The sequence below is a fragment of the Sinohyriopsis cumingii genome, chromosome 2 (genome assembly GCF_028554795.1).
Source record: "Sinohyriopsis cumingii isolate HCF-2022 chromosome 2, ASM2855479v2, whole genome shotgun sequence".
Classification (NCBI taxonomy): domain Eukaryota; kingdom Metazoa; phylum Mollusca; class Bivalvia; order Unionida; family Unionidae; genus Sinohyriopsis; species Sinohyriopsis cumingii.
In genome coordinates this window covers 60956447-61028535 of record NC_142962.1, presented here as the reverse complement: position 1 = coordinate 61028535, position 72089 = coordinate 60956447, and the positions used below count along the sequence as shown (strand labels likewise).

Sequence of the window (72089 nt, the reverse complement as noted above, 5' to 3'; positions counted from 1 at the left end):
GAAATTCCATCCAGTGACTTTTTTATTACACTTCCTGGTTTATTTGATTTCGTGCCCAGCAACTTCAGACTGTTAATACAAGCTTGGTCATCTACGTCCCAGCATGGATTATCCAGTGCGGTTTTCAACAGCAATTGTTTATGTTCAGCAGCAGTCACAATCATGTCAGCGATAATTGCTTGATGTCCGTGGGTTTTTTCCGATAATTGAGTTTTTCCATATCCGCTGAATTATTTTCTGATCTCGAGCAGGTTTTCTTTTGAGTCAATATCCACAGTAAACTTTCTCCGCACAGCCCGTGGAAGAATTTCATTGATGCCAGTTTTTCCATCGTAGCATCGGTTGAATATTTCTTTGACTGCATCTGTGAATTCCACGTCCCAATAGTGAAATTCTTTTGCTGGTAAATCCTGGATAAACGGTCTTGCTCGATAAATTCCATTCACGGTGTTGTCGTCGATGGCTTCTTGTTTTGTTTTGTATATTTTGTAGAATTTGCTCCGCGGTGCATTTTTGCACATCTTTCTTTCCGATTGATGCTTCATTTCTTATATTATATATACTAATCTTACAGCTCTAATAGTTTTCACTCTCTTTCAGGATACCCTGGCAGCCCTCGCCAGGTCATTTCCGGATCAGGATCTCTTCATCTGCATTTCTCGCAGAATCCCGATCTGAGGCTTCCTCGGTTGTTTTCAGACCCGGTTTTTCTTTCACGGTCGTTGCCATCTGAGTTAGCATAGATGTTTTCTCTGTCAGATTTCTAATCGTTGTCATGCTTTTTGATTTCCTTTCGGTTCCATTTTTGGAAACGCTTGCGTTTCCCAGCCTCGGTTTGTCATTTCCGGATCACTTTGTTTTCATCGGTTGATTTTCTCAGATTGGATTTCTGACGGTTTATGATTTTTTTTCCCGTTTGATTTACATTGTGAGCCAGAACCGCTATTTCACTATACTACTTATCCACGCACTGGAAAGAGAAGAAACTACAATATCTACTATCCACACAAATGTACGCGAACGCTTACAAACCCCAAAATCTACTGTCCACACAAGCGTACGCGCACTCATACACACACTGGACTGGTTTTACCTCCCAGGCCGGACACCAAAGACACAACGCCGACTCCAATCGTTGTCCCAATTCACAGTTGTGGTTGGGAGCGCATAAGTCTCTTGAGTGGCCTTAGAACCCCAATATTCAGTTTCTTGGATTCTACAGATTTGTTCCCTTTGTCTTCTTCTTCTATACCACACCCGGGGATGCTGTCATTGTCGTGGCACCCGCTGTCTTTGTCTTGGGGTTCTACTTCCACGGTATCCTCCCATTCCATTTTCATAGAATCTCCACTATTCAAAGAAGGATTACAGGCTTCCATAGTTTCTAATAGTCTAGAATGACTTCTCTCAAACTGTTGATTTCTGCGTATTGTCGAATTTTGCATACTGATTACGTGTATTGGCTTTGTAAACTGAAGTTCCACTCGAATCTGGCCGGATTTTATAGGGTGGAAATGTCCCTTGTCGCTGCTTTGATCTGGTGTTAAATCAATGCACACAAAGTGTAACCTGCTGCATAATCCTTGTACGTAATGCCGTGACTGGTGTTTGTTCCTAACTGTCCCGTGGCTTCGTACAAGGACAAGTACGATCTCTCTCTCTCTCTCTCTCTCTCTCTCAACTCCTTGGTTGAAGAGCACTCTTCAAATATAAAAACAAGATAGCCATCAAACTTATCCTCTTTGTGGTTAATTTCCATCACAGTGCCCCAAACTTACAACACATCCTTGGTACTAGACTAAATGTTCCCAACATGTGAGGGGTAGATTTCATGACGTTTTAACCGCTGTGTACTGTAGACGTTAAAATCTCAAACCACGTCTGGCATATGCCATAGTAACTTCTGACAAGACCAAAATTTCAGGTACAAACAGTTGCAAAGAAAAGTGCTGCGTAGCCTGTAAACATTTCTCTCAGACCAATTCTACCCGAAGTTCAGAAACATTAATTAGTTACACCATCATTAGGATGTCGAGCCAAAAATGAAATCCCTCTTGTTACGAATGGTCTTATACTAAGTAACAGACAAAGTGAAACCAACAAGTTTTGTAAAATTTAATTATAGTCATTCTCAAAAAGAAGAAATTTAAGAAGAATTTACAGTATTGTGAATTAAATCCAAAATAGAATTTAAAGTTTTATGACAAGTCTGAAAGAACAGAACGTCCTGAATCAAATCCAAGTCTTAGATGTGCCGATGTACCAATAACCTTGAATGTGGGGAAATGCCAACTGTATTGATGTATCACAATGATATTTTTCAGAATGTAGTTGAATGAATTTACAATAATCCCAAAATATTGCTTTAGTCCAGATAGTCAAATAAGCACTTTGTAAATTATATAAATAATTCAATTAAATAAATAGATTCTCTCAAATTATAGCTGAATACACCTAAAAGACCGATAATAAAATAGAAAGAACAATATGAATAGGGATCATTGTTCAACTCTCTCCTGATATACATCTCCACATCTCTATGACGACAACTCTATTACGACACTATGTAACATGCGTCGCAAGACTTCAACCATCCAGTGAGAAAACTACTCTAAACTGAACATATGTTAATTTTCTAGAACCACGAATCTAAATAAACAACATAATTATAGATCTTTGTCTTAATCTAGAATGTACACTAACGGGCAAAAATTAGCTATGTAATATGTTGTTGATAAGTGATCAATACAATCTACAACCATGAATAAACATTAAACACACGATATAGATATAAATAACAATATCATGACATGCTGAATATGTGCAATTCAATGTGCAATTCAGTGTGTATGGTTTGTATTTAAACAGTTCATCCATTTAGCATTCCAAGTTTGTATACCAATATTAATACAGTTTGGCTTGAACAGTCTGAACTGCATCTTTAGCTGCATTTATGTATATTTTGTTTTGCAAGCTCTTCCACGCAGACATTTGTATCTGCCCGTCAAGTAGAAGTGAATGTAAATTTTATTATGCGCACTTTTAAACATTGAATCCTCTGGAAAACCCAGAGTTTGTAACAATTGTTACATGTCATTTGTCACGTACTCCAAGTATGGTCTCGATTCACTTTATGAATCTTACTCTGAGAAAGAATAAAATTTAAAAAGTGTTGTTTACTTCAACTCTTACTGGTGCTGAGTCAAGGTCAGGAACTAGGTCAGCATTAGATACAAAGTTTCTATTATTAGTTGTTTGCGAAAAACAGTCAGGTCAAACTAAATTTCTGGACAATGTCAAATCCAATATTAAAAAAGTTACATTACAATAGCATGTAATGGAATAAAAAAGATTTAAAACTTGCAAACAAACAATTAAATTAAATCAAATGTAAATTAAATCAAATATGCATAACAGCAACATTCAACTGCAATGAAATGCCTTGCAAAGGCTATCTTAATGTCAATATGAGATACAAAAACAAGAACAAAAACAGCAATATCATCCCAGCTACACAGGAACTAAATTATCACCAGTAAATATAAATGCAGCAATTATCTGAAATATCCTCTTAACTCGTCAACAAAGAGAAAAGGGTATCACAAGCCACCATGTTCATTTAAAATATAGAGACAAAGAAAAGGAAATATACCCATAAAAAAGAAACAGTTTTTAAACTGAATGATGCGCTCCCTTGTTCAGTTTTTGGTGTCTTGAAACTGCCTGTACTTCATTAGATTATATATCCATGACAGCTGTGAGATTTATAACTGGTTAACTGGTTTCTGATTGAGTCAACATTTATACCTTGAAACAAATATTGCTAACATTTCCTGTTCTCAGTTTCTAAGTATTGATGAATCGATTGTTACCGTTGGTTAAAATTGTTTGGTTTTGACAATCCCAGTTTTTTAAAACTGCACGATATGTGTGTTTTTGTTGGTTTTTATTGTTTTAGTTTGTTCTTTCTTTATGTCGAAATGATATATGACGTTGGTGGTACATAGGCTAATTTTCCAGATCGGACCCACGCCACGTGTGAACTAGGATGAGCTTTGATGTCCCTGGCTCAGTTCGATAAATCGTGTTGTATGAAAATTATGCATACATTCATAACTTAAACCCATACGTCATCCAGGTAAATCGACTAACATGTTTTTTTTTACATTTCAACTTTCATGTAGTACATAATCACTCAAGTGGCCTAGTGGTTAGAACGTCCGCCTCGCATGTGGCAGGTCGCGGGTTCGAACCCCGGCCGAGTCGAACCAAAGACTTATAAAATGATGCTAACAGCTGCCTCGCTATAAACTGCCACGCTGCAGACATCGTAGCGATATAACTGAACAATTTTTACTGCTACGCTAAAATCCAAATCATACAAACACACTCATGTAGTACAGAATGGTACTGTACACTGCTTGCGTGACTTCAGTTTGTTCATATAATGTTTCTGTGGATTAGGCATTACAATTGCCAGGCACTGGGCTATCATAAGCCGGAATCGGATGAAAAATCTAGTTACTCAAGAGAGAAACACCAATTTTACTACTGGCCTCGGTGCAAAAGCTGTAAGATAAACTCAAAATATGGATAATACCGAATGTATCTGTGTAAACAACGCATCTTGTTGGGAACAGCGTAAAACCAGATCTGCTGCTGCATAACGCGCAAGCAGACCAGGGTCTACTCTAATCCTACTTCCAATCCGCTGTATTAACTTTCGATAATTATTTCAGCTAATATTTATTGGTCCCGCTAATACAACGTACCAATAATCTCCATTATGAAATTCTGCAGTTTCAAACATATTTCCCCGTCGTGGTTTCATATTTTACTGCTTGCTTCAATATTTGAGTGAAAAAATAGACAGTGCTGCAAGTAGAGCTTAACTCTTACCGGTCCGGTACCGATGTCTTTCCGGCACAGTCGTGCCGGCAATAAGTGTCTTAACGGTACGGCGTGCCTGACCGTGCGGGCTTATATGCACCACATGCGATAAAATATTCGAGAAAACAACATTTCCTGACTGATATATTTAAATAGTTATCCCTACTGTGTTGCATATATGGTCAACACATGCTGTTAGATGGAGGCGGCAAAAGTGTCTGTTTTGTTAAATCAGTACGTTGCTCCAACTTAAGCCTAGCCAGTTTGGCGGTGCTGCTCGCCTTTATCGATCACTGCCGTCTCACCTCTGTCAGCATGGGTTTAAGTCGGGCTCTGCCAGTTTGGGTAAGTTTTAAAAAACACTTGCCAGTACTTAATGTGGTTTTCACTGGTTCTTCCTCCAGCAGTTAATTATATTGGCCGCCATGCATAGCCTGTCCTGTGCTTAATGTGCTTCAAAATGGCGTTAAATCCACGTCAATAACAACACTCATCATGCATCTCAGAAGCTGGAACATTGATGTCCGACGGGCATATTCCACATAGTTATTATTAACTTAATTGCATTAACAGACTGCGGGTTTTTTCCAATTCCAAAGATAATATCCATGTTTTTAAAATTCCAAATTCATGTCCAAACATACTTGAGATGCTTTTTATTGTGTTAATAAAACCAACTCATAACTAAAGGAAAAATTATTCATATTTGACACTGAACGTTGTAATAGACTTGTCCATTTAGATTCATCAGACAACATTCTTCTAAGTCATGGAAGTTTCAGAGCAGTCACAATATTAAATGTATTGGTCATATATATCCTACTTCTCTTGAGATTACTTTACGACAATATTTCCTTTAATTCTGCTCTTCGACCCTTGCCATAAAACCTTGTGAAATAGTGTATTTAGTTTACTAAAAACCCATGTTGATAGATTTGGTAATGACAATAAGAAATGGTTAATTCTGGACATACTAGTAGGTAATCATTTTTCACTATTATCTTTATAAATGGAGTAAGATAATTTTCCATTGATTTAGCAGCTTCTTACTTTCAAGAATTTTATATGTGTAATTACAAAATGTAAGTGTTTGCAACTTATTTGAAAACTTTACACCTAAAACAGCAAACTCAGTACATCCCCAATTAAGTTTATTTTCGGACATAATTTCATATTACCACGAGTGTTCTACATCCTAACTACCTTTGGTTGTTTTTTGATGTTTTTTCTCGATTTGTATATTAAGATCAGTAAATTTGTAATATTGATAGAAAATATGTAAATCAGACATCTGAAATTTCTCTGAACCACCAAAACTAAGTGACAGATAATCAGCATATTGAGAAGCATTGTATTTATATAATAGTATTTTTGCTAGTATCATATGGGCTAAAATCTCTGCACACAGATACAAATGTATGGAGGGGGGGGAGGGATAGACAGGATCCCCTGTGTAAACCATGTTTCGATACCAAACCAATTGGATGTTGTATGTAAATTTCCGCTCAAAAATAAGTTTATTCCAATTTATTATTGTTTCTTCAAAAAGAAAACAATTCTTAGTTTTAACAATAAATGACCATGCAACTGAGTTTTTTCAAAGCCGATTATAAAGAAGTTGTTCAGGAGTAATGTGTTTTTCAATGTGAAACGTTAAATCAAATAATTTTTGCCATATTTTCTCTAACCTATTGTCCTTTTAGAAAGCCTATTTGATCCTTATGTATGATTGTAGATAGCACAGTTTTAACCCTGCTTACAATAATGCAGTGGCAGTTTTGTATGATCCATTTTTAAATGAAATGGTTTTACAGGTTCAAACGTACTGCTTAGATCACCTTTCTGCTTGCATACAGTTGTTTCTTCTTTCGGTGTGGGAGACAATTCCTATAGTACACAGCCACAGTTAATCGCCCTCATTAAAATAAGTCCAATATACACTCTAAAAGATTTGTAAAATGATGTGGTGAATCCATAAGTGCCTTGACATCATTCTTCAGGCGTTGGATTTTTTTGTGTTTTTTTTAATTTATTTTTTATTTATTTTTATTTTTGTTAAACAAGCGAAGTGTCTATACATATGATATAGGGCAATTCAAGAGCGGTAACTGCAAATCATACAGTCATTGAATGTCAGAATAATTCATTAGCATTTCAGGATCAGCTTCACGCTTTTATATAATTTCATATAACACTTTTCCTTCATCCAAACTCTATAGCTGACTGTCTGTTAAGGAACCATTGGTTTTAACACGAAGTGGCATCTTTTTCATTCTGCATTTTGTATTTTTAAAGTTACAGAAGGAATTGGTCACTTTGTCTCCTTCTTCAATCCATACAGTTCTAGACCTAACCCTCACGCCGTCCATCTTTTTGTTTCTAATACCACTAACTCTTTCAATTATTCCTCCAGATTTGGTAATTCGCTCACGTCGTTTCTTTCCTGTAACTGCTTATATTTGTAATAAGTGTCTTTTCCTTTCGATCTTGCATTATATTATTTTCCTAAAGGTTGCATTTAAAATTGTTTTTCCTCAAATTTATAACAGAAGCATTTCAATGAAACGTTACACTTCGAAAAAACCCTGACAATTCAATGAATCAATATCAATTGAATCAGACAAACTTTAAGAAAGTTTATATTCGTTATATTATATATGTACCCAGGGACCATAACAACTTGTAAGCGGCTGATTTTGTAAATAAACTATGCCTACTGATGATGTTTAACAATATTGATGTTTATTATGTACATATTTTTTCTCCGTTAACTTAACATTGTCAGAATTGTTGAGTATTTTTCGATACTATATAGCGTCATACTGCATGACACGTTTGCCTAAAAAAGTACGATATATTGTGAACTACTTTGTAAGCAATCCATGTACGCTCATGTCATTGAGGCTTTAGTTTTTGGTTCAATAGATTTGTTTGTGAAAAAATTAAACAAGATGTTTGTCCATTTCAGTGAAAAGGTCATAACGTTAACGATATGGATGAATTCACTGAGTCACAAACGAAACTTGGAAATAAGTATTGTTTCGCAATGTCCACAATAAACGTGACAGACGCGGTAATGGAACAAACTATTCTGATCATTGAAACAAGTTATTTAAGAGCGATAGTCGTAAAGCTTAACAAATAGAATGGTTCAGACTAGGGCCAGTGTTCTTTTGGGTCTATACAAATAGCATAGAAAAGCATATTGAGGCCAAGGGCTATCTCATATCAGAGACTTAACATTTTACAAATCAATCAAAACACTGTACTCTGTAGAAAAAATGAAACTGATGGATTTGGAAAAATATGAACTCGATTTTTCGGACTAGTACTTCACTCCCAAGGTCATGTCGTAATACTTAGAAAAACTCGTTCATATTTTCCATACAAATGAAGTGACCTATAAATATTGTAAATATCAAGAATACTGCTAAAAAGAATAATGGCGATGTCATAACAGAGTAAGATCCAAAACAGACGAAAATAGGAAACTAACTTGATGTCTAAAGAAATTGCACATGTATCAGAAAGTGGAATGAATATATCAATAGAAGATAAGAACAACAATGTCCACTTACTTTAAGATTGATTTTGCGGCATGTATTTCTCAGACGTTTGTATAATGACCTTACGAGGAAAATGGATGTGTGATGATTGAAATAAAGTGAATAATGGACATTAAAAGGTATGTTTAATCAAATTCTAACAAATGACACCCATTTCTGAAATAGTCGGTACTGAACGCCTACATGGGCTGTATGACTTGTACTAAAGTAGGGGTTATGTCATAAGTTATAATTACATAGACAAAAAATAATAAAGAGAACTGTAACCAAGGCTTAGGATATCTCTTGTTATTTTTAGATGGTTAAGGAAGCACCTTTCGTTATTATAGCTGTAAAAACATATTTGAATTACCTTCTCTTCGATACACAATATCAGACACAGCACTGTTTGCGACTCTAATCAATTGATCATAATACTGGCGTCGATTCACATGTGACGAATGTGAAAGCTTATTGATTAAAAGAATTTGGATAACATTTAAAAAAACCACCGTTGACTAAAACATGCGAGTCTTTGGTGTACTTTCCAAACTAACCCAATAATATAGATAGATTATCAGTAAACCAAACTTCTTTCATTCTGTCGTTGGTGAGTCTGGCAATGAGTTTGCAATCAATCATCCAGGCGTCTTTCAAACATTCTTGTGGGAAGGGACAATTTCTTCTAAGAAGTCGACCGCATCCCTTACGATGTCTTCCCTGATCATGATTGTAGAACATTATATTTCTTAGGTTTCGTATGACTTCAGTTTTCTTCCATCTTGATACGGATTTGCAAATGACTAGTCCCTTTGCTTTTTTCCCTAGGCGGTGTGCGATGGTGATGTTTGTTGATGTCCGCTCCAACTTTATTTATCCGAAACGGTACAACTTTCTCAGTGCACTGTTCGTGTGGTTATTCATGTTGTCGTCATGTCGTAGATTATGATTATATCGACTCGTGTGTATTGATGTAAGTCAATTTCACTTCTTTTAAATTTTCATTTACGTGCTCTGTATATTTAATTTGATTACGTGCTTAACTTTTGTACCTGGTTGTAAGATATAAACAAAATGTTTACCTACCTAACTTTAGGCCACGAGTGTTTGCTGTACTGAATGTTTATTCTTTTTCTTTACGCGTTGGAGTACTCGCATTCTAATCTCATGTAGGTCAAGTGAACATATGTATAAATAAGGACTTGATAAACAAATAACTCGTTGCTGTTTTCGATCAGTCTGCGGGAATATATTCTGAGCAGAATTTACAGGTGTTTTTTCAGATATAATTTGAGAGGAATGATTTATTTAAATTGTTCATTGGAATAACTAAATGCTCATTCACTTTTGGATTTACTGAATACACACTACTATGGATTACTGTGAATTCATTCAACGACATTTGGGACTGCATCATTGTCTTACATAAGGATATTCAAGTCTATTGGAATTCGTTCCGAACATTCCATATTTTGGAACTGGTGATCGAACATTTGGGATTTACTTCAAAAAAATGTAAGTGCCTCTTAAAGTGACATTCTTTCCAAAACCTCAGCGAGCGCATCCAACCTTTCCTCGATGGTGTGATCCGTAACCATCTACTTTTCCCATTACTTTTTGCTTTTTGTTTGGAATTCTGCTTTGGAACAGTTAATATCCGATGTCTCTGACCCCTCGCTAACAGCGTTTTTAGAAACGTTTCCCCCGCTTCTTGGCATTCTGACTGATTATATCACGGCTATGCGCAAAATCAGTGGATTGTCACGCTAATGAACATGAACACGGCTTCAAAGAAATAGTTATCGCCAAGGATAATGGCGCCATATGTAGTCCACGGAGGTGAGACCGTCATTATTTAAACGTTCCGCGCGAAGGCCATTGATCTACAAAGCATCCATAAAACCTCTAAACACCAAAAAAGCAATCAGTGAACACAAAGTCAACCTCCTAATGCTCAAAACACCACCTTTATTATCTCGGGATCTACCTACACTTCTTCGAATTAAAAACACATATACATCTACTTCGTTCTTGAATCGCACAAATTTTCGTATAGTTTATTTTAACTTTAAAACTTGTTTACTGATACACTTTTGTTTGATTATTAATATTATTGTAGCGTTTAATTAATTCCAAGGTCACAAATTAGGAACTACTGAGATCCCCACTCAGTAATTAATTATACACTTGATGGTCATGGTAAGACGACTACATTTACTCGGCCACCTGTGTCTCTCGGGGTCTTGCCTAGTCCAAAGGAGATTGTTAGGATGTGAACCTATGTTCACGACCTGGAAACTATTTGCTTGGGTCTCACCTATCCATACACCACCTCGGCCTCTATCTTCTGCTAAACACACGCTGTGTGCATAAGCAGGCCCGGCCCTAGGGCAAGGCGAACGAGGCAAACGCCTTGGGCACCGCGCTTTTAGTCAATGACATTTTCATTGCTTGGGGCGCCGCGAACGTCGCTTGCTACCTTGTGCCCTGCACATCCTAACGCCGGGTTTGTGCATAAGCGATGGTGGTTGACTTTCTCTAGTTTCAATTTTTCAGTTTTGGACATTGTAAGGAAAATATGTTTTTCTTTTAATAAATTAAATTAGTAACTTGAGATCATTTTTAAATAACATTATTGAATGGTGTAATCAGTTTTGTACCTGTCCACTCAATTTGCATCCCAATCAACAAAAAGTAACCCCACAATATTTCAGTTTGGATGTAAAAAGTTGAATTAACCACACTTTCAAACCAACTGCATATTAATTAAGAAGGACTACTTGTTTATTTATTTATTTAATTATTTATTTACTTATTACTTACTTTTTTACTTACTTACATGCTTACAGCAAACCTGGTAAAGATCGCCTCTTCAAAGAAACCACATATTTTAAGTGACCACAAAACAGTAGATCTTTACAATCAACAGACACCTTATTGAGTCCCTTAAACATGTTTCATTGTTTTTCTTTCTTTCTTTCCTTTTATTTATTTATTTATCTATTTATTTGTTACTTTTAGTTATACGATGTTGTTATTGTTCTTGTTATTAATGATGATTGGGGGTAAAGATGAAGTTCGGTTTTACCCAAAATATAAATTATTATTATTATTATTATTATTATTATTATTATTATTATTGTTGTTGTTGTTGTTGTTGTTGTTGTTGTTGTTGTTATTATTATTATTATTATTATTATTAGTATTATTATACACATTATGGGATAGTTGTGTGTGTGAACATTTACGGTTCACGTGTGTGAACATTTACGGTCCACGTTGCCCACATGCGAAGATTTACGCTCGGAAAAATTTATCTAAAATGTAAGAACTATAAGCAGCAGATAAATAGGGATGTAAAATACACTGGCATGAGCTGAATATTGTCTATGTGCGTTGTACATGCAGCAGTAAAATTAAGATTGTATTGTTATGTATATTTGATTTAATTTTTATCTGATTTAATTGTTTGTAAGTTTTAAGATCTTTTTTTTTTTTTTTTATTTCATTATATGTAGTTCTGTTTATTGGGAACTCGATACTTTTCCAGAAAATAGTTTAACCTTGACTGTTCATTTTAGTAAACACAAAAGACTGACCTGGTTCCCGACTTTAAATCAAAATTAGTAACAGCCAAGTGAACAAGTTATTTTAATTTATTTTTATTGTAGGAATAATAAGGTTGAGATTGAGTCTGTATTGAATACGTGACCCTAGGCTTGTAAATAGTTTTAGTGAAGTAAACAACTTTATTCGCGGAGTAAAATGATTGGTTTTTATGAAGGTCATTCTGGGGCTACGTGATTTTGCTTTATATGTAAACATGATCACGTGATCATCTATTTCGGAATTAGGTATTTCCAAAATTGCGCATTACTTAGTTTTAATAGTGATGCTTAGAGAGAGATCTCACAGTCTGGGCTTGAAAATGCTTGATGTCAAGTCGTTTCTTTCTGTTGTAGCCAGTTTTCGAGTTAAATGCTCTTTTTTCTTCAGATTATTTGGATTTTAAAAGAGTAATTCGTTTCTCTAGAAACATTTTGGTGCTCTACAAGGAACTGCAGACAACAACATTGAACAGAATACAGCATACGTCATCTTGGACTCGAACTTGCATTCATTAGAACATTTTTTATTAGGACTTCTAAAATTTTAATCGCGGATTATTCTTGAATTTATTTTGGATTTGATTCTTGAAACCGTATGTACTTATTTTTTCGTTTTTGCAGTATTTTTCCAGGGAAATAAATTATTTTATTTGTGAAATTTTTCAAAGGTTGTTGTTTACACTTTCTTGTGTTACTGTTTATTTGAGCCTAAACACTTAACTTAAGATGCACTTTCTTTATTCTCTGGACAATACCTTCCATTAAGAGAAACAGGTGCAATTCAACCAATGTGATTTTAATCACTCTGTGTGTTTTCAGTTACTAGTATTCAGGTGGTTAATGATGACACGGTTTCAAAGATTTAAATATGAATTTCGTAACCGATTTGGTAGAGTATCATGTTTAAAGACCTATCAATATTAACGAGAAGAAAACATAGTAAAATTAAAATTTGTTTCCCGGTCGTTTCAAATCGCAACAGACTATGTTCGCCTGATTTACACGGAAAGTAAAAATGCTTTCAGACATTTCACAATGGGGGGGGGGGGGGACGTACCTTTAACAGTTTTTCAGTCGTATCGCTACGATGTATTCAGTGTGGCAGTTTATAGGATCATGTTATCCTGACACACCAGGCCGAATGATTTAGGACTTTGTGCAAAATACTCTCAACTACTGACAGGCTCAATCACAAAAAAATTAAAACATTTAAAAGCTTTTCCCAAAAGTCCCATTAGACATGGTCAAATGCTATTTCAAAATCAATTAAAGAATATCAGGATGATCTATTTCGTCGATATAGTTCACAAAACAATATAAAATTCCAGTGTTTCACAAGTTTTCATTGGCTACTCCGGTGGCCTGGTGGTTAGAGCGTCCGTCTCGGGTGCGGGAGGTCGTGTGTTCGATCCCCGGCCGAGTCATACCAAAGACATAAAAATGGTACTAACAGCTGCCTCGCCTGGTGCTCAGAATTAAGATATTAATGTAAGGACTGGTCGGCCTGGTGTCAGGATAATGTGACTGGGTGGAACATCATGCTACATGTCTGCTGCATGATGCCCCGGTGCTAGACATCACTATAAACTGTCACACTGAAGACATCATAGCGATATAAATTAATTTTTTTTAAAGCTACGTTAAAAATCCAAGTCACACACACACTCTCTTTCACTAAACCTTTCTGATTATCGCATATGATAGATGGAACTAACTTCTTAATCCTACATTATACACATCGTGTTTTTTCACTCGATCCGGAGGAAGTGGATAGATGGGCAGGGGATTAAGAGCCCGCTATGAGTAGTGGAAGTCCAACCAGTCTTGTGCATTTTCTACACATTATAATAAAAATCCACTCAGTCTAGTGGAACTTCGTCACGGATTTTAATGCAGCTGTAGTGGCTTTTATGGCATCCAATGCTGATTCTGTCATATTATTTCCGCGAGTCGACACACTAAACAAACAGACAGGGGCAACCCCCGACAGAGTAAACCCAACCATGATTGTTTTTTGTATTTTTTTTATTTTTTATTTTTTGTAAAGGCATGGAACTGCGTACACTGTATTGGCTGTTTCACTCTATCAATGACCATTCATATCATGAACAAAGTGGCTTCAACGAAGAATACCAAGTTTTTTCAGTCCTCACTATTTTTCCATTAAATCTACGTGCATCACCGGGCCCTGGTTTAAGGAGTGTCTCACTCTGAAAAAGCAGCTACACCTGTTACTGTAGCTTCCTGCATCCAGTCAATAGCAGTTAGTCAGGACAGTTCGCATATGTACAAGCTACTGTTAAATGTTGCGCTCTGAAGTTTCAATATGTACATTAACTACCGAGAGAAAAAAATATAACAAAACCCACATCTTATTAATGAACAGATGTTAGCTTGTAAAAAAAAACAAAAAAAACACATAATTTGTCTGAGAAGCACATTTGATAATGTATCATATCGCGTAAAACTGTCTCTAGTGTAATATAAAAAACTAAATATCAGAGCCAGATCGGGGAGGGATGTGTTACAAAACCCACACACGCACAAACTTTTCATTTCAAATTTGACAATCGTTTTGTTCTTGCGCACGCTTCTTGGGTATTATGCACACGGTGAAATTCCCTTTCTTCGTTTTCTCTTTCTCTTTGCATTTGTATTTCCATCTCTTCTTCTCAAATACTTTTGCTTTGGTGCCTTTTCGAGGACAGTCAGGGCCATTTGAAATTTAGCATTGTGTCCAACTTAAATCCGACACTAAATCTGGACGCAAATGTTCTCGGCTTCATTAATCAGTCTATGTCTGCCATTAAATTAAATGATTTGACATTAAAACACAGGATGGAAATACACTTAAGAAAGCTTCAGAAAGAGAAGAAGAGAAAAAAACGACAAATGCAGCTACGGAAAGCAAAAAGGGAATTGTAACTGGAGATGGAGAAAAGAGATAGACAAAAATGCAAATACAATTGGAGAAAGAGAAGAGAGAGAGAGACAAATGCAATAACAAAAATATTAAAGAGAGATACAGAAAGGGAGAGACAGAGAGAGAGAGAGAGAGTGATAGAGAGAGAAAATAGGTTAGGTCAAATGGCAACGCAATGTGAAAAGGAAGAGAGAAATACAAAACAAATGAAGAGATAAAGAGAAAAAAAAGAAAAGGAATTTCAATTAAGATTTTAAAAATTAGAACTGTCGAGTGACCCACACCCCTTTACACACAATTTTGATGCTACCGGAAATATTAGGTAAGTACCTCTTTTTAAAGAAAAAGAAGTAAATAAATATTCACCTTATTTTGAAGGGAAAAGAAATGCTGAAAAGTTTGAAATGGCCAAGAGAGCATTGGACTGTGTTATTACAAAGTGTACTTACTGGCAAAGCTAGTAAAGTCGTAACCTCAATGTCAGTAAAACAAAGTGTTGATTATAATGTGGTTAAGGGGTGTATCTTAAACGGTTGTGAGCTCGTACCTGAGTCTTATTTACAAACGTTTAGGAATTATAAAAAAGAAACTGGACAAACCCAGGTCGAACTTGCGATAGAAAAGAACAATTACTTGATAGGTGTACAGCCAGGAAGGTTGGTCCAGACTATGATCGTCTCAGATAACTCATTATAATTGAAGAGTTCAAGAACTGCGACCACAGTGACGTTAAGACCTATCATGATGAGCAAAAGGTCAAAACGTTAGAAAATTATGATCGTACAGCTGACGATTATTCCTTGCTTAACAAAGTTCTTTTGTCGGTAAGTCTTCCACTCAGTACAAATATGTCATCGGAGTTTGTCTCAGGACCCTTGACAGTCGGAACAGGATCTTCTTTACTCATCGATGGAATTCATTTATTGCTTGACATATGTCCTAGCTGGAGATAAGGTTGTAGTCAATCCACTTGTAACTGGCAAGACTTATTTTGATGAGAAAGTCGATCCTATCAAAACTGAATTCCCTAATTTATACCCAGTTTGTGCGGTTACTAAATCTATGCAACGAAAACTCTTGATAATGATTGTGATCAAGAATTATTTCCTTTAGCTGACACGTGTATTGGTTAGGCTTTTGATTAGGTCACTTTTTCCTGATATGGATCAATTCAATTGTATTGATAGCAGTGTTCCTGTTTTTGCTACTCATCTTTTTATTCTAATCAGGGCCTCAAACGACAGTCACCTAATGTTGAACAGGAACAAGATCCAGAGATCCCCTGTTTGTTCCAGAGGACTATAGGAGTGCCTGTTTTTTATTTTGTTAACAGTGGGGTCCTGGAGAGGAAATGGAGACCACCTTATGTACCCGCTAGTGACGAGTGGTCAGTGAACTATCAAAGTGTTGTTCCCAAGTTGTACAGCCAGAAATTTAGTAGTCTAGCCCATGAACCTCATTTGGCTGGTCATTTAAGGGTAAAGAAGATTTATCACAACATCTTGAATAATTTGTATTGACCGAAAATTAAAAGTATGTTTATCAATACTGTAGATCTTGTCATACTCGTCAAATGCTAGGAAAAACCAAAAAGAAGATGCCTGCGTCCAATCTGCAACTTATTCCTGCATTTGACAAACCCTTTAGCAGCAAAGATAGACTATATTGGTCATCCGCCTAAGACCAAGTCAAAAATGAAAATTAAGGTATGGCAGAAATACAAGGAAAGGAGTTTTGAGCTTGGTGATAGAGTTCTGGCTCTCTTGCCCATACCTCAAAAGGTTAGTTTTATAGATTTTGTAAAGTTAGAAAGAAAACAACTTTCTAAATTTACATGTAAAATGCTCTAGAGATGCAAATGTTTATGGAGCAGTCAGTTTAATTGCACCTGTCCTAAAGAGTGAGGATTTAACTGAAACAGTTATTATTTGAATATGAGCACTTGTTTTCAGATGTTCCAACAGGAACACATAAAATGTAGCATGACATTTAAATTGTAGATTCCACACCTGTAAGACAGCATCCGTATATGATGAACCCTCTCAAACATAAATGTTTGAAAAAAGAAATTCAGTATTTGCTGGAGAACGATTTCATAGAGCCAAGTAAAGGTGACTGGAGTTCACAATGTATTCTTGTGCCGAAACAAGATAATAATGTCAGCAACTGTACTGACTATAGCAAAGTGAACAATGTGACTAATACAGATTAGTTTCCATTGCCAAGAATCGCAGACTGCATTGACAACATTGGAAATGCAAAATACGTCAACAAATTAGACTTTTGAAATGATTCCTGCAGATTCCACTGACGGAAAGGGCAAAGGAAATGTCGGCTTTAGTAACTCTGGATGGACGTTATCAATATACAGTTATGCCGTTTGGTATGAAATGTTCGCGTTGTGCTTTTCAGCTTTTAATGAACATGATTACATCTGGTGTACATAATTGTCACGTCCACACCGATGACGTCATGATCTACACGACAGCTGGAAATATCAATATATATTAGGAAATTATCTGATAGACTCAATGATGCAAATTTGACCATTAATTGAAGCAAAAGCGAGCTTTTTCTTGCCCTTGTTAATTGTTTATGACATATCTTGGGACACGGATAAATTAAACCTTTAGAAGTCAAGGTCGAAGCTATCTCTGAATTCCCTGTGTCTATTAGTAAAAAGCCGCTAATGCGATTTTTAGGGTTCGATATCGGAAATTTCGTTCCAATTTAGCCATAATTGCTGAATCTCTGACCAATATGTTAAGTAAGAAAACGAAGTTTCTCTGGTCTAAAAAATGTCAGGATGCTTTTGAAAGTTAAAGCCCATATTTAAGAACCAGTTCTCATAGCTCCAAATTTCAGTCAATAATTTGAAATGTCTGTTGTTGCAAATGGTGTTGGGGTTGGTGGATTATTTATTCAACAAGACAAAAATGGTGTAGATCATCCAGTGTGCTCTTTTTCTGAACAAAAATTAATAAGCACCAGAGAAATTATTACACAATTCAGAATAAATGTTTGGCTTTGATACAGGCTTTAGAAAACTCTGACGGAAAGAAAAAACGTCAGAGGTTGTTAAGGACCAGTTTGATGTTACAGGAATACAATATTAAAATCATACACATCCAGTGAAAAGATAATTCATAAGACTTCATATGGTGTAATTTGTCAGTGTATAAATCTTTCTTTTTATGAGTAGAGGTGTTACGCCTATTTAATTTGTATTACTTGTTGGCTTTTTAATGATTATATGTAATATACATTTGTATTGTGTACTTGTCCTTGTCCAGAAATCATGTTCACTGTGCACCTGACTAGGGCCATTGATTTTGTAAACAACATAATATATAGCTAATATATCTCTGAGAGAATGGATTACATATTCGTATCATTAGCAATAGAAGTAAACATGTTTATCTTAATCTGAGTTTAGAACATTTTCATTCTCCCATGCAAGAACCTTGTCTACCTGTTTACCACGTTTAAAGGGTTTGCAGAATATTTGCATATGGTTGTCTATTAAAGAAAACTAAATTCCCATTCCAGTTTTCCCCAACTTCAGTATCTCCAGAAACATTAATAAATATAACAGAAATATGCAATTATATCAATGAAGTAGATAAGACTAAATTTTAAAAAGATTTGTGTCGATTACTAGGCAGTGATACAGCTATTATGCTTTCTACTGCAAAAAGGTTGACAAACTTTTGCCCATTCGTCACTAGACACATGACAATTATTGAAGTTGTTTCTTGTTTAAGGCCTATATTGTCCGACTTGCATTACGTTCCCCATCTTGTTAGGCAAGGTTCTGCCATAAACAGACGTTTTGTATAGTAAATGGTCAATTAAAAGCATGGATCTTGGGTTGGTGTAGTGAAAACTTATTGTAAATTGGCTACAACAGTTCCGGCCCTGAAAAGGAAAAGTAGACGCATAAGTGAAAATTCCCACAGCATGAACATTTCATTGATATGCATGTATGGGACATAAAACCTGTTTTCGAAACATATTTTATCCTTTAATGCGAAAATGACAAATTAGGCGCCCAGAATATATTTTTCCAAATCACATTTATGCGGTCTGACTCGTGGTATCAGGTGATTGCCTCGTCCATAGAAACATTACATTAACAAGAACATTCAAAATTCAAATGATAAGTCACGTCGTAATTTCGTCGTCAGCATAACTATCATTATTGTAGGTGATACTTTCGTTACTATACAGCTTGAACATATTTCAGTCCTCTTTCTTCAGTTATTATCAGTATTAGTTGTAGTAGTATTTGTAGCAACAGTAGTAGTAATAGCAGAAGAAGAAATAGTAGTAGTATTAGTAATAGCAGCAGCAGTAGTAATTGTTGTTGTTGCAGTAGTTGTTGCAGCAGTAGTAGAACTAGTAGTAGTAACAAAAGAAGAAGAGGAATTAGTAGTTAAAATATTAACATCTTACTTCCACAGCAGGTTCTTTACACCAAGTAAAAAGAGTATTTGGAAGGCCTCCCAAAATATGCAGTTCTACTGGATAGGGGTGAAACGTGTCCCTTCCAAACACATCACGTGAGTTTAAACGGGGCACATTAATACTCTCTAAGCACTGAGCTATCGCACGGTCTTCGCCAAGATTTGTGAATTCCTTCTGTGTTAAGAATGGGCATTTATTTTCTCTTATTCCACTTTGTACAAGTTGTTTGAGGCTTTGCCGGCTTATTACATATCCAGCTCCGCCACTCATGAAACCATTAGCAACGAATTTATCAAATTTGAATCCAAGATAACCAGGTTTATTGGCGTCATAGTGGGAGAGTAGGAATCGTAAGTTTTCTATTATTGCATATGTGTCATCATCTGCTTTAAACACCCAGTCTAGATCATCCATATGTTTGTCATGGACAAACTCAAAAGCGCTCCGAACCTTGTGCATGAGGTAGCTCCGGTTATCGGGATATTCGGAATTGATAATATCCGGTGTATGAAGGTCAGTGGTCATTATAAAATAATGTTTGTTGCACCGGTTAGCCCATGTTATGTTCACAGCAGACGTTTTTGTATTCAAATTTTTTTCCATGCTTAAAATGATGCAAATAACTCTAACAGATTTATATAAATCGATTGCGATGCTTTCGTCCATAATCACTGAAAGAAGATAAATGAAATTTGTAAGAAGCAGTTTAGGAATTAAAGAATGTACATATTGGAGAAAATGAAATCATAAGAAACTAGATAATTACATGCGATTATTTATATATATTTGTGTAGACCTTCAATTGATACTGGTATTTCTCATTAAATCGTTTCTAACAGAAGCAAATATGTACACTGACTTTAACAATGCAGAATAAGTATTCTTTCCGCGCTACTAGTTTTTTCTATTTTTAAATGTCAAGCCACATTGACAAAATATATTTACATAATCATTCACGTGCGTTATACTAATAAATATATAAAGATGTAAGATTGTTATAATTTATTGTATTGATATTCTCTCAAAAATGTCAGTAATTGTCATATAGTTCCTACTGAGAACGTCCGTGACAGATATGGATTGTAAGGTAAGTGTCTTTCAATATCGTAAGGATTTTAGGCACAACCCTTGAGTGCTATATTGTTTCATCTGTGAATAAGAGTTCCATTTAAAATTAAATTGAAATGATACAGAAAGGAGAATAAATAACTTGCCCGTTTCGTCTGTTTTTGATAAAGACAAATGCCTGCTGGGTACAAATATATCTGAAAATAGAAAATATATATATATATTCATAGCGTTATTATTATTATTATTATTATTATTATTATTTTCGTCGTTGCTGCTGTTGTTGTTGTTCCCGTATGGAGCAGTGGCTTAGAGTACGCGTTCAAGTTGCGTACGACCACATATGAGGCAATCATCATCGCAACCATCACGGTACCATTAAGTTCATAAATGTTTACAATTAACTTCGAAATCTTCCCGTTTAGTACAAGGTTTCAACAGTCTGATGCGAAACTGGGTGGGTGGCATCTCGTCAAGTTATTTTTCCTTGTCTAGTGACTTGCTTACATAGCCTCAAATTGGATACTGGTGAAGAGGGCTGTCACATTCATGACTGCCAGACTAAGGTCTTAATGGACAGTTCGTATTTTTAAAGACACGCAAACACCCACTCACTTTTGAAGGTAGAGGGTTTGAGCATGATAAGGACGAACCTTGTGTTTATAGATTCACTCAGAAACCAAACCTGGAATATAATATATATTTACTTTGATATAGGCTTGACGATGGATAATTTCGTCGCTACTTTGACAGATGGGGCCCCGAGTGGCCGAGTGGTCTAAAGCGCTGTCCGTTACGGATCACTGCCATCTCACCTCTGTCTGCGTGGGTTCGAGTCTCGGATTCGGCCAATGTGGGTATGTGAGAAAGCTTGCCAGTAGCTTCGGTGGTTCTTTCCAGGGATTTCCTGGGTTCTTCCTCCGCCATTATTACTGGCCGCCATGTATAGCCTATCTTGTGCTGAAAAATGGCGTTAAACCCTACAACGACAACAACAACAAAAACCTTGACGATCAATTAGTACCGAATCTCAAAGGCCTACCCTGGGCTTCAAATGAACGGCCAACTTGCTTTACGTATCTATTATGTACGTCGGCTTCAGATGTAAAATTCGCAAAATCGAGATGGATGATGGATAAGGAGAAGCATGCCAACTTGTTATCATGACAGCGAAATTTGATAATGCATAGGGCCCATATTGTTTGTTTCGGCTGCCTTGTAAGAAGAAAAATCGAATTATCCCTAGTCTAATGGAAATTAGCACTAAAAATGAAGGATATGATGTAGCGGAGGTTCAATATAAAATCTATCATTTGTTCAAAGAACACAGTGGAATACCTTAATTAAACTCTAACAAGCATGCATTCCCAAAATATTATTGGTTTGCTTTTTATACCTCTACCTCCAGTCCAGAATTATTAACCGCTCCGGTGGCCTAAGTGATAAGAGCGTCCACCTCGGATGCGGAAGGTCGCGGGTATTAACCCCGGCCAAGTCATACCAAAAACTTATAAAAATGGTACTAACAGCTGCCACGATTGGTGCGCAGCATTAAGAGGTTAGTGTTAGGACTGGTCGGCCTGGTGTTAATATAATGTGACTGAGTGGGACATCATGCTTCTTATCTGCAGCATGATGATGAAGTGCTAGACATTACGATAAACTGCCACACTGTAGACATCGTAGCGATATGACTGAAAAATTGTTATAGACAGTTTTTGAAAAAGCGGCAGATGACTATTAGGACATCTAAGTGGTTGGTGTATTATAACATTGTGAAGGAAAGACGGAAAAAGACGGACAGTCAGTGAGAGAATGTCTGAATAAACGTCTGAAGATCATGTTTCAAGATCAACATTTATATTGAACACGAATTGTTAGGAGAAAAAGTGTTGCCCTTGTAGAAAGACTCCTATCCCCTATAACTGCCCCACCTCCCTTTAGAGGGACCACCGCTCACATTGGGTAGGATGTAAAAGAAAGATAAAAAATAGAATTTTAATTCCTTATTACAAAACTAGTTTCTCTCGCTCCCCTACAACCGTATTATACCTTTATAAATAAAGCAGCAGAGAGGGTGAACAGACCATAGAATTCCGACAAAAACAAATAAAACAAACAAATAAATCATCTCGTAGAAAGGTCCAGATTTTACAAATGAACTTTCCTTGAGATGTTTATTTTTGCAATGACCGATTGTGCTAATAAAACCTCAGTTCGAAATAGTAGCTGAAAAAATAAAGTACTCTACGTGTTTATTTATTTCTTGTTTATTTTTTTGACGACCAACGTTGGTAGGTACGCTCTCTGCTGCTCCTCTTTTGCTGATATTAATTAAATTATTATGTTATAATAAAAATGGTACATCCAGAATCTCATACTGCAAGAACAGCTCGAGAACGATTAGAAGCAATTAAAAAATTTCTTCCTGTCAAAGACTCATTTAGAAAAAATCTACAAGCGCAGCAAGAAGCAAAAGTTGAGTATGAAGAGGACACTAAAAAACTATTTAAACCCGTCACTGTAGCTACTAAGAAAGCTGCATCGGCTGTTGAAAAAACTATATGGGGAGATATTGCGGAGGAAGATGAGAAGAGGAAAAAGGGTATTTTTCCGGTATTAGAACAAACTGCAGTGCAGGCTGAAAAAACAGCAAGAAGAACCAAACAAACAAAAAAGATTTTACGAGACCTTCCAACTGACATAGCCGCAGCTCAGCCTCCACCTGTTGATGAGGAAATACTTGAAGGTATTGAAGAACTTCGTACTGAAGTCGCCGATGTGAGAAAAAAACTTGCATCTAAATCCAAACCAGCAGGAGAAAACGTAGAATTAATTGCAAAATTTAACGAAGGAGTTGTTGAGGAAATTAGAAAAACTGAAAGAGAGAGATTACCTGAAGAAATATTAAATAGTTTATCTAATAAATCTAGTATTTTAAAACCCCGTTATGAAAAAACAAATGATGATAATTTCATTAAATGGATATATCGCGTATATTACAACAAAAAACAAGCTAGAGGTTCAGAATTTGAAAGACTTAAAGAAGAAGTAAAAAGACTTTATAGAGAGAGAGGGGAACAACTAGAACAAGGAGAGTCCTCCCAGTATCAGCTTCCTCCACCTCTGCGACAAATAGAACAACAACAATCTTCTTCGCCACAGCAAAGGTTGATGTCGGAAATTAAAAAGACTAAAGAGTCACTTAAATCACCCTCCTCGAGGAAAATTCCTGCACCGAAAATGACATTTACACCGACAGGTTCACCACATGGATTTCGAGAAGGTGACTCACCCCCGGACACCACTGAAGTACTTACTTCGGTAATGCAACCACCATCCCAAGATGAACCTAAAACAGGATCTGGTTTATGTCCTGATAATATCATCAATGACGTATCACGGTTAGAAGTTCTCATAGGAGGAAAACGAGCTGGAAATAATTCACCAGAAATAACCAATGAAGCAGCTGATATTTGTCGGCGACTATTTCAAGGTGGTATCATGGATATTGGCGTTTACCGAGAACTTATTGATGAACTCGTTGATGACTAGTTGTTAGATAAATGGTAAATAAAATAAGATGATCGTGCATGATAATCATCGTAAACCCACACAGGTTAGAGCGGTAAACTCACGATTACCAATCTATGAAGCAATTTACGGAAATGGACTTGGTGATGTCATTCGAGGATTATTCACGAGGATAGCTCCAAAAGTAGCACCTGTTGCAAAACAATTATCGATGAAGGCTATTGATATTGTTCGTGATAAAGCTCCTGGTGCAATTGTCAATGTTGCTGGTAAGGCGTTCTCGGCGATCAAAGAAAGATTATCACGATTATTGCGACGAAAACAACAACCACCGGTGAAACTGGCAAGTACTGAGGTGATGCCTGCAGATGTCAGTAAAATAATAAATCAGGCTGCAAATCAAAAACTAGCGGCGATATCTGAAGAAGCAGAAAAAAATATAACAGCAAATTTAATAGCAGGAAGTGGTCTTCGTCGACGATGATTATCATTTGGAAAAATGGTAACTATAATAAAAATGTTCAGGCGCGAATCAGACCCAGCATTTGATATGGAGGCACCTGTCCTTAAGTACGAATCTGTACGTGACTATCAATTTTATTCCTATGACGCAAGACTACCAAATCAGCGGGGGAGAATCGAATTACAGGTTCATGATACAAGTAGATATTTCTTGCCCGCTGAAGCGTTTATTGAAGTAGAAAGTAGACTTGTAACGAATGTTGTAGCTAATACGGCATATGCTGCTAATTTGCGTGTTGGTTTTGTCAACAACGGAATTATGGCACTGTTTGATAGCGCCACATACATGATTGATGGAAAAAATATTGAATCAATTCAGAAGGATGTTGATGTTGCTACAACAATAATTGGTCTGGCGAGATATTCTGACGACTTTACAAGATCAGCCGGTCCAACAATGATGTTTGCTAAGGATATTACCAACAACGCTGATCATGTTCAGTATACCAAAGTACTGGCAACACGAGCTACTTCAGTTGATCCACAACCAGCTGATTTTGAGCACGCAGACAGACCAGGTGCTGATTATGATATTATAAAAAGCGTTAATGCGACTTACAACCTGGGATTTGCAACACGCCGATCAGCGCTGTCGGGAGATGATAGAAATTTTTCGTGTGCAATTCCATTATCTCACATCTTTGGATTTTGCAGAAATGTTAGAAAAGTCATCTTTGGAGCTAAACACACAATTGTGCTCGTAAGAAAAGGTGATGATAATGATGCAATCTGGCGAGGTACTGGTGTTGCCGAGGGTAAAGTAAATATATCAAAACTTTCACTATGGATGCCAGTAATGACTCCATCTATTACTGAGGAACAAAAATTACTATCTTTTATGGATCAAGGCGGTAAATCATTGCTATCATGGTTAACAGTAACCACAGATGCTGCTCAAAGCAATATTAATGGTTTATTTACATGGCATATAGCATCACAACAGGGTGTTTCTGCACCACGACATATTTTTATTGCATTGCAAAATATTAACCGGATAAATGATCAAGAACAATCACATATGATATTTGATAACCTTGGAGTTAGTGAAGTTTCTTTACGGATAAATGGACATCAAGAACCATCCGAGGATATACAACTAAATTATGCACAAAATCATGTAGCGCGCGCATATCATCGTTTAATGTCATTCATGGGACGTGATCAAAATATAGATACCGGGTTGCAAATATCACAACTAGATTTTACAGGTCTATATCCGATTTATTATTTTTCACTAGAACATCTTGATTTATCCAAACAATCTGTTGTTGATATACACTTTCGAGCTCATGTTACTAACCCACCAGCTGGTGGTGCCTTTTACAGAGCGATCGCGGTCATACTTAGCGACAAGGCCATGCCACTTGAAGGTGGTAGTGGTCGAATGAGGGTCGTTGATGCACCGGTGGAAAATCTTTAATCGTGTTATTTAGAAAAATATATTTTATATAAAAATGTCGTATAGTCATGTTAATGTTACTCTGACCCCGGGTCAGGTAAAAAAGCTTCAATCAAAAACCGCCAACAAATGCGGAACTAAAATATCACTAAAACGAGATCAGATTGGTGGTGGTCCAAACAAATTATCGTTGACAAATAATCAGATTAAACATTTCAATAAAGCCCTAGAATCAAAAACTGGAGTTCAATTCCATCTCTCCCCGAGCGCCATCAAAGACATGGTTAAAACGGGTGGTATATTCCCATTTCTTGCGGCCATTCCGGCATTACTAGCTGCGGCTGCTCCAGCCTTAAAAGCGGTCGCGTTAGGTGCCGCTGGAGCGGCGGGTAAAAAAATTTTCGAAAAAGCTACTGGTGGACGATATAACAAAAAAAAGGGACGCGGTCTAAGATTACCGGGATCTCGTTGGGGGAGAGGCCTAAGGCTTCCAGGGTCACTTCGTTAAATGTTCCATCATCAAATTTTGATTTACTTGATGCTGCTAAAAAATTAAAAATATCTGCCTTTAGAGGTGTTTTTATGCGAGATCAATTACCGAAACAACCAAACAAACTAGAAACAGGTATTATTAATCTTGACAAACGTTCCGGACCTGGTACTCATTGGGTATCATACGCGATTGATCCGCGTGGAATTGTTTATTTTGACTCGTACGGGTTAGCTCCACCTGTTGAATTTATCAAGTATGTCGCACCACTCCACGCAACAACTAGCGGTTATAAAGTTTGGTATTCAACGCTACCCACACAAACAATGACAGATCCGCCAATATGCGGCCGTGAAGTAATTAATGTACTCGACGCAATATCAAAATCATCCAAGCCGCCACATAAAGTCGTGCACGATTATACAAGCAACCGATATGTTGCGCGTAAAGCATTTTAAACAACGGATCTTATTATAATGGTTGATATTTACGGAAGATCTTCTACTGGTAAGAAAATAAAATCCGACGTTGATCTGTCAAAGTATGCGACTAAAGATGACCTCGCTGATATTATGAACCTTGCTGGAGTTGACCCAGATGAAGTTGTTATTTTTCAAGATCGATATGGTAAACTAAAAACCAGCAATATCAGATGGAATGATATAGTCCGGCGAGTACTCGGTGCAGTTACGGATAATATTCCCGTGTTTACTGATAGCGGCAAAATCAGAGATTCAAGTATGTCACTTAAAACCATCAGAGATGAAATTGTAAAAAGTGTTGCTAATCGCGTGAGAAACACCGGTGACACAATGATGGGTGAACTCAGCATGAACGGAAACAAAATAGTAGTTTTAAAAGATCCAACATCTGACGAAGACGCAGCAACAAAAAAATACGTTGATGTCAACTATGGCACCGTAGACGGTAAATTATCCACGCTACGGGCCGAGTATGACGTTCACACGGGCGCGTTTACAAGGCTTCGAAGAAATTTTCAAAAAACCGATGATGCCATAAATAAGTTCTTTGGAAATCCTTCCGTCATTGACATGAAACTTTCTGATATCAAAAGTAACCTAGACACGATCAAACGAACACAACTAGACATCGTAGCGGGAATTCCTGAGATTATCAGTAAAACCAATCTGATTAAAATTCCAGCTGAAATAACTCCCGGGCATATCACAAACATCGTATGCACGGTATCATCGGGATTTGCAACATGGTCGCAGCAAAATAAAACTATCAAATATACCGCAACAGTCACTGGCGTGTACAGGCTATCTGTGTTTAGTGCTGCAAAATTTGAAATATTTACAACGTTTCCATGGCGTCATTCCACAGACAGGTTTTCCGGGGTTGTATCTGTTGTATTAAATATCGGAACCGAAGAAATATTTATTCTGGAAGCAGCTGATAAGAAATTAAACGCAACATCTTACTGGTGGTGTTTGGAATTTGTAGCTGAAACACCTCAATTGTTTACTGCATAAAAATATATATGGACGGTGCACAATACAGATACAATCAAGCGCGTGAATGGCAGGCTGCGCTAAAAGATCAAGTCGATCAATATACAGTAAAAGTAAAAAGATATCGACGACGATTGGTTATCGTTGATGTGATTGTTTATTCAGTATCCGCTGTTGTTGCTGGAACCGGTGTAATATTATCAGCGTTGACAACGATGGCACCAGTAGCTGTAACTGTTTGTATTTCAGCAGCAACAACTATTGCAGGTGTGCTTGGTATCATCACAAAAAAAATATGTACTTGTACGAACGAAAAGTTATCCGATTACAAAATAAAATTACATACAGTGACGGTAGCATACTCGAAATTATCCTCGTTGTTATCAGTGAGTCTCAGTGATGGAATTATATCTGATTTCGAATTTTCAATGATGACCAAAATATACGATGAAGGTATTAAAGATACAAGTATCAATAATGACAGAATTACTCCAGCAGATCGTGACCAACACAACTCCGCCAAAGATAACGATGATCTCGGTAAGTTCAACTAATCCTGAATTTAGTGTTAATTTTCCTACTGCAATTCCAGTAAAAGAAATAGCACTAGCACAATTACGGGTATATTACAGCTGGCCCAATATCAGATCAAAATCGTTTCATGGTACACCAGCAAATAATTCGCTTGTATTTACTAACAAGAGCAAATCCGATGGAACACCTGACTGGGTTGTTGTTGAAATACCAACTGGCAGTTACCAGATTGAAGAGATCAGTGAGGAATTTGCGCGTAGAATAAAATCAATAACGGGAAAGGAATCAAAAATATCAATTAATGTTCATGAGCCGACGTTGTCCTCGACGGATGAAATAAACTCGCCTGATTATGCCGTTGATATTTATCAATCTTCAATCAGATCCGTGCTAGGATGGCCGGATGTTCCCCCGGTGTATGAAGGACCACCAGAACCAACGAGGGGTGATTTTATCACAGATGAAGCAAAATTTATGACAGTTCCTGAATATAGAGGTAAATTTCCATGGAGTGAGGACGACGTTTACGTTTTTACAAGTACTCCTGATGGTGAAAAAATTCGTATAATAATATATAATTTACGTAATGCTCGAGGTGCTAGAGTATATCCACTCGTAGATGAAGAATTTATTAAATCATATTCTGATCCTGTTATTTTTGAATTTAAACAATCAATCAACAAACTACGAAATTTCTTTACTGATAGCTACAGCGATGACGTAAAACAAAAAATCATTGAGACGATAAAACATCTAAATCAGGTCATATCAGATATTAGACACGTTAATAAAACTATCATTGTGAACATGGTTAAATACGGTGATGAAATTATTGATAATTATAAAGCTAAACCATGGTTTCTCAATCATTACAAAATAACTGAACAACAATTACCAACATTTGTAATACCCGGGATTGATGCTGGAGAACTAGTAAAATTATTAAACGATCTTATCAACGAAAACTTCCCTAAAATACTCGATGCGTGGAAAAAACTAACACCTCCAACTGTTCTCAGACATGATAATGATCCACATGGCGGCGGAAGACACGTATCCCCGCGGATCGTTAATATAACATCGACGGTCGCGGTCAATCTGGTTTGTGACGTAATCGATGGCAGCTATCAAATAGATCTCGGAAGATCAAATCAAGCTCAACAAGGATACATCCTGTACACGTTCACACCACAAGTTCCCCCTGGAAATTTAATCGTGCAAGAACCAACTAATCCCGTGTATTTGCGGTGTCACAATAATATGTTAACACGAATAAATTTTAAACTCACAGACCACCTTAATCGCTTAATTGACATACGTGGAGAAGAACTTGTATTAAATCTGTATGTAAAGTCGTAAGACTTTTGTCGTAAAGACTTTATCGTAGATCTTCATGTGGAGGAGGTTTTTACACACGAGGATTTCTTAACAGTTAGAAGAACATTTGTAACAGAGATCAGAATCAAATTCGATCAACTTAAAAAAAATAATATTTATTAATTTTACTGAAATTGTACAAATTACTTGATTTTGACTACCAACTACCCCCTCAGAAACATAAAAATGCACGAATTACTTGATTTTGACTACCAACTACCCCGTCAGAAACATAAAAATGCACGAACTACTTGATTTTGACTACCAACTACCCCATCAAAATCAAGAAAGTTCTAACCTTGTCAAATTGTTCCTAACAAATTTTATTTATTATAAATTAATTTTATTTATTTATTTACTGAGATTTTTATTTTTTTTTACTAAAATACAACGAAATTGCTCAATTTTCCTGATTTTGACTACCAACTACCCCGTCAGAAATCAAGTAATTCGTGCATTTTTCTTTGATTTTGACTACCAACTACCCCGTCAAAATCAAGTAATTTGTGCATTTTTCTTGATTTTAGTAAAAAAAAATAAATCCTCAGTAAATAAATAAATTAATTCAGAAATAAATAATTTGTAAAATTAAGAAATTGTACAAATTTGTTAAATTTCAGTAAAAAAAAAACAAATTACTAACCCATCAAATTCAGAATAATATTTCTGATCAAAGATCTCAGTCATCTTCAAAATTACTACGCTGGATCGTTTCATCAGTAACGAAGTTACCTTGGATCGTTTCACCAGTAACGAGGTTTCTCTGGATCGTTTCACCAGTAACGAAGTTACTCGCTGACATTATTTTTCTTAATAGTCTTATGCGGGTACTAATCGTTTTCTTTGCCTCATACTCGTGGGATAATAACGACTTAATTCTTTCTACGGCGGTAGAAAGAGGAACGAACTCCTTCACATGATCATCTTCTACGGTAGCTAGCGACTGAAACATTGCCGATTGAATCCGTTTCATGAGACTGTATTCAGATGATAGTGTGTGTGTCCCCATGGTTTTACGTTCTTGTAAAATCTCAAAGTCAGAAACTATTTTTTCAGGATTAAGTTCATCAGATATATTAATTCCATCTTTTTTTAATTTTTTAATAGCGACAATTACATCATTGATATTTTCATGGTTCATTATATAATATATAAATCTTTAAAATAAAAAAATATCCCTAGAACACCTATCGAGTGTATTAGCGAGTTCGTCGGGATGTTTCAGGGACAGCACAACCAAGAACTCGTAGCTTGCCACCGCAATCTACCAAGTTCATTAGGCAAATATTCCCTCTACGAGAGCCCCTAACCCGCCAAACAACGGTCTAGAGGCCCAAGAGGGAGGACAGCACAACCCTCATAAACTCGTAGCTTGCCACCGCAATCTACCAAGTTTAGAGGTATACACATAACATATAACTAACTAAGGACAGCACAGTCCTCATTAAACTCGTAGCTTGCCACCGCAATCTACCAAGCTTAGAGGATATACATATAACATATATACAATGAATGAAGAGCCCCTATCGAGTGTATTAGCGAGCTCAGATTATGAATGAAACGGCACTAACTAAGGACAGCACAAGGACAGCACAGTCCTCATTAAACTCGTAGCTTGCCACCGCAATCTACCAAGTTTAGAGGATATACATATAACATATATACAATGAAATGGTTATATACAGTGAAATGGTTATATACAATGAATGAAGAGCCCCTATCGAGTGTATTAGCGAGCTCAGATTATGAATGAAACGGTACTAACTAAGGACAGTACAAACATGTACGCTCAGCAAAATCACACCCACAATAATTAATCCAGTGGGTGATACGAAAATATGTATCAACCACAAGTCAATATTGTGGTTGTGAATTTGCTGAGCGGAGGGGTTCTTGCGGTTCCCCCCACTATTATAAAAATCGCAATTATGCGCACCACCGACAAATTGTCAGCCATGGGGATTCGATCCTGGACCGCGAGCGCCACAGTCCAATACCATACTGATCGAGCTATCAAACATTGTTACGAACATATGTTTCGGAAGTTAATATATAGCTAAGGAACCAATATTTACACTAAACAGCGATTTCTGAATAATAACGGTTTCTGTATTTATAACAGTTTCTGTATTTATAACAGTTTCTGAATAATAACGGTTTCTGTATTTGTAGCGGTTTCTGTATTTATAACAGTTTCTGAATAATAACAGTTTCTGTATTTATAATAGTTTCTGAATAACAGTTTCTGTATTTATAACAGTTTCTGAATAATAGTTTCTGTATTTGTAGCAGACCGAAAATCAATAATAACAGTAGCATTAATGCACCAGTCAAAGAACTTTCCAGAATTGTAAGTTCAGTGAACACACAACTGCAGGTCAATTACAATGAGTAACGGTTTCTGTTTACACACAGCTTCCTACGGATCAATAATATTATCTTTTGTATGATGGGAAAATATTTAAAAACCATAAATAATACTTATGAGTCTAATGAGTTAGGTTCGTCGGCACTATACGATGTAATTAGTTAAACTGACTAATTACGATCATAAAAAACCAACCATCTACGAAGAAAACTATATATTACAAAGTAATCTCCCCTTAAATCAAAAATTCAGTAGTGTATGGAGGACCTACTGTGACATAAATTAAAAAAATTAATTCAATGTGGTGATGATAGTTAATAATGTGGTGATGATAGTTATTGATACTGAAAGATGATTTTCTGCTTATATTTTTTCGAGAGAGCAGATCTGGTTATATTATCTGCTACATTTTGTACTGAACGCGAGTTAATATCAAAATATGTCGCAGCCGCGTTCATAGACTGAAACATAATTACTTTACCGGTTTCTATGTTTGTAGAAATTACCCCCCTCTTTCCGATTGTCTTATATCTTCCTGTATTACCACATGCAGAGTTCACGCTTCGAGTGACAACACGAAGGTTGGATAAATTATTGTTTTGAGGATTTCCATCAATATGATCAATAACAAGACCGTCATTGATCAAACCCTTGTGACACTCGTATGTAAATCTATGACATAGATATCTTCTCTTTCCAACTGTAAATCTAAGATAGCCAGTATTAGAAACATTACCAACTTGTCTCTTCAACTTGCGGTGTCTGATGATACCATTAATATTTGATTCATAGTTTGTTATGACAGGATGTGGGACAAATATATTTTGCTCCATTATAATAATATTATATGTTTAAATCATTGTTTGTCTGAAATCTTGATATATAATCCTTCACGGATTTTATAGCGTTTTCACCGCTATTATTCTTTTTGTCATAATATCTTTTAAGCTCTCTGAACCGTTTCCCGCCACACTTTCCACATAATTCTGTCTTTCCACGTACTCCAATACCACACCGTAGACATGGTATTGGTCCTAGACTTCCTCGTCGTATGTTTTGTGAGTGCATCCAACAAAATTCCTTTCTACAGGATTTGTTGCATCGATTTACTGAGCCGATCATCAACCATCTACATTGGGACATTGTATATATATATATAATTTTCTTTATTTAAATATTTGTTTTAATTATATGAACGAGTTTGAGAGATTATCCCAAACTAGGCCTGTTAAGTATAAATTCAACCTTGACAGATTATCTTCTGACTTGCCAGTACGAGATCTGGTTGATCCGAAAAATAAAAGTTTGATCTCGAAAATTCATGACGCTAAGAAAGAATTTTACACGGATGGTGCATCTCATACATGGTCAACGTTCAAGATTATACGAAACACTGACTTTGTCACGGACGCCACAATGAATGACAAGCGAGCGGCAACTATCATTAACTACATCGCTGAATACGAGGGCAATCAAAAATATTTCTTCAGAGTAAAATTTATTGTATTAACAGAAACAGGTAGTTGGATTATCCGTGACAAATATGATCCTGTCCTTGGTAATAATAAAACTATCATATTAAGTAAAAATTCCAGACCGGGTCTATTGACTGGTATTGATAAACCGTATTATGAGCGAGCGTATCCTGTAACGGCGGTTATTTATGGAATTTATGAGATAAATAAAAAACCCAACGTTGATAAACTAGCGCCGATGAAATTATCATCCTTGACCTTGTCAAGGTTAAATTGTGTGGCTGAACGAGTAATAGAACACTTTACAAACGCGATGCGTGGAAATGGATTAACTGATTTAAGGCGTGAAAAAATAAACTCGTGGGCTGATTCAGTTAAGGATAAAGGTGCTACAATAAAAGATGTTGCTGAGTTAGGAGAAATATTAAAATTTCCAATAACCGTAGCAACAATAACGGGAGAAGTACTGTACCAGTCGAAATATAAATCGAAAGGAGCTCCAATAAATATTATTGATCATAACGCGCACGCATGGACTAACGCAGTAACAATATTTCCACGTGATCGAACTGTTAGATTTTACCCCACAGATAATTCTGTGGCAGATAATTCTGTGGCAGATATGAGTATGTTTGATTTTATCAACGAAATAAGTAAAACCGATCCTGTATCGGTATGGTTATTCAAAAGTAATGAGGAGGGTGAATTTGATCAGTTTGTCAAACCGAACGGTGAAATATATCGCACAGAATCCCTCCATGACGAGATGAAAAATCTTGCGACGTTTTTACAGTGCAAGCACGCGGAAAATACTGACAAATTACTAACTAATTGTTTTACCGTTCCATCTGTTGCGGCTCATTTCGCCAGAGAACGAAATTCATGGAAACCAACACGATTTGATTTACTCGAGGACGTACGTGCAAGTTGCGTCGAATATGGACATGGCGGATTATGGAATACCAAATACAATTACAATGATGTTATTTCGGTTGATATGGTTGCATGTTATCCAGGAAGTTTTCTGGGATACGGAGATTGTTCTACGTACTTTGAAAGATTTGGTCACCCTACAAACGAGATGACGCGAGTGGCAATTAATGGACCATTACCTGATTTTGATCTGACTGGATTCGCCTGTATTGAGTCGTTCGAGTTTAACGAAAATCTTCACAAGATTTGTTATGTTTGGTTTGGCAGACATTTTTGTGAAAAACGTTGGGCACCTATAGTTCTGTTGCGATATATGCTAGATTGTGCGATACTGACATCGTTGGTGGTCAGTGAGGCAATTATATCATATCATGCACAGACCAAAGTTTGGTTGCCCATGTCAGATTCTGAAGTTATCAGCGAGTTTAAGGAAAAATATCCTGAAGTTTCCGAAGATGATATTCCTAAAATTCTCGAGAATAAACTCAAAACCGCAAAAGATCTCGGTAGAAAAATTATAGGTAAATTTACTCAAGGTGGTGCATATGATTATAAAAGACATCACGCACGATTAATTTTAGATGATGCCGAGTACGATTTTATAATCGCTGATACAACGGCGAAAAATACATTTGTAAATCGAGAGAGTGTTTATTTATCCGACGGAACAAAATTAGGTACGATCGTTAGTTACATAAATGACGTATCCCCGCAATATACTCATCTAAGATCTTCCATGTTGGCTTATGTTTCTATAAATTTATTATCGATGATTAATAGATTTCCCGAGACCGCAGTCAGAGTCGCAACAGATTCGTTTTATATTTCAAGTAAATATTTAGAACCTGTTATGAAATTTACAAGTAATGATGAACGATGGGGTTCGTGGAGAATAAAAAAGGAACTATTACACAATTACACAGAATCAGCAGATGTTCCAGTGAGAGATGTTTATCGTGAGGGTAATAAAATATCAGAAATGTCGAAGGCACCATCGTTGAGTGATCCAATAACCAGATATAAGACAGTATATCTCAATGGACCTGGTGGATGCGGCAAAACAACTCGAACGATTAATGTTTTTAGAAATTCAGATATGATCGTGCTGACACCCACACATAGACTTGCACGTGAGATGAAACAGCGGCAAGTACAATCGTGCACGTATCATAGTTTCTTCCGATGGCGCGGGGATACATGGACTTCTGAACGGATGGGGGAAAAATATATACCTAAAATAATTATTTGGGATGAGATATGTACGGTCTCATTGGATACATTAAAAATGTTTCTTGATTGGTTGTTGACGAAAAATACCGCTATAATAATGTGTGGCGATCATGGTCAACCTCCGCCCTTTGTTGGACCATCTCCACATGATTGGTTAAAAAATTTCGTTGATTATTACGAAGAAATAGATGATGATCATAGAGCTCTTGATGCAAATTTGAAGGAGTTTAAAAAATTAATCAGATTACAATCAAACAAAATTCAGTGTGAAATAATACGTGGAGTGATCTCAGAGACATCAATGAGTGATTTTTTGAACTCATGGAGACCCACCGATTTGATCGTAGCAAGTAGAAAGATAATCAGAGACGCTTTACAACAACAGTTATTTCAACTGCATAAAAAACAATATTCAGAACTACCCGTTCCGTTATGTTATAGACCATCAGATACACGAAAACAGAATATTAATGTTGATATTCCAGGACAGACTGAGAAGCAAAATCTCGTATTAAATGATATTGTCGCCGTTGATATCAGTGTAGTCGAAGATGCATTACACGCTGACAAATCTCCATGGGTGTTGGGATACGGAATGACGATCCACTCGTCACAGGGATTAACTATTTCTGATACACGAGTCTGGATTGTAGACGATCGCATTGAGTGGTCAAATTTAGTTTATTTAGCGGTATCGAGGGTCAGAAATATATCTCAATTACGTAGAATTATAATTCCTGAAATCGTTGATAAATTTAACATCATCGATGATGATATAATAAGAAAAAAATTAATCGGATACAAACAATCTGACAAAAAAAATAAACGTGACTTTGATCTTGATGTTGAATTTATTATTGAGTTAAAACAGCAGCAGAACAATCATTGCACCAGTTGTAATTGTATAATGTTATGGCGGTATTCGAGTAATGATTCAAGACAATTTACCGTAGATAGAAAAGATAATAGTCGCGGTCATACACGAGAAAATACCATGTTAACCTGTCTTGAGTGTAATCGACGTAGAGGCGCTAGTTAAGTGATCGAAATCACCGGAGTGATCGCGGCGGTAGTTGTGTATCCGCGGGAATTATTTGTAGTTGTTCACGTGTAAATCCACGTTGAGGAGCAGCAGAATCTAATCTGTAGATTGCAGGTCTGGAAACGCCTACATTTCTTCCAGTGGATCTTGTCACGGTAGATATTTTGTGTGTGGTAACACTCCAAATAGGATCAGTTGCTCTCGCGCTACCACCTTCAAGTTCACCAGGCTCATATAAATATCTGACTGTGACATCACCTAATATTTTTTGTTTTCCAGCATCTTTTCGTTGTGTTGGTATATTTTTTTTTGTGACCGCGCTAATGGGTTTCATGTTGGTTGTTCGTGTGATTTCATTATTTAATGCAGCTATCACGATTGGTAATCTTGCAACCCATTCACGAGATCTCTTATCCTGAATAAATTCCCTCGCGTATTGATATCCAAATAACCGCTCAGCGAGTGTTCGATTAAATCGCTCAACAATTGCTTGATCACGATGAATTGCAGTATGCCCTCGTCGTATTTTGGTATTATGTTGTTTCATCAACGATGATACTGGACCAAGAAATTCCCTACCAGGATCAACCTGTAGTAGCTGTGGCCATCGTAGACCACCTTGTGGTCCAAGTCCTCGTTGATAAATTCGTTCAAACGAATCAGCTACTTCAGATGATGTTTTAGTCGTTAACGGTTCTGCATCTTTATATCTACTTGCAACATCAACTACGGTTAGCGCGTACTTGTAAGTTTTTCCACGTACAGTATCATGCGGTAAAAACAGAATATCAGCTTGATGAACTTCATTAGGAACACTGACATCGAAATACGCGTACTGAATTTGTTTAGGACGTGGTAGATAAATTTGCCATATTGCTTGTTTAGATAACCACGTTTTAGCAGTAGAATGTTTAACCGATGCTGCATCAGCGAGTTTACCAATTGCTGCTTTGCCTCTCCAGTATCCTCTCGGTGAATAATAAATTGATTCCATTATTAATTACCAGCCCCAATCGCTAATTTACCTTTCATCGAGGATCTTACTAACCAATTAGCTAATGATTCTCTAATATTTTTATTTTTTATAGAATTTAATGAATGAATTAATTTTACATCTGCAATATGCCTATCTTGTAGATTTTGACTTTTATAAGCTACATCATGAGCATGACAAGCTCGATCAATAGCATTTATTGGTTCCTCGCCTGGTTTTGGTTGATCTTGATTATCGAGCCTGATATCAAGTCTGGTACCAGGACCGCAATAATTATATCCTGGTAGATGTTTTTCCCCGCTGTATTTAGCCCATGGAGCACCTGGAAACTTTGACATCAAATTAGCAATATCACCACCGCGCTTATTAGGTAAAAACGAAAATTTCTTTCTACAGCATACAGAACATTTTCCACCGTACGCTATTTTTTTATTTTTTGTTGTAACCGTAGCTAAATCAATAGTTGGAGTTTTAACTTTACAGCGTAAACAATATAAATTCATGTTATAATATATATGGATATAATTGATTTCTCAGCAACTCGGCAGCGAGAGCCAGTTAAGCATCATCCTGCGCTACCGAACTCCATCAGAATGATTATCATAGGACCATCTGGATCGGGTAAGACGCAATTATTACTTAATCTGATAATGAGATGGTTGAAATGGGATAAATTATATTTAGTAGCACCATCCGTTGATGATCAACGATGTTATGATGTACTTAAAGATTTCAATGAAAACGCGCGATTACTGGATGAAGATAATGAGGTTATAGAGTTTATAACCGATATTTATGAAGCACCATCCGTAGATTCCATAGACGGATTTATTAATAATTTAGTTGTATACGACGATGTGATGCTAGATAAACAATCAAATCCAGCCAGAATATTTTCCCGAGGTAGACATAAAAATACAGACGTGATCTATGTTACTCAACGATATACACAAATTCCGAAGGTGATCAGAGACAACTGCAACATTTTAGTTGTGTTTAATGGCGTAGACACACACACGTTGCGAAATATTCATCAAACTTGGTGTGGTGGTGACATGGATATAATTAAATTCAAAAATTTCTTTTCACGAGCGCAAGCTACCCCGCATGGATTTATAACAATAAATTTACATGATCCAAGAACAAGATATCGTGTGGGTATTGATAAAATATTTGGGTAACAGGGGTGATGATAAAATTAAATTGAATTAAATAGATAATGAACAAGTGTGTGTGGCTACGTCAAGGAACAACAGATAAATGCAACAAAAGGTGCCGTGGAGAATATTGCAAGAAACATAATTATCTTATAAAGAAAAACCTTCATGCTGGTCCACGAAGTTGTGTTGGTTGTAACAACGGTGTTAGAGGATTATATCAGATTTGCAAAAATTGCGGTGGAGATCGATATCGAAGTTTGATGAACTATTACAGAAAAAGAAAGAACATAAATCCCAAAATAGAAAAACCACCATCAGAACTTGAATATTACTTGAAACATAGAACAAATTCCGAAGATTCAGATGAAGATGAAACAGATGAGGAGAAAGGACAGCGAGAACGCGTTGAAAAATATTCATCAAACTTGGTATGGTGGTAAATTAATAGCAGCAGAGAGGGTACCTACCAACGTTGGTCGTCAAAAAAATAAACAAGAAATAAATAAACACGTAGAGTACTTTATTTTTTCAGCTACTATTTCGAACTGAGGTTTTATTAGCACAATCGGTCATTGCAAAAATAAACATCTCAAGGAAAGTTCATTTGTAAAATCTGGACCTTTCTACGAGATGATTTATTTGTTTGTTTTATTTGTTTTTGTCGGAATTCTATGGTCTGTTCACCCTCTCTGCTGCTAATAAAGTAAACATCCTATCCCGTATAACTTCCATACCTTTCTGCATATGTATATGTGTTTGTTATAAAAGTTTTTTTCCGAAAGGGCTCTTCTTACTGAGAGATCTTCAAAGTTAAAGCCTTCTCGAACGACAAGTGTCACAGTTTTCAGCAAGTACTGACTCTAAAGTGTTATGTATATTTAATTGTATTGTTTGTTGTCTTTTCTCAATGATTATGCATATATGTAGTTTATAACTGACCTTAGTCCAAAAACAAGTTAATGGTATACATGACCAATGACATTTATATTGTAAACATCATAATACATAATACATATAGCTAGTGTTTCTCTATTTTTATAAACAAAATATTTAGATCATTATTAATGGAGCTAAACATGTTTCTTCTATTGAAGTGTCGGATATTAGTTTTTCACGTGGAAATATCTCAACTTCTTGACAACTTTTAAAGTTTTAGAAAGGAGATTGACCTATATTTAGGCTCCATTACTGTGTCTTATCTTTTTATATCAATTTTGTTTACTTGAAAAATTATTCATTCCTACCTTAACATCTGAAGTGGAATCAATCTTATTGTTGTATTCAGTGTTTAATTTGCGTGGATTAAGGTTTTGTAAATTATTCACTGGAATTACAATGTGCTTATTTATACTTCTTGGACTAAATCATCAATTTGGAAGTATTGTGAATGCAGTCAAGGACGTTTTGGATTAAATTATTGTCAAACATCAAAAGAATTTAACACATCGCCACATTCCAGGCCATTAGCACATTATTACATTCGAGACTACAGGCACATCAACACTTTCATCATTGGAATGTATTTCGAACAACACTGGAATTCAATTAGAACTCTATACATTTGGACTTGTGATAGAACATTTAGGACTATTTAGGATTTGATTCACAATACTGTCCGTTTTGTATTTAATTTTCATTTTGCATTCTCGAGAAATATATTATTTGTTGAATTTTACAAATCGTTTTGGTTTTCGTTTTTTCTGTAACTTAATTCAAGACCATACAATCGTAACAACCGTGCTATTTGATTTATGGACGTTAGAGACACATTTCGTAATAACTGTGAACCTAATCAGTACGGGTAAATACTTCTTGGCTTTAATGTATGAAGAAACAAATGAGTCTCAGATATACCTGAAAAGTTTGAATGAATTTATGAGAGCACTGATTTAGAAAACAAAAATTGCAATAGCCAGTTGTAAAATAAAAATCACGAAAATAAAAGTTTAATTGTGAATTTATTATTTAATGGTCACGTTTGAGCGTATGACAACTTGCAATAACATATATATATATATATATATATATATATATATATATATATATATATATATAGTATGTAATGAAATGACGCTGTCATTATTCATGTGATTTGGCAAACATAGTAAGACCATACAAAGGATAAAATTAAAACCAGATGTGATAGAATAATTAAAACACCAGATGTTGCAAATTGAATAAACTTAAGACCTGCTTATTCTCTGCAGATAGCTATTCAGAATAGATTAGGGGGCTTATTAGCTATGCTTCAATTTTTCATTTTGTTGTTATTGATTTTTTGTTAAAAATTTAATACTGTTTATTATTATTATGCAAAAGCGAGAATAGTTCTATTTGGTCGGTATACCCGATTTCATCTGAGTTCTTTTGTCGATTTTGGTGTCACTTTCCACACTGCTTGGTGGGCATGAGATATTTCAGCAGAGGTCTATTTTTTGCGATTATGGTGTCACTTTCCACACTGCTTGATGGCATGACAGATTTCAGTAGAGGGTTTTTGGGCAATTTTGGTGTCGCTTTCCATACTGCCTGGTGGACATAACAAATTTCATCAGTTTTTTTCGCGATTTTGGCGTCACTTTCCACACTTCTTGGTGCACATGACAGATTGTAGCATAGTTCTTTTAGTGATTTTGGTATCACCTTCTTTTTTCCAGATTCGTTACATTGTTATGGGACAGCGTTGCGACACAGTTGTACCTATCAGAATGTATTTATGTGTCAGATGGAGTCTCGTAAATTATAAAATATACTTTAATCAAAGCCTGCATTATAGTAATTTTAAACACTGTTAGCCATATAGCCATATAAATGTTGTTGAGGAAGCGAGAAACACAAACCTAGCTGCAAAGAAAGCCAGGAGGAAGGTGAAACAACAACAGCCTCAACAAACATCGACGTTTACCTGCAGCAAGTACAACAGAGACTGCCCATCTGATAGCGATATGACTGAAGCTAAGTTAAAAATCAAAATCAATCACACACACACACACACACACACACACGAAGGTGTAGATAGGACACCCAACCGAAAGCTACACCATTGTCTCTCGAAGAGGGACTATTGGTTCAATATTAAATATGTTACATTTATATGTCACCTGTGTTTACGTCAACGAAATCTTCTTTAAATATGTTACATTTATATGTCACCTGTGTTTACGTCAACGAAATCTTCTTTAAAAAATCCTACGACATGTGCTGAGGTGAGAAATTAGGAAAATTATATCAATGAGGCACTGACTAGGACAATGACCAGAGACGTGTTGCTGTCGCATCAATTTGGAGTAAGATTCATCAAGAATGGAGCACATGTCAACGATGGTTTAGTTGTATCACGTGACTACCGCGTTGACACATGTTCTGTGCCTGATGAATCTAGCTTTGTGACCGTAAATCGTAACTTTTGATAAGAATTGAGTGTAGCCCTACACCCCAACATAAATGTCCAAATATCATAAATGAGGTGAGAAAGGTCAGAGGCAAATATGATAAGCGTTGGAGGTGCTGCTAACAATAGTTCCAGGAAGCTTCTTTTCATTCTATATCATCAAAGGTCACAAACAAAGCCGCCTGTCTTTTGATCTCTGAGAGTCTGAGCAACTTGTTTAGCAAGTGAACACGTTGTCATGCCTACCAAAAGTCCGTCGTACGTTTCACAATTACAGGTAAGCTCTCAGTAATTTTTTAAGAGCCGTTTCAACTTATAATGAGGTACATGTTTTGCGCAAGTGTGATAAATGAGAGCAATTACTAAGTGAGAGGGAGATAAATGAGAGAGAGAAATGGAAAGAAATGAGTGCATTTACATGCAGCTGTAGTTTTCTTGATAGCTGCTTAAGAACAAAAGGAAATAATGCATCTTGTCAACATACACCAACTGCTAATAATAATAATAATGCATGTTCAATAATAATGATAATATTTAATTCATAGTAAATATATTTTGCCTTCAACCAAGTTTGAGAGATATACCTGCCTTCAGAGATCGCCTGTCTGCAAAGGCCACTTTTGCTGTTTCCCCATTTGTGGCTTTTGGCAGGTTTGACTGTAGCCGACTATAAATGCTTACATTTCTGTCTTATTAAAACATAGTCTGTACTTATGTATACGCAGGCGCTTTTCTGTATTATGCATATTATGTAATGGTACTTCATGTATGCAGCTAGTTATATATATATATATATATATATATATATATATATATATATATATATATATATATATATATATATATATATATATATATATATATGTGTGTGTGTGTGTGTGTGTGTGTGTGTGTGTGTGTGTGGTCTTGTTATATGTATAATTTGATTGTTGGAACGAATGAATTTGTTAAGCAATGAGAGGTGATATTATTTGCTTGTATGACTCTGTAGGGGTTATATAATCCTGTTATATCTGCGTAAGCAGAATAATATTGACGTTAATGTCAACAATGTTAAGATGCCGTGTTTAAGATTGTGAAAATCACAGATCATCAATAATAGCTCTCTATTCAACCGAATCTGCCAGATAACACTAACAAACAAAGCATTGAAAACTCCAAACGTTGCAGTCTACAATTAATTATTTCAGTTTTACAGTTGATTAGAGTTTATGGAGGTTAGAAGCAATCTTCGAAACTGGGAGAGTCATTCGATTAAAGCAGAAGTATAAGTTCGATTTACCAAAGATTTCATGCATGTGCCTAAGGTCTGTATTCAGATTTGCAGGAAATTTCTGCTTAAGCAGAAAACTATATTATAATGTTTGAACAGACGAGACACGCCGTCCATGAAACTAATACGTTTTTGGAACGAATGACTTTTGTTAAGCAATGAGAGGCGATGTTTATTGTATTGGTCTTTGTCCATGATTATATATTGTAATGGTCATTTTAATTTTTGTCAGCAATTGGAGATTATATTTAAGATAATTATTATCTGTAAGTAAACATATTTACTTGCATTCGATATATGGACATTGTATTTCTCCTCGGGAATTCCATGTCTACCCCCATATTTGCCATGTTCTTAACTAAACGTTAAGTGAAAGACATGACCTTTTTCACAACTTAGAAAGTTCCGGAAATTAACTTGTGACCCTCATCTTAGTCCTCCTATTGTCTTTTAGATTTCATATTAAGGTTATTTAAAATCAGAACTATTTATTTCTATCTTTACATCTGTAGTGGAATTAGTCTTTTAGCTAAGTTTGAGAGGGTGTATTTATTTAAATTATTAACTGGAATTACAAAGAGCTCATTAATACCTTCGGACTTAATCACTATTTGGGGATCATTGTGATTTCATTGAAGGACACTCTGAATTATATAAGTGTGATTAATCAAATTGTTAGCGCATAAAGCTTTTCCAGGCTATTGGTACATCAGTACATTCAAGATTGGAAATTTTAGGAAAGTCACTGGAATTAATTCGGAATATTATACATTTGGATTTGTGATAGAACTTTCAGGACTATTATTTCACGATACTATAAGTTCTTTTATAATTTCACCTTATATGTTAGGGAAATAAATTATTTGTTGAATTTTACTTAAAGGTTGGAGGGGGGTCTTCTTCTTCCGTTAATAGTTGAAGACCCTAGAGTCGTAACAACTGTTATTTGCACGTGGCAATGAAATAATATCGGGTGATAATTACAGTGTACAAAACATTCACGAAAGGATTGCTTTCATTGGGGACAATAAAATACACCACTTCTCAAACCACTGGTTTGGAACGCTGTTCTGGTGAGAAAATCTTAAAAATAAACGTTAATGTCCGAAAAACCAGCGGTACAAGTAAAAATTAATCCAGATATTTAATTTTCAATCTATGCCATAGCTTTCTGGTGTGGATATCACAAGATTCGATGTGTAAATACCAGAACCCTTGAACAATTGCTGTAAAAGAGAAGCTATTATTTGAACCTGCAAACTTAAATTATAATTTAATGACACACACAAGAAGCTACAAGGACGTAACAATAATGTTTATGTATTACATAGGAAAATGATTGATGAACCCAGTGTTCTAGTGGCTTCTCTCCAAACACATAAGACCCTGAAAATATTCCATTTCCTCTATGAATGGATACTTTTTGGTGATCATTCTACTCCGGTATTCCAGTATCTATTTTTGGTTATTGATGGTTACTGGATCTACATATAGATGAGTTTGAAAGTCAAACTACTGTGTATAATGTACAAACTACTGTATAATGTACAAACTACTGTATAATGTACAAACTACTGTGTATAATGTACAAACTACTGTGTATAATGTACAAACTCACAAACCGTCATTTGGTGAAAGAGAATGTTAAACTGAATTTGTCATGAAACCCTAGCAATATTAGCTGCTTTTTTTTCAATACAATCTTAGATGCATACCGCTGTGATTGAGGTAAATAATAAGTACATAATTCTATGGTAAACCTCCATAGCAAATACTTTGTTAAAGTGAATAAAGTTCAAATAAAAAGCTCTTTAGAAACAGCGGACCCTATACAACATGGCCGAAAAATGTATTGCCCTGTAGCTACGGGCAACTACAATTCAGAGGGCAAAAAGATGATGTAAAAGGAAAACCAAGCTGGAGAACCCTCTTTTTATGGCATTGGTTCGAAATAAGAATCGGTGTCAAGAAGCAAAATTAATTAAATAGGCTGCCCACACGAAATGACAAACAAGGATAGAGCTTTTGTTTGATTTTTATATAATCTGCAAGAAATACCTTTTTTAAATGTAGTAAGGATCCTAGAAATAGAAAAAGAAAAGATCAAGACGATGGAAAAGTGTTTTTCCTACATGGTTTTCTTGTATGTAATAGACGTGGGAAAGTAGGACATACACCAAATAAATACCCAAAACAACAAGAACAGAAGGAAACACAAAAAGAGACAACCGACATTAGTGACTTAAGAATTTACTCCAAACAGCAGAGTAAACAACAACAAACAGCTTAAGACAAGCTACTACGAAAAGAACCAACATGGAAACAGCAAATGAAGGGGAATGAGAAAGATAAACAACAGGAAAAAGAACCAATACCTAAAGCTTGGCTCTTAAGGGAGAAAAGAACCTCAACTAAATACAAACTCAACAGAAGAAACAAAACGCCTTTAGGTAAACATAACATTAGGAGGGGGCATCCCTACAATCCTAACAGCTAACATATATAACCCACAAAAGAAGAAATCTCTAATTCAAAAGTTAATGGGGATACTATTTATGTAGCTTAAAAACACCTTTAATATTGTCAAGATGTCTAAACTTCGGCTAATTTAGATAAATTTTCAATATGTAGAACGTTTGTTAATTGATGTCTCAAAAGAGAAAGGATCACATAAAAGGATGTGTATACTTCTTTACCTACAGCATATAAACATGTCTGTTTTATTGTCGCTTGAAGCGTTGATGAGAACTGTAAACAAAGATATTTTTTGCTATGTAATTTTTTTTAGACTTTTCATATGCAAAATTACCGTCAATTTTCCTCAATAGTGTTGAAACGGAGAAGAGACAGAGCTCTTTTAATATATTTATATAGACATTATACACATCGTACTAAGATACGACCTTTGTCGCAAATTCAAGTATCTTGTAACAAAATCTCTTCATGTTCAAAATCTGAGCAAAACAGTCATCTTTGCTTACCATGACCTACTTTGGACGCTTATTTAGCTCATCTTTATAAATGATGTCAAAATTATGTTCTTGGTCACGTGTTAAAATTGCGGTATTGTGGACTGAAGATCAACCTTAAATTAATTAACCCTGTAAATAATATTTAGTTATCATTTTTATTTTACCTTCGAAAATATTTAATCGGAAAGTTTGATATTTTTTTATCTGAGCAACCACATTTTCCAGTCTCTTATTCGATGGACTATCATTTGTCTTAAATTTTTATGCCATTGTACACTATCATATTAAAAATGGAAACTAATAGAACGAATTGAATTATATACGTCATTTGCAGGTCTATGTACGCGAGAGTTCCACAGATTTCACTTAAATTAAGCACAACAGTGAGATTACATTTATCCCTTGACTACATTCACTTGGGAGATTATAATTTTTTGTGCATTTTTCGATGAACAGCATTATTCTTTTGTGAGAAGACTTTGAAGAAATCCAGATGCCTCGGACATTGCACATCTATATCATCTTGAAATAATAATAATAATAATCTATATCTTCTTGAAATAATAATAATAATAATAATAATAATAATAATAATAACAATTATAATATACTATATAATCTCAATGGACTTAGCCCAAATGTCATCTCACAAAGGATTGAGAGATATTAAAATATGCAGTATTCACATATTGTACATTAAAATACAAGAACTTTATAAGATGAGTAATATCACAGACTGAAGGTAAAACAATACGGCAAGTTGGTAAAGACAATTTTGGTAAAATATTGTTTTACATTTGTTTTTCAAACTAGCAAGGTGCTTTTAAAAAGATAAGATGAATAATTTCCCGAAATATTGGACCATAATCAAAATGAATTATTATAAAACATTTGTACAAAAAAAAAATCATTCTTAAGGTTTTGGCGTTAGAAGCGCTTACCGGGGTATTTATTTGCAAATAGAAAAACCGGAATTGGTATTTTGTTACATACAGAGTCGATTTCCTTCTTCTTTGAGAGAATATCGTCAACTACGACTCGTAACGTTTTTAACAAGTAACACATTCAGGTTTGGATTGTCCACAGTATACGGATAAATGTCGATTAGTAATCCTTGCCTTGAGGAAGACTTCATTGGTACACCAAGTTAAACAATTTGATATGTCAAAAGTTAACTTGCTCTCCGCTTCATCAATATTTGTACGTGCAACTTGAGCATCTGTCTAAGCCGCATATATGAACATATCAGTATGGTCCAATACCAAAGGCAGGTCATTGTTAAACAGTCAAAAGAAAAGTAGTGCTACAACTGACCATTAACAGACTCCTACAGTAATATGGGATGAATAATTTAAAGTGCCATTAAAACAAATGGTTTGATATTATCTGTTAAATTTGAACAATAATACATACCTAATTTCTGTAGCAGAATATCTTGATTGGTTAGATTAATTTTAAAAAATAACAAGAAACCCTTTATATATTTCCCGAGATCAATAATTAACAATGTTTATTAAAGCCGTTTGACAGTAATGCAGTGCAATTTTCTAAAGCCCATTAGCTTATTAAAACATAGTCTGTACTTATGTATACGCAGGCGCTTTTCTGTATTATGCATATTATGTAATGGTACTTCATGTATGCAGCTAGTTATATATATATATATATATATATATATATATATATATATATATATATATATATATATATATATATATATATATATATATATATATATGTGTGTGTGTGTGTGTGTGTGTGTGTGTGTGTGTGTGGTCTTGTTATATGTATAATTTGATTGTTGGAACGAATGAATTTGTTAAGCAATGAGAGGTGATATTATTTGCTTGTATGACTCTGTAGGGGTTATATAATCCTGTTATATCTGCGTAAGCAGAATAATATTGACGTTAATGTCAACAATGTTAAGATGCCGTGTTTAAGATTGTGAAAATCACAGATCATCAATAATAGCTCTCTATTCAACCGAATCTGCCAGATAACACTAACAAACAAAGCATTGAAAACTCCAAACGTTGCAGTCTACAATTAATTATTTCAGTTTTACAGTTGATTAGAGTTTATGGAGGTTAGAAGCAATCTTCGAAACTGGGAGAGTCATTCGATTAAAGCAGAAGTATAAGTTCGATTTACCAAAGATTTCATGCATGTGCCTAAGGTCTGTATTCAGATTTGCAGGAAATTTCTGCTTAAGCAGAAAACTATATTATAATGTTTGAACAGACGAGACACGCCGTCCATGAAACTAATACGTTTTTGGAACGAATGACTTTTGTTAAGCAATGAGAGGCGATGTTTATTGTATTGGTCTTTGTCCATGATTATATATTGTAATGGTCATTTTAATTTTTGTCAGCAATTGGAGATTATATTTAAGATAATTATTATCTGTAAGTAAACATATTTACTTGCATTCGATATATGGACATTGTATTTCTCCTCGGGAATTCCATGTCTACCCCCATATTTGCCATGTTCTTAACTAAACGTTAAGTGAAAGACATGACCTTTTTCACAACTTAGAAAGTTCCGGAAATTAACTTGTGACCCTCATCTTAGTCCTCCTATTGTCTTTTAGATTTCATATTAAGGTTATTTAAAATCAGAACTATTTATTTCTATCTTTACATCTGTAGTGGAATTAGTCTTTTAGCTAAGTTTGAGAGGGTGTATTTATTTAAATTATTAACTGGAATTACAAAGAGCTCATTAATACCTTCGGACTTAATCACTATTTGGGGATCATTGTGATTTCATTGAAGGACACTCTGAATTATATAAGTGTGATTAATCAAATTGTTAGCGCATAAAGCTTTTCCAGGCTATTGGTACATCAGTACATTCAAGATTGGAAATTTTAGGAAAGTCACTGGAATTAATTCGGAATATTATACATTTGGATTTGTGATAGAACTTTCAGGACTATTATTTCACGATACTATAAGTTCTTTTATAATTTCACCTTATATGTTAGGGAAATAAATTATTTGTTGAATTTTACTTAAAGGTTGGAGGGGGGTCTTCTTCTTCCGTTAATAGTTGAAGACCCTAGAGTCGTAACAACTGTTATTTGCACGTGGCAATGAAATAATATCGGGTGATAATTACAGTGTACAAAACATTCACGAAAGGATTGCTTTCATTGGGGACAATAAAATACACCACTTCTCAAACCACTGGTTTGGAACGCTGTTCTGGTGAGAAAATCTTAAAAATAAACGTTAATGTCCGAAAAACCAGCGGTACAAGTAAAAATTAATCCAGATATTTAATTTTCAATCTATGCCATAGCTTTCTGGTGTGGATATCACAAGATTCGATGTGTAAATACCAGAACCCTTGAACAATTGCTGTAAAAGAGAAGCTATTATTTGAACCTGCAAACTTAAATTATAATTTAATGACACACACAAGAAGCTACAAGGACGTAACAATAATGTTTATGTATTACATAGGAAAATGATTGATGAACCCAGTGTTCTAGTGGCTTCTCTCCAAACACATAAGACCCTGAAAATATTCCATTTCCTCTATGAATGGATACTTTTTGGTGATCATTCTACTCCGGTATTCCAGTATCTATTTTTGGTTATTGATGGTTACTGGATCTACATATAGATGAGTTTGAAAGTCAAACTACTGTGTATAATGTACAAACTACTGTATAATGTACAAACTACTGTATAATGTACAAACTACTGTGTATAATGTACAAACTACTGTGTATAATGTACAAACTCACAAACCGTCATTTGGTGAAAGAGAATGTTAAACTGAATTTGTCATGAAACCCTAGCAATATTAGCTGCTTTTTTTTCAATACAATCTTAGATGCATACCGCTGTGATTGAGGTAAATAATAAGTACATAATTCTATGGTAAACCTCCATAGCAAATACTTTGTTAAAGTGAATAAAGTTCAAATAAAAAGCTCTTTAGAAACAGCGGACCCTATACAACATGGCCGAAAAATGTATTGCCCTGTAGCTACGGGCAACTACAATTCAGAGGGCAAAAAGATGATGTAAAAGGAAAACCAAGCTGGAGAACCCTCTTTTTATGGCATTGGTTCGAAATAAGAATCGGTGTCAAGAAGCAAAATTAATTAAATAGGCTGCCCACACGAAATGACAAACAAGGATAGAGCTTTTGTTTGATTTTTATATAATCTGCAAGAAATACCTTTTTTAAATGTAGTAAGGATCCTAGAAATAGAAAAAGAAAAGATCAAGACGATGGAAAAGTGTTTTTCCTACATGGTTTTCTTGTATGTAATAGACGTGGGAAAGTAGGACATACACCAAATAAATACCCAAAACAACAAGAACAGAAGGAAACACAAAAAGAGACAACCGACATTAGTGACTTAAGAATTTACTCCAAACAGCAGAGTAAACAACAACAAACAGCTTAAGACAAGCTACTACGAAAAGAACCAACATGGAAACAGCAAATGAAGGGGAATGAGAAAGATAAACAACAGGAAAAAGAACCAATACCTAAAGCTTGGCTCTTAAGGGAGAAAAGAACCTCAACTAAATACAAACTCAACAGAAGAAACAAAACGCCTTTAGGTAAACATAACATTAGGAGGGGGCATCCCTACAATCCTAACAGCTAACATATATAACCCACAAAAGAAGAAATCTCTAATTCAAAAGTTAATGGGGATACTATTTATGTAGCTTAAAAACACCTTTAATATTGTCAAGATGTCTAAACTTCGGCTAATTTAGATAAATTTTCAATATGTAGAACGTTTGTTAATTGATGTCTCAAAAGAGAAAGGATCACATAAAAGGATGTGTATACTTCTTTACCTACAGCATATAAACATGTCTGTTTTATTGTCGCTTGAAGCGTTGATGAGAACTGTAAACAAAGATATTTTTTGCTATGTAATTTTTTTTAGACTTTTCATATGCAAAATTACCGTCAATTTTCCTCAATAGTGTTGAAACGGAGAAGAGACAGAGCTCTTTTAATATATTTATATAGACATTATACACATCGTACTAAGATACGACCTTTGTCGCAAATTCAAGTATCTTGTAACAAAATCTCTTCATGTTCAAAATCTGAGCAAAACAGTCATCTTTGCTTACCATGACCTACTTTGGACGCTTATTTAGCTCATCTTTATAAATGATGTCAAAATTATGTTCTTGGTCACGTGTTAAAATTGCGGTATTGTGGACTGAAGATCAACCTTAAATTAATTAACCCTGTAAATAATATTTAGTTATCATTTTTATTTTACCTTCGAAAATATTTAATCGGAAAGTTTGATATTTTTTTATCTGAGCAACCACATTTTCCAGTCTCTTATTCGATGGACTATCATTTGTCTTAAATTTTTATGCCATTGTACACTATCATATTAAAAATGGAAACTAATAGAACGAATTGAATTATATACGTCATTTGCAGGTCTATGTACGCGAGAGTTCCACAGATTTCACTTAAATTAAGCACAACAGTGAGATTACATTTATCCCTTGACTACATTCACTTGGGAGATTATAATTTTTTGTGCATTTTTCGATGAACAGCATTATTCTTTTGTGAGAAGACTTTGAAGAAATCCAGATGCCTCGGACATTGCACATCTATATCATCTTGAAATAATAATAATAATAATCTATATCTTCTTGAAATAATAATAATAATAATAATAATAATAATAATAATAACAATTATAATATACTATATAATCTCAATGGACTTAGCCCAAATGTCATCTCACAAAGGATTGAGAGATATTAAAATATGCAGTATTCACATATTGTACATTAAAATACAAGAACTTTATAAGATGAGTAATATCACAGACTGAAGGTAAAACAATACGGCAAGTTGGTAAAGACAATTTTGGTAAAATATTGTTTTACATTTGTTTTTCAAACTAGCAAGGTGCTTTTAAAAAGATAAGATGAATAATTTCCCGAAATATTGGACCATAATCAAAATGAATTATTATAAAACATTTGTACAAAAAAAAAATCATTCTTAAGGTTTTGGCGTTAGAAGCGCTTACCGGGGTATTTATTTGCAAATAGAAAAACCGGAATTGGTATTTTGTTACATACAGAGTCGATTTCCTTCTTCTTTGAGAGAATATCGTCAACTACGACTCGTAACGTTTTTAACAAGTAACACATTCAGGTTTGGATTGTCCACAGTATACGGATAAATGTCGATTAGTAATCCTTGCCTTGAGGAAGACTTCATTGGTACACCAAGTTAAACAATTTGATATGTCAAAAGTTAACTTGCTCTCCGCTTCATCAATATTTGTACGTGCAACTTGAGCATCTGTCTAAGCCGCATATATGAACATATCAGTATGGTCCAATACCAAAGGCAGGTCATTGTTAAACAGTCAAAAGAAAAGTAGTGCTACAACTGACCATTAACAGACTCCTACAGTAATATGGGATGAATAATTTAAAGTGCCATTAAAACAAATGGTTTGATATTATCTGTTAAATTTGAACAATAATACATACCTAATTTCTGTAGCAGAATATCTTGATTGGTTAGATTAATTTTAAAAAATAACAAGAAACCCTTTATATATTTCCCGAGATCAATAATTAACAATGTTTATTAAAGCCGTTTGACAGTAATGCAGTGCAATTTTCTAAAGCCCATTAGTTTAGATACAAATAGGTATGTACACGTGATTCGCGTAGTTTTGACTGTAAGTGAATGACATAAATCAGTCTATAGTTTGATTGTACTATTGCTCTTTTTTCAAGATAGTCGTAATTTCAGTAGATTTCCACTGTTATAGGAAATAATCAATTTTGATAGCATGGTCGGTATAGCAATGCATCGATGGCAATGGTTAGCACCAATTTGTAAAAAGTTATTCAATGGTTCACATTTCGTACTTTTTAATAACTTCGTAATATAAATCTATATGAGTGTCTTTGCAATGGTATCGCTAAGATTGTTATGCACTTTGATGTGTTATGTAGTAACATTGGTAAAAAGAATTGAAGGAACATATTTTCCTTTTCTTTGCTATTTGTAATTCGGGCCTGTTTGCGGTTGCAAGGATAAGGCTTGAGACTTTTAAATTTGTCACAACAGGTCGAAAACATTTCCTAAATTTATCTGAAGTAATAATTCTTTAGTCTCTTTGGTGCAGAACTCTTTGTTTGCTTTCAAAGTAAGAGATACATTATTCCTCTGTTTTATGTAGACAGTTAATTTATACATGTATAGCTATCGCTGAATTTTATTATTCTAATCTATTAAAATGCGTTATTCTCTTCATAGCTATAATAATTATACGCATATAAAGGACAGTTAAGTACTGCTTTCAGGGCATATTTGTTGATGTATAAGCCACCCCACCCCCATCTTCAGTGCCCGTAACCCCATAAGCCTAATTTCGACACTGATAGTGATTCAGTAATAGCATTGGCAAGGACATGGGCTAATAAAACACATGTGTACTATTGAAATTAGGAAGATATAGAATTTTATTTTTTGCGAGCCCTCAGATTAGTGGATTTTCTAAAAGAAATACTTTTGCTAATACACTGTAGTGAATTACGAAAAATATTGTATTACTGTGCTCAGCAGAAGTCGCTAACTTCATCATCAGGAAATTCTATCCCTCAATTCTTCACTTTCACGGTCTTGTAGTAAGTATGGCAACCTGTCACGCAGACACATTTTATGTTCTCTTCATTTGTTTTTTATGCTCTTTCTGTCTTGAATTAGGAAAACCAATTATATTACAACTGATCTTTGAGATATAGATGAAAGGCAGCAGAACAAAATGATAAACAGCTGACATTTTCACGTGGGATACATCACTAAATCTGCTACTATAATAGGTTATACAGGTTGCTAGCCAGTGCGTTGGGGCATACAATAGGTTAGTGGCGGGTTGTTATTACTATTATTATTATTATTATTATCATTGCGTAATGCGTTAATATAGATAAAACTTCATTTAAAATGACATGGAAAGTGGAAACCAAATGCAGAATTTACCGATGTATAAATATTTCCAGATCAGTAAACGTGACCGTTTATATCCATTCAGCTTGCAGAAAACTCTGTGGATTCAGAACAGTTGGATTTATTAAGTTATACATATTGTTAGCCAACAGGTTAGAAAATGAAATAATGTCAAACTTTGTTCCGAGTGGTTATTACGACAAGCCACCAGCTAATTTAAAATGAGATGTGCAGACCAAGTTGCACATATGCGTGTTCTTAGTATGCGTAATTGACGAGAAAGAAAAATGATTATACATGACATAAGTGCTTCCCTTTAGGATATACATTTTAACCAAGTTAATCATTTTAGATTCAACCCTGTCATACAATACTACCCAGTGAAAGATTTTCACATTTGTTACGAAAACGTCGAAACAAATACAAATAATAGTGGTTATTGGGCATCGTAATGCATTTTCGCATAAATTCCTGACAAATATATGACAGCTTTTCATCGTTCTTCTTTATACGAATGACATTTGACCATTCCGGAGGAATAGATAGGCAAATTCATTGATATAAACGATATAATATTTCTTCAGCCGTATATATCAAGACAGCAATCAATCGCTGCACCCCTTCCTTGTCTATCAATGTGCCTAGTATATCAATATATATTAATATATCTAACAATACATACAAATATTTGATTATATATATATATATATATATATATATATATATATATATATATATATATATATATATATATATATATATTGATTATATATATATATATATATATATATATATATAAACACACACAACTGAGTTCTAAATCGATCCTGCCGCAAAGACAAAGCAAGACGAAAAAGTGAGATAATTATTTAGACGAAAGACATACAATTGTTATCAATGCTCTATAACCTCTAAAAGTGTATCTTTGTCAACGAAGCATGATTCGAAGACGCTTCAGAAATTTAAAAAATAATAAAAATGTATATGTGCATTTTTTTCCAGAATGATTAAAAATACTCAAAAATTATAATGAATTGCTCAAATTGTGTTACGTATCACGAATATGATTCGTGCTTTAGAAAATTACGAAGAGAGGAGGCAATTGTAATGGCATGCAAGAAAGCTGTAACTGAGGTTAATTTGCATGAAATGTGTGAAAAGAAGAAATTTAGTTTATTTGCTGCATAATTTGTTTTGGTTGCATGGTTTGTTTTGAAGGGTATTTGTGAACACATTGTTTTGCGTATGAAGTGATGGCGCTGTTTGGTAGATGGCGCTGTTTGTGTATGAAGTGATGGCGCTGTTTGGTAGATAACAGAAAAGTCGTATCACATACGAAAACGCTTATAATCGCATATAGAAAAGTATGACGGAAAGAGAAATAAAAGGAAAAGTGTAATTACAGAAGAGGTAGATATCACCTACGTTGCATCGTATGTGTATACATATTCCATGAGGAATACAATGTTGAAATGAAGCTAAATGGAAGAACTTAACACGTGCACATAAACATATACAATAATGGAGGCGAAGATGAAATATATGTATGTCTATTAAGTATGACAAATATAAGAGATAAGAGTAGGGCATGTTAGTCCTGTCAATGGATTTCACAATTTTAACATATTTCAATACACTATGAATTAAGGTTGTTACATGTTTAAAATTAAACCGCATCAACTAAATAGAAACACTCAGATGTTCGCACTATCCTATCATTAATGAAAATATTTCAGTAGCAATAATGCCAGAGACACATTTAAGATGCTCTAAGATATCAATTGCCCAGCCCTGACACATATGCAAGTATCTAAACGCATGAAGAAACTGATATTTGATATGAATAACTTTCTCGTTTTGTCACTTTAACTTCATGTCTCTACACTTTAATGACGGCTTCCATAATTCGATTTTTCATTTAAGGCAATTGATATCGTTAATTCGGAAATGGAACGTATGCTTAAGTTGTTGAAGTGGGCCAGTACATTTCGTGGACCAAGAACCCGGGAAGATCCCTTAAAGAATCACCGACTCCCGAAATGTGACTGTCAAGCTTTCTCACATACCAATGTTGGAAGAACGAAGACTCGAACCCACGCAGAGGTCAGATGTCAATAATCTCTAGAGGTGAGCGCCTTAGGCTAATCAAACACCGGGGTTCTTTGCTAAAAGAAATATATTGGATACGCCGTCTGCGCATCCAATAGGTTGAAATTTTAAAATTATATATGAATACGATTGATAAATATATTATATTTGGTCAAATCTATTGTTATTGTTATTGGTGTGGGTTAAAACCACATTGTACTATTTTTTCAAAACTGGAATGAATCGCTTTAAAGTATTTTGTTTTAATATATATATATATATATATATATATATATATATATATATAGAGAGAGAGAGAGAGAGAGAGAGAGAGAGAGAGAGAGAGAGAGAGAGAGACAGACAGACAGACAGACAGACAGACACAGAGACACAGAAAGAGAGAAGAAGAGAGACAGAGAGAGTCGTTCTATTTATGCAACCGTCTATTGAAGTATCCTTCCTTCTATCAATTCATCTGTCTCACAGTAATTTTACATTATTATAATATTTTCAATTGCCAGTCAGCACATATGCTGGTGATTATCGATTTAACCGTGGCTATCAGATGCATTACAAACTGTAACACCTGTATGTTTAGTGTAGCCGTATAATGGTATAATGTCACGATATTCAAACAGATACAGACAGATTGACAGAATAGAAGAATACAGAAAGTACTATATCTGTATCCTACATGATGATGTGTGATAATACGAATCGCATTTTAAAATTATAGAGAAAGAATATTATCATGGCAGTTGAACAATGTTTAATATATACTCTACTGAGAATCGAACCCGGGTTAGCGCGACACTGTATCCATCGCCTTGCGCGCACGTACCAAACCTAGTAAACTACTATCTAAGCAAACATCCCCCAAAATGGTGGAACAAAGTCTCTAATATGGGCGTTCGTGCGTAGCAGACATAATCGCAAATCGACCACTAATTAACTTTTGTCTAAGAACACTGTCATGGTTCTACGATAGAAATCAAGGCATCTGGAGATTATTATAGAGAGATACTGATATTCCCCAAATACAAAAAGATCCCTGGATTCTACAGCAGGATGAGTGATAGTACGAAATGAATTTTTAAATATGGATACGGAATAGTATGTATTATGCTAGAAGCTCGCACAATCTTATTAGGCGTCTTAATTTTGATACATGGCAGATAGTATTGATTTGAATATCATGACATTATATGGCTACACTAAAGAGACTAATTATCTACAGGTGTTACTGTTTGCACTGCATCTGGATGCCGCGGTTATATTGATAATCATCAACGTAGCTGTTGACTCTGGCGATTGAAAATATAAAAATGTAAAATTAATTTGAGACAGATGGATTGGTAGATGAAAGGATACTTTAATGGACGGATGCATAACTGGAAAGACTGATGGATGGATGACGTATGCATGAATGGCTTGTGTGCATGCATGAATGTATGCATTTAGGAATGTGTACATGAAGTTTGTGTATATTATGTTATGTATGTATGTATGTATGTATGTATGTATGTATGTATGTATGTATGTATGTCCACAAATTACCACCATATCTTCAGGGCACGACAGATTACCTCGTAAAAAGCAAAGCTAGCTAACCGTTACTGCCAGATACGTTGCTTGTTTCCTTAGACGTCACATCTTTGTATACTAACATCCCGCACAACGAAGGGACACAGGCGTGTAGAGAAGCATGGGAAACAAGACCTGATGACAATCTACCTTCACGCTTCCTAGTCCAGTTCCTGGAGCTTGTCCTAAAACTCAGTAACTTTGAATTTACTGAAGAAAACTACCTCCAAATTGACGGAACCACAATGGATACACAAATGGCCCCTTCGTATGCTAATATTTTTATAGGAAAACTGGAGGGTCAACTTTTAGCATCGGTTGAACTTACACCATACCAGTGGGTACGTTTTATCGATGATATATAAATGAAGAGGCAACATGGAAGAGAAAGTCTGGATGATTTCATATCAAAGGCAAACAACTTTCATCCCTCAATAAAATTCACGGCAGAAGTCTCCAACTCAAACCACGTCTTCCTAGACACAACAACCAGCCTGGTAGAAAACAAACTCCATACAGCCATACAGACATCTACTCGAAACCAACCGACAAACACCAGTATCTTCTACCAAGTAGCTGTCATCGAAAACACTGCATTAGGAACATCCCATATAGCCAGGCACTGAGGATAAGCATAATTTGCTCCGACGATGAAACATTCCTAAAAAGGTCTGAAGAGCTATCTAAACACTGAATTTACCGAGGCTACGACAAAGACCTGATTACGGAGGCAACCCAAAGGGCTAAACAAACAAACCGCGATGACCTACTAAAATATGGTGGAAAGAAGGAAAAGGCTGAGGGGATACTATTTATCCTGACCTACCATCCAGACAACCCCAAAGTAGGTAAAATCATCGGGAAACACTGAACCATCGTGGAATCGTCGGACGCACTAAAGTTAATCCTCCCTAACAAACATGTAGTAGCTTACTGGAGACCGAAAAACCTCAAGGACATCATAGTCAGGGCGAAGCTAATGCAAGTCACTAATCAAGACTACCATAGTCAATCTGGCCCCTGTGGCGATAAAATCTGCAAATCCTGTCAACATATGATAGAGACCAGGACATTTTCTAGCACAGTGACTAGAGAAAAACTAAACATACATGGTCCAAACAAAGCGTGCAAAACAGAGAATGTCATTTATCTCATCACATGTAAGATCTGTAGCCTTCAGTATGTCAGAGAAACTGAAAAGCTACACAAAAGGATCAACCTCCATAGATCTGATTGGATGACAAAGAAGCTATACAGAATCCCGGTCGCAGAACATTTCTCCTCCCCATACTACACTTTCACTGATATAACACTTACTGCAATTGCTCACATTCCCAACAGGAGTTCCGAAACCAGGAAAGAAAAGAAATCCTACTGGATACGCCGCCTTAGAACATTGAAGCCAAACGGTTTAAACCATGAAGACTAGAGGAGGACAGACATGCGCAGATGAAGTTGTCTTTTGCAGCCGACACATTTTTTAAAAAAAAATATTTCTCTAAAATTTCCTTAATAGCCTATGACTACGGTAACAGTGAAATATCCGGGATATAATTTGCGCTTACATAAATTTACATAAAACAACAGATGCTCATAAATTTCTAGGTCAATAAAAATATTTTCCAGTATCAGCAACAAGTTGAAATAAACTAGTTGAAATATAATAAAGTTAAAAGGTTTCATTCCTGTAGAAAAAGCATTGTAAAGTTTCGCAAACATAACCATTTTCTGTTTTATTTGTTTGTCTTGTCTATGTTTTGTATTTGCCTTTGGAAAAAAAAAATTTCATTAAAGAGTCGAAAGCGCTCAGGCTAGTTAGATACTAGTTTCGCACTGTTCGTTGTTAGTTTATTATTGCATTTATCTTAATCAGCCCTTGACAGACGTGATCCCTTGCTGGATCTAGTGCACTTGAAAGGATTGTTATTCGTCATATGATTATATATATATATATATATATATATATATATATATATATATATATATATATATATATATATATATATATATATATATATATATATATATTACTCATTCAAATACATGGATAGATTTTAACGGTTTAAGTAAATATCTATATCATCGATAGGTCAAGTTTGACCCGTCACTCATTAGCCGGAAAATATATATAAGCGATTATCATTATATTCATGAGATAATAGAATATTTTGTACTAAAAGATTGTTTTATGATGTTTTATATATATATATATATATATATATATATATATATATATATATATATATATATATATATATATATATATATATATATATAATATGCTTATTTCTTTCTCCGTTATCTTTACATTGTCAGAATCGTGCAATATTACACGATACTGAACTCGCGTGCAAATACATATATTTCATTCACGTGCATAAAGGAACTACTTTCTGTTGTAGACAAACAATGGACGCAGACGCCAGCACGTTTGCTTTGTAAACAAATCATGTACACTCACGTAGTAGGCTGTTTACGTTGTGGTTGTTTAAATTTGTTTCTAAATGAAGTAAAGCAGATGTTTCGTGGACTGACACATACCAGCTGCTTTGGCACATTCCGCGTTAACTTTCTGATACAATGTTTCGGATTTAGGCTAACTATACAAAATACGCAAGAAAGGGTCCTTACCAATAACATACAAGTGACAAGGCATACAATGTCTTCTTTAGCTGGTGATAAGAATGGCAAAATATATACTTACAGTTTTACATCCTGAATTTCCTCAAAATGTACTTTCTGAGTTCTGCAAATCCGAATTACATGAGCCATGTCATAGGTTCTCAATCGTGATTACGCATTTCGAAATCGTACTGTAATTTCGAATATAAGTGCAATTACATACTCATTACTGCACTCAAAATGAAATAAGCATTAAATTCCATTGCATCTGTTTGATAATTGCAATTGAAAGACTTCATATTTTCCCACATTATGATTTCAAACAGAAATGACAGAAACAGAAACACATTTGCAGATGTCAGCACACTTCTCCCTCGCTTCTTCACTCCGATACATTTCATGTGAAATTGTCACATATAAATCCAGTCCATAATCACAAAATTTCGTAGAATCGAAAAAAAATACCAAAATCTATTCATTCCAGATCAAATGGAAAAGTTGTTGAAATGCGCATTCATTCACAATATGACTCCAAATTTCAATTTTAACTAGACACGCCATTTTCTTTCGAAAGTTATGCCGAGCGCGCGACTATGTTAAAATTTATCTAGGCGGAGTTATGTGCGCAGTAATAATGTTGTTGTTGTGTAATGATGAGTCTGCGCTTGTGTATTTAGTTTGGAATACAGCATACATTCAGTTACTTTGTTTGTTGTTGTGTATTTTGTTAATATAATTAAGCATATATAATTAGGTAGAATAAAAAAAATGAACATGTAATAAAAAGGTTACTGCATTTGTATGGGAAAATATTAACTCGTTTTGTCGGATGGATATACTGCACTCCCAAAGTATATATATATATATATATATATATATATATATATATATATATATATATATATATATATATATATATATATATATATATATATATATATATATATATATATATATATATATATATATACATATATATATGTATGTATGTGTGTATGTATGTATGTATGTATATATATATATATATATATATATATATATATATATATATATATATATATATATATATATATATATATATATATATATATGTAAATATATATATATATATATATATATATATATATATATATATATATATATATATATATATATATATATATATATATATATAGAGAGAGAGAGAGAGAGAGAGAGAAAGAGAGGAGCTTTAGAAGAGAAATCAACTACTCAGTGGTCAGATTGCTGATGATTTTTCAAATTCCGTATTAGATATGCAACGAAATTAATTTTTTAAACATAGTTACGGAGTGAATGTTTATTTCAGAGGGTTTTTTTTTAGCATATCTGTGCTATGAGATGTCTTTGGAACCTTCACTATGGTAATTCACGAAGATGTCTCCAATATTATTAGCTTGCATCCATATTGTTTATGAACTCAAATATTCAAACACGATTTATAGTTCACTACTAGCATAGACTGTATTTTCGCCTTATTGGTTCTTAAGTGTTAAAATAGTTGGAAAATTTAAAAATATTATTATTATATCTTCTTAATGGCGAGCCATATATATATCATAAATCCTTCGTCGACGGCAATGGTACCATTATATTAAGGTTATGTGTATAAGCTTTTGAAAGTCTCAGATTTCTACGTTCAAGTGTGAAATCGCGGCGATATAGCTATATGTAAATATATTTGATAATAGTTGCTATAATAAACTGAATCTTTCGGATAATATTACAATAGTAGAACTCTGATGCGGTAGGTCGTGGGTTCGATCCCCGGCCAAGTCATACCAAAGATGGTACTAACGGCTGCCTCGCTTGGCGCTCAGCATTAATAGGTTAGTGTTAAAACTAGTCGGCCTGGTGTCAGGATAATGTGACTGGGTGGGGCATCATGCTACATGTCTGCGGCATGATGCCCCAGCGCTGAATATCACTATAAAATTGTTCAAGCTACGTTAAAAATCCAAATCACACACACACACACACACACACACACACACACACACACACACTGAATACTGAAGTCTCAAATTTTATGTTATTAAAAAGTTTTCGAAAGTCGCAGGCAAAAGTAATGCACATCGTCTGAACTCAGAGAACCATTCTGGAGCAGCAGAGCTTTAAGTCAAGCTACAAAAGATTTAAAGTGTATGTGTAAAGTCTGTACCCAGTAGTCCTTGTGATAGCGGAAAAATGGCATTATTACCCATTTACAAACGTGACACCCTATCCGCGAAACCCTTGCGAACGTTCAGAAGAAATAATGCGACGTAATGGAAAGCTGTATTTGAAGCACAAGTGCTAAAAATTTAAATACAGCTCCTCATTTGATAACATCAATTGCACCCCGTGACAAGCCATTGTTTTGGAAGCCGCTCCAGTGACAAAATCTTCGAACCAAAAGTCAGCGACATATGCAGATATAAATATTTCACTCTTTATATATATGATAACTTTTCTTTATGGACACCACATACCGATACCAGGAAGGACTATATCTTCTTTGTGATTTTAAGTACAAGAATAAATGTTCAATGTGATCTTTAGTAAAAGATTAGATATACAATGTGATCGCTAGTACGAGGTTAGATATACAGTGTAATCACTAGTACGAGGTTAGATATACAATGTGATCACTAGTACGATTTGAGACGTACAGTGTGATCACTAGTACGAGTTTAGATGTACAGTGTGATCACTAGTATGAGGTTAGATGTACAGTGTGATCACTAGTACGAGGTTAGATGTACAATATGGTCACGAGTACGAGGTTAGCTGTACAGTGTGATCACTAGTACGAGGTTAGATGTACAGTGTGATAACTTGTACGAGATTAGATGTACAATGTGGTCACTAGTACGAGGTGAGATGTACGATGTGATCACTAGTACGAGGTTAGATAAATAATGTGATCACTGGTACGAGGTTAGATGTACAATGTGATCACTAGTACGAGCTTAGATCAAAGTGTGATCACTAGTACGAGGTTAGATATACAATGTGATCACTAGTACGAGATTAGACGTACAATGTGATCACTAGAACGAGGTTAGATGTACAGTGTGATCACTAGTACGAGGTTAGATATACAATGTGATCACTAGTACGAGATTAGACGTACAATGTGATCACTAGAACGAGGTTAGATGTACAGTGTGATCACTAGTACGAGGTTAGATATACAATGTGATCACTAGTACGAGGTTATATGTACAGTGTGATCACTAGTACGAGATTAGATGCACAATATTGTCAGTAGTACGAGGTTAGATATACAATGTGATCACTAGTACGAGATTAGAGGTACATTGTGATCACTAGTACGAGGTTAGATGTACAATGTGATCACTAGTACGAAGTTAGATGTACAGTGTGATCACTATAACGAGGTTAGATTACAATGTGATCACTAGTACGAGGTTAGATGTACAGTGTGATCACTAGCAAGAGGTTGGATATACAATGTGATCACTAGTACGAGGTTAAATGTACAGTGTGCTCACTAGTACGAGATTAGATGTACAATATGGTCACTAGTATGACGCTAGATGTACACTGTGATCACTAGTACGAGATTAAAGGTGCAAACACCATAAATATTGTAATTTTATATATATAAAAATACTACGTAGTAGAACATGCGAAGTTCGCTCATAACTGTTGGTGCACAGGAGAAACAATAAAGAGGCAGAAAGAATGTATATATGGTATTTAGTAGAATGTACATGGTATTTAGTAGAATGTACGATGAGTACCGTGTTTTAGAGCTCTGCGTCTCGCTTTATTTTCTTCTATTTTAGCAACGGGAAGGCCAGAAATATAGTAAAGAATAAATAAATTTGATTTCGTACAGGGTTCAGGGAAAAGAGTCTCTGAAAGTTGTTGACAGAATGCTTTATAATGGATAGGTCAAATCTTGATATGTCATTATGAAAGCAATGACACTGAAAACAAAGTACAAACGTCAGCAAAACTAATTTCACGTTATTAGCAATAAGCAAATAAATTCACTCAGCATGTTGATACCATACGGGCTGGAATCTCTATAATGAAGCAAATATACTTTTGCATCGGTACTATCTGATCTAGATTTCGTTTCTTGAAATCATTTAAAGGTAAATCGTATGCAACGAGTTATTGCAAACTACAATCGCATGTGATCGATACATCTGTCATAAGGTAACTCAGTTCCAAATAAATATTACAGATTACGTTCGTATGTGATTTGATGCTCTTGTAATTCATAACATTACAATTGCATAATCATAGGTTAGGAAAATCGTTGGCCTTATTAGTCAAGATTAATAAACTGGTGTGAATGGCGCGGCTAATAACTGAATACATTCATTAATATGATTTGATTGCCTTAACACAGGTAACATGTTATTTGGATGCATGTGCAAGTATACGTTGTGCAACATTCACTTAAAGAAATAGTTACCATAAACTTCCTTAAGTTTTGAAGTAGATGTACATTTGATATTATTTTAGATTGTGTGAACTGCTGCTTTTTATGTGCCATTTGTTCAAAACGGACAAAGCACGAGGGCAGGTTATAATTGCAATGTCCAAGAAGACAAACGCCTACAGCATTTAGTTCATGTAGAAGACAGTCTAGATTATTGTGACAGATAATGATGTTACTTGTGAAAAGTGTAGATTATGTTCCTTCATTGCAATCGCAAAGATAAAAAGTGGAATCACCGTTCAGTAATGGAGATGACCATTCTTGTGCACCTCCCAAGAACAAACAAGAAACAACCGTACACGCAATCGCTTATATATGGGTCTTCCCTTATCAAGTGTTCCCCGCCCTCCCATTCAACATGTTGTGTCTGAAAATAATCATTCAGGGTTGGCTGCCTCAGTGTGTCCTTCGTATGAAAACAAATAATGTGTTGAAAGTACCGATGGAAACCAATCAAACCAACAACAAACCAATCAAATGAAAAAGAATATCTTTAAAGATCAAGACGTAACACAAACGTTATTTACAGTACCTTCACGTGCCATGACGTAATATCTATATTATGACGTTGTCGTTGTTCTTTAGAAGAAAGATTCCCCTTGAGATTTTTAACAGCTCTTAAAACTAGAAAACAAATGTTGTATCATTAATTGAACATAATGCAGAGTTAGGATTTAGGAGCTTGGAATAGAGATAAGAGTTATATAGATTACTTTTTATTGTTATCGGGCTTGGAAAAGATTCATTTGATGGTATATGTGCCACATCAAATATACCCTAGTCACTAGCGTAAAAACCTGCCTTGGGAGTTTTCTAAAGCTGAAATCTTGGATGTAAAATAAGTGTTGTATTCTCTGTTCAGTGCTCGTATAAATGAGTCGAGTGTGTATGTGAAACATTTATAATGTCTTTCTTAACTTATTATTTCGTTGGCTTCCAGGATATCCAACAAGAGACCAGTCTAGTACATTTCTTCATCATGATACTATTCCACCACCTGTTACTTTCGTGACAGATAACTTTAGAATAGTTTGAAGTTCATCTTACAAGGTAGGTCTTACAAACACCGGCTGTTGACGAAACCAAATATACTTGTTACCACCACAATATGCAGTGTCAGTGTTATTTATCCATATCGTAGTGGCAACAAAAACAATGATGGAGCATCATGAGGGACAAAGGTGTAACTAATCACTAAGAAATTAAATCGTGGCTAACGGAGGAAGACCTGTGATAGTTGCAACAGAATCTCGAGATTCTATTGATTTATTAAACAGTCAAGACATGACCTAATTTATATTGATTATATCGAGCATTCGGCCACATTCTCCTTTGCTGTTTTCATTTTCAACGGCTTCATCATCGATCATCACAAATTTAATTTCTTTTGAGCGGGATTAATTGTTTCAAATTATCGTCGTTGCAGGCCAAATTTACTTTTGTTTCCAAAATGGGGTGCTTATCTCTTCTAAATTAGTTTGTTTACACATTTATGCAGTTTTCATTTGTTTTTTAAATTGAAACACACCAAAAGAGTCCCTTGTCCATTCGTCCTAAAGTTCATTATCTATTATTTTCTGTATTTACTAGAGGAACGGTGTGTATATGGGCGTGGATTATTCCTTCCCAACAATGAGTTAATTTAAGGCCGAAGTTACTGTGATGAAGCACCTATGTTGTTTTAAAATAATCACTAATTTCATTTCTTTTCTTAGCTTGATTTCTTTAGCTGGCATTTTGTAAAATATTGGAAATATTAAATGAAACTAATTTAATTTCTGCAAGTCTCGTTAGAGTCTATTCTTGGGCAACTTGGAAGTTCTACCGATGCCCTGCATATACATGTAATTATTACTTTCATCCAAAGAATGGCTTTAAGAAAAGGGAAGTTAGGTTCAGGCATTAAACAGACGTTATAATCATCTCGTATGATACTTACGTGACGATCCAAATAGTGAAACAAATAGGAAAACAAATCCAGTTATTAACAGAAAGAACAATCCTTGCCGCCATAGTTTAAAACCCAACATTATTATGATTTTTATCTGAAAGAAACTGTTACTTTTGATTCACTACTAGGTGCTAATGTCTCCAGGATGCAAAGGTCTGAGTGGTAAATTATATTGTCTGCCTCTCGAAAGCCCGCCTGCAGGAGTGGCTTCGAATTTACAATGTAATGCATATTACTGGTTGAGATAGAAGAGGCCTCGAATTGACAAATGGGTTGGAGATTATTGAATGCGATCAGAGGGTAGTATTACGATCCTCCAACTTAATTAAAATAAAAGAAATTAGATCTGACACTTCTGTTACATTTGTTTCCTTAAAATAATAACGAAAAATATAAAGAATATCAATTCGTCCGTTTCGGTGACGTTTTATTTAAATCAATAACAATATGCCTTTAACCATGGTATACACTGATACCCAGTGATACAATTCAAACATGTAATACAGATTTTTCTTTGAAGAACTACAAAGTTTCCAATCTGGGCTTAGCGCACTTTCACCTAAATGTATAACAGGCCCTATTCGTTCGCATTTATATGAATGACAGCTAATCAGTACAGATAGTAGACAGATAAATGGATATAGTATTCACACACACACACACACACACACACACCAAAGTCTTCTATTTATTATCCATGTATTACTCCTTGCATCCTCCTCCTTATCTATCAATACGTTCATACGTCCATCCATATATGCAACAATAGCTACAAACATTTGAGTAAAGAAACCTTGACTAATGATTAAATATTAAGTAACTATATATATTCCACTACACACACACACACACACACACACACACACACACTGTCTCAAGTTTTAGCTACACTGGAGAGGTGGCAGATGGAGTGATAAAAAGGTTCAGCCACGTCAGAATGTACAAAATAGGTTTTTCTATTTTGGTTTGTTTGGATTTTTCTATAAATGTGGGGCAGATATAGTCATCTTAATCATGTAGTAGGTTATTATTTTCTAGTTTGAAACAATGATACTATGTTATGATATGTAACATTTTAAATAATATCACTGAATGTTTTACATCTACCAAATCTCACAATCAACCCTTGTAGATAATGTCTGCGTACTTCAATGCATTATGCAAAGTATTTCATTTTTTTTATTATTTTTGTTTCATCCATCTCGATAACTAACATAAACACTTCCATATGTTGACGGGCGTTTATCTGATAAGATTCATTATTTAAGTCATATCCTTTTAAACAACTGTAAGGACCGGCGAACGACAAAAGGATTAAATATCGTAACTGCGTCTGAGAGGAGTATCTTTTTTAAAAACTCGTGAGATGATAGTGTTGTGTTGATGATGTCAGTGATAATGTTGACGTTGAATATGTAATTAAATTATCATTAGGTAGAATACATACTAAATTACTGCCTACATAAATACTATGATGAATATATATTAATTTACTGGGTACATAGACACCATTATTAATATGCTAAATGACTGCCTACATGGACACCATTATAAATGTATATTAAATTACCAAGCACATGCAAATCATTATGAATGGATACAAAATTACTACCTAAATAGACTGCCTACATAGACAACATTAAGCCTACATAGGCACCATTATGAATGGATACTAAATTAATACCTACATGGACACCATTATGAATGGATACTAAATTAATACCTACATGGACACCATTATGAATGGATACTAAATTACTACCTAAATAGACTGCCTACATAGACAACATTAAGCCTACATAGGCACCATTATGAATGTATACTAAATTACTAACTACATGGACACCATTGTGAATGCATACTAAACTAAGAAATACATAGACAAGATTAGGAATGTATATTAAATTACCTCCTACATAGACACCATTAAAACTGTATACTAAATTACACAACTAGGAAGCTAAATATGGATAATTCAGACAGAAGGAAATGACAGTCACATGGAGTACTCATGACAATGTGCATTATAATTACTTTGGACGTTACTACTTATTTGGAATATTCTAGAATTTAAACTAACTCATTTTTCTTAAATTCAAATTAAATTATTTAACACTCCGTATTCCTCCTATTTGCTTGTTGCAAGTGAGCGTGTCAAATGCATAAGAGTAGCATGTCCCCATCATACTCTTTAGTGCATTGCCATTAATGGGTGGTGGAGAAGGTCGAGTCAACATTGTGTTATGTATATTTTATTTAATTTATATTTAATTTAATTTAATTGTTTGTTTGTAAGTTTTAATTTTTTTTAATCCGTTACTTGTTTTTGTAATGTAATTTTATTTACTGGATTTGACATTGTCCAGAAATTTAATTCAGTAGTAAACAACTAATAATAGAAACTTTCTACGAAATGCTGACCTAGTTCCAGACCTTGATTCAGAACCAGTAAGAGTTGTGGTAAACAAATTGTTCTAATTTTTTTAAAAATTCTTTATCAGAGTAAGATTCATAAAGTTTAATCGAAGCCATACTTGGAGTACGTAACAAATAAAATGTATCAATTAGGTTTTTCCAGAGGATTGACCCACATCCTGATATCTGTTTTCCGTTGTAGCAAGATTTATTATTGATGTTTTGAGAAAGAATATTTATTAGTGCCTTAACACTTCAGAAGTTTAAAAAAAACATGTTGCGACCAGATTTTGGGGCTAATTATTTTGTTTTCTTCACTTTATTTAGATTTCAACTTTGTTTTTCCTGGAAATAATAGTGCTCTAAATTAATTATTTCACAACGACAGTTACTTAAACAGAATTCAAATTGGAATATTATTTTCTGTGATTCAACAAAGAACTGTTGACGCATCAGTACGATGCTGACTACAGCATACGTCATCGCCTTCCATTTTGGATTTCATCGGTATTCGATCAGATTCATTAGGACTTTTTATGAATAGGACTTCTATCTTTTAATTCCTGGATTATTCTTGGATTATTTTTGGATGTGATTTGTAGATCTATAAGTTTTTTTTCTCATTTTTACCTTGTTTTTCTAGAGAAATAAATTATTTGTTAAATTGTATAAAGCTTGTTGTCTTCACTTTTTTCTTATTACGTTTTGTAAGAGCCTAAAGACGTAACAAGTGATGTAAATGTAGTGTTGTAAATGTTTATTCCAATAGTGGGTAAAGCAAGCTGAAATAAAAATCAAAAGTTTACGAAAGTTGTTAGCTTTATGATTTGTACATTTGTATCGATGTATTACTCTTCAAGATCTACAGAAGTACCACTATTCATCAGTTCACACACCGTGGTGACTGAGTTATAAATCGATGTATTGCACTTCAAGATCTATAGAAATGCCCCTATTCATCACTTCGCACAGAGTGGTGACTGAGTTGTAAATCGATGTATTGCACTTCACGATCTATAGAAATGCCCGTATTCATCACTTCGCACAGAGTGGTGACTGAGTTATAAATCGATGTATTGCACTTCAAGATCTATAGAAATGCCCCAATTCATCACTTCACACACAGTGGTGACTGAGATATAAATCGATGTATTGCACTTCAAGATCTATAGAAATGCCTATATTCATCACTTCGCATACAGTGGTGACTGAGTTATAACTCGATGTATTGCTTCTATTCAAGATCTACATAAGTGCCCCTATTCATCAATTCACACACGGTGGTTACTGAGTTATAAATTGATGTATTGCACTTCAAGACCTATAGAAATGCCCCTATTCATCAATTCACACACCGTGGTGACTGAGTTAGAAATCGATGTATTGCTTCTGGTCAAGATCTACAGAAGTGACCCTACTCATCAATTCACACACCGTGGTGACTGAGTAATAAATCGATGCATTGCTATTTGGGATGTATAGAAATGCCCCTATTTATCACTTTGCACACAGTGGTGGCTGAGTTATAAATCGATGTATTCATTCTATTTAAGATCTACAGAAGTGCCCCTATTTATCAGTTAACACACCGTGGTGACTGAGTTATAAATCGATGTATTGCACTTCAAGATCAATAGAAATGCCCCTATTCATCACTTCGCACAGAGTGATGACTGAGATATAAATCGACGTATTGAATTTCAAGATCTATAGAAATGCCTCTATTCATCACTTCGCATACAGTGGTGACTGAGTTATAAATCGACGTATTCATTATATTTAAGATTTACATAAGTGCCCCTATTCATCAGTTAACACACCGTGGTGACTGAGTTATAAATCGATGTATTGCACTTCATGATCTATCGAAATGCCCTTATTTATCACTTCGCACACAGTGGTGAATGAGTTATAAATCGATGTATTGTACTTCAAGATCAAAAGAAGTGCCCCAATCCATCATTTTGCACACAGTGGTGACTGAGTTATAACTTGATGTATTGCTCTTCAAGATGTATAAAAAATGTCCCTATTTATCACTGCGCTCACAGTGGTGACTGAGTTATAAGTCGATTCTCCTACCACAAAGACATGGAAAGATGCCTAAAACCTTTACAAAAAGTCGTATTGACCATCATTGGTGGGAAGATGTCTTACGTAGAACAAGGCACTAAATTCCATAATCAAATGTTTAGTAACAGAGTCATCAGGAAAGCGTGCTTTGCAGGAGAGGCAGAATTTGAATAAAATCATTTTTTTAAAAATTAATACACGCAGC

At 35.0% G+C, this 72089-nt stretch overlaps 1 protein-coding gene across 1 annotated transcript; it reads right to left on the bottom strand.

The window, feature by feature from the left end:
- Positions 1-14050: 14050 nt before the first annotated feature.
- Positions 14051-67561, bottom strand: LOC149805006 (glycoprotein-N-acetylgalactosamine 3-beta-galactosyltransferase 1-like). The gene is made up of 4 exons (XM_089946453.1): positions 67385-67561; positions 20648-20698; positions 19422-20104; positions 14051-18884 (listed from the first exon to the last, which is right to left on the bottom strand). Exons 1-4 carry the CDS (start codon positions 67473-67475, stop codon positions 18726-18728), a joined length of 984 nt encoding a protein of 327 aa, XP_089802579.1. The 5' UTR covers positions 67476-67561; the 3' UTR covers positions 14051-18725.
- Positions 67562-72089: the final 4528 nt, after the last annotated feature.

Coding starts and splice junctions, on each gene's coding strand:
- LOC149805006 (XM_089946453.1), bottom strand. CDS start 67,475: ATGTTGGGTTTTAAACTATGGCGGCAAGGATTGTTCTTTCTGTTAATA. Junction 20,699..67,384: donor TTCACTATTTGGATCGTCAC/GTAAGTATCATA, acceptor TTCTATTTTCAG/ATATATTTGTACCCAGCAGG. Junction 18,885..19,421: donor GTAAAGAACCTGCTGTGGAA/GTAAGATGTTAA, acceptor TTTCCTTTTCAG/GGCCGGAACTGTTGTAGCCA.